The sequence below is a fragment of the Homarus americanus genome, unplaced genomic scaffold, assembly GCF_018991925.1.
Source record: "Homarus americanus isolate GMGI-L3 unplaced genomic scaffold, GMGI_Hamer_2.0 scaffold11022, whole genome shotgun sequence".
NCBI classification, from domain to species: Eukaryota; Metazoa; Arthropoda; class Malacostraca; order Decapoda; family Nephropidae; genus Homarus; species Homarus americanus.
The window spans coordinates 10,824,745-10,896,833 of record NW_024737068.1 but is presented as its reverse complement, the minus strand read 5'-3'; the positions used below and the strand labels follow the sequence as shown (position 1 = coordinate 10,896,833).

Sequence of the window (72,089 nt, the reverse complement as noted above, 5' to 3'; positions counted from 1 at the left end):
CGTTGTATGAAGAGAAAGAAGAACACGTTGAAATTGAGTGACAAACTTGAAATAATTAAGAAACTAGAACGTCGTGTGAGCAATACTGTTCTAATGGAAACATACGACATTGGAAAGTCTACAATTTATGATATAAAAAAGGCAAAGAATAAAATTCTAGAATTCACAGCTTCTTCTGGGCTTTACAATCAAATTGCTGAAAGAAAAAGTTTACATTGGCCAAAATTAGAAAATCTTGATAAAGTGTTGCACGAATGGTTTTTGTTAAAACGATCAGAAGGTATGTCAATTTCTGGGCCGATGCTTGTGCCAAAGCAAAGTCTTTTAAGTCGCAAATGAACATTGAATCAGAGTGCTCATTTAGCGATGGATGGCTTAGGAATTTCAAGACTCGTCATGGTATTAGACAGTAAGATATTGCTGTACCTGTTCATCTCTTCTTTATTCCTCCTTAAATTTGAATTTTAAAAGTACTGCCTGAGAATCCGGAAAATCCGAAAATCTGGACCGACCCAATCCCCAAGCAGTCCGGATTTTTGGACTTCTACTGTACCCCCTAACATAAGCATTACACGATTTTGGGAAGCCTTAAACCCAGGAGCTGTCTTCTCCTCAGTTGAAATACTGTACATGTCCTTGCAGGTATGCGCTTATAAAAGAGGCCTGTTTTGTCATCATTGTACTGTACACTTTTTGTGGTGTGTATCCATCAGCCTCAGTGATTGCCTTTAATTCGACTGGGTAATTACTAGCAGCCTCAGTATCAGCATTGGCTGCTTCAACTACCATCATAATGTTGTGTAGGTTTGAGCATTTCTTAAAATGCTCAAACCACACTTTGCTGGCATTAAATGGTTTTTCATCAGAACTAGCACCTTGTTCCTGGCTTAAATCTGTGTACAGACTCTTCGCCTTTTCCTGAATCACCATGATGTTAATGAGCACATATTGCTTTGTTTGGTCCTTTATCCATACACTGAGTTAGCATTCCATTTTTATCCTGACCTCACTATGATGAATATACGGATTGTTCTGATAGTGGAGATAGCAATCCCAAAGTTTTGGCAATGTAACTCAGCTTCTCCCCTGGTCAAACCTCCATAACACATCTAATTTTATTTCCAAGGTAATACCCTTTTGTGGTCTCTTGCCACCACTGCTAGCACCTGCACTTGATAGCCTCTTTCCACTAATCTTGTATAAGAATGCACAGTACAATACTGTAACTGTATTACATTCCAGAAAAGAAAGGCACAGATGAACATTGGCTTGAGATTCAAACACACCAAAACCGTTGTTGTTGTTGTGGGACCGCAGCCGTGTTGTGGCTGCCACCGAGAATCCACACAAAAATAATTTTACAATTTGGGTAAATCTTTTGGTTAAAAATTGAAAAAAAAATTATTATATTTTATTATTTTTAAGTTTTACCCAAATTCCTTAAGGGCGAGTTTTTTTCTGTATCCTAAAATTTTGATAATAATTTCAAAACTCCATAAGGGTGAAATTCTGTAATGTGGGGGATGCCTGTACTGCATTGTTAAAAAAAATATCTGGTTATTTATTTCACAACTGCTACCAGTAGGTCATTATGTTGACAATTGGGTGAATGGGATGGCTGTAAGAAAAACCATAATTCGATTAAACAAATTTTTCTAAGAATAAATAAATATTTTGATGCTTTCACTATTATCCTATATTTCCTATTTTTGTGTTGAAAAGTCCTGTAAAACTCTCATACTGTATTTCCTATATTTTTCCTCATGACTTGGCTGGGACCCCTGAAGTTAAGTTAATTATAGTGGTCCCTCGGTTAACGAGCACAATCCGTTCCAGCAGGTTGCTCGTTAACCGAAATCATTGTTTCAATGGGTTTTTGGGTAATTGGTTCCAGCTCACCGAAAATTGCCTAAATTCAACAAAAAAGGTAGAAAAGTAAACTTACTTTGACGTGTGTATGTAGAAGGCTCCTGGATGATGATGATGATGGGAATTAGAATGGGGGTGGAGGAGAAGGGTGAAGAGAAGGCATTGGGGTGGAAGAGAAGTCACTCCATGGCGTCATTTCACCCATAAAATTTTAGTTCTCTTGGTGTAATTCAAGATTATTTTCTTTAAATCAACACTGCACTGCATTGTATATTTTCAATATGTAAAATAAATTTCAAAATGACCAATAATTTGCTTGCAAACACAGAAAAAAAGCATTTAGTTGAAGAGAGTCTCAAGCAAGATGTTACCTCCTCTGAAAAGAGAGAGAGACTGGCTCCTGTTTGTGTGTTAACAGGCTGGATGGCACGCATGAAACTAGTTACTTTACCTTCAATTATGTTCAATAATTGTTAAAATGACTAAAAAATTTAATATTAAACTTTTAAAATTATTGAATAGTATAAACTTCTTGATATTTACTAAAATAGTAAGGAATTTAAGCCCTAAAACCGATTACTGTATTGGCGGACTAATACTACAGCTGGTGGACTGCCAAATGCAAGCGAAAACATGTTGAGGTCGGCTCGTAAAAAACTCGTTAATCGAGGGATTGCTCGTTAACCGAAGTTAAGAATCTTATGGAAGGTAAATCGTTAACTGAAATCTCATTAACCGAGGCGCTCGTTAGCCGAGGGATCACTGTAATTATGGGAATGGTCATTGCTGAACTCAGAGTAACAATTTTGTGCCATCTATCCTGCAAGTTGAATTGTTGGTTGGTCCATCATTTCTGCATGCCATGTTGATATTAAACAGAATGTGATGTCATTGTTACATGAACATGAAAGGCTCTACAGAAATACAATATGTTTATAGTGAAATGTAAAACACTAGGTGGGAAACTGAAGTAAGGGTAAGGATACTTGGTGTAATCAGGTCTCTCCACCTGCCCCAACCTTTTTCAGAATTCATTTGGAATGCTACAGCATCGTAGACAAATGCGTGCCCGTGAGGTAGAGGAGAGAGATGCATTGCTGTCTCGAAAATTTACCACCAACGACCAACAGGACACTTCCATTTTCTTGGACCATGAACTTCAGCATCATGATAAATTAGGGGTAAGAAAATGTCACATTTTTTTAATTAGGCATAAATAAAAAGGTAAAAATGCAGTATTGATCTTGAATTATTGAGCAACAAGAAGTGACCTGTCGAGTGGATACAGCACTCACTTCCTGTTCCAGGGGTCGATGGTTTGATCCCCGGACACTTCCAGTCCCAGTTCACCCAGCTGTAAATGAGCTCCGAAGTTTACAATTTGGGGAAGTGATTGTGGTCGAGTTCAGTACTGGCCATACTGCCTCCTTGTGTACTGAAGATTCAGTATAGTACAGTGTGCTGTATGCACACTGTCCCTAATAGGCACTTTCACTAAGGAACAAATAAATAATTTTAGTCCATTGGAAATTGATGTACTTCAGGCTTTCACACCAGGGGCGTCATTTGGAGGGCTGGGGGCACTTCACCCCCCTCCCCTCTCCCCAAGATCTGGCTTGCCGTCCTCAAGACCTGGCTTGCCCCTCCCAAGGGCTGTCCTGCTCTCCGAGGAAAATTTTAATTCTATCCCTTTTTCATATAGACGAATTTGGATTTGGTGAGAACATCTCGATGGTATTTTTACTATGGATAATTAAACAAAATGATAAGTATTCATCTATTTTCATCGTTCCCATTGCCTATCATTTATAAACTGAATAGCACCAAGAAAGTAAGTCATATTGCTAGCAGCCACACAGTCCACACCGGGCTGGTGCAAATTGGAAATATAATACGTGCTGGAATGTGTTCCGTCTGTTACAGCACCACCCAGCGGCACCACGGTGGAGCAGGATTTTGACCCCTACTCTTTGCGTGTAGTGGTGTTGCCTCCCCTATGCAAAATCTGAAATGATGCCCCTGTTTTGCACACACACTTTTCAGCATAAAAATTAAATGAAAGTCATAAGAAATGGTACATACTGGTATCCTTCATTTAACGATCATTTACTTAGCAATATTTCGGTTTAGCAAATTAAAAATGTTAACACCCTTTCTTGTTTAATAATACAGTCGACCCTCGTTAATTCGGACTAATGGGGGGGGGTGTCCGTTTTAGCCGATTGTCCGAATTAACCGATTTAGGGGTTAATATCGCATTATATTTCAAAGTCATTGTTTTCGTCACGATTTTATCCCACTTTCCACTGTAATACGTAAGTAATTTCAGCAAAAATATTACATTTCCGTGAATGTATTATATCAAGCACAGTATGAATAGAATATCATTGTAATATAACAGTATTTTAACCGAAAACTAGTAAAAGAACGAATAACATCTCAAGAACATCGAAAGCTTAGGTAAAGTCTTTTGTTTTCGTCATGTATTTTATCCTATTTTACATTGAAATACATCACGTTTCAGCAGAACTACTATTTATTTCCGAGAATATATTCATTCAGGTGCAGTTTAGGTAAAATATACGTGTGATGTAACAGGAGAGGACTGGGAGAAGCTGTTTGGTGCTGCAGACGATGACAAGGAAAATGATTTGGATGGATTTTAATGAAAATATTCAGAAATATGGTATCGTAGTATTTATTCAAGTCAATTAGGATAGATTATTATTGTAATACAACGGTTTTTTAACTGAAAACCAATCGAAAAGCGATTACGGTAACATCTTTTGAACGAACGAAATGATATTAAAGTGTCCAGTTTTTTATAGTCAGTTAGTGTTCGTACTATATTGCCAAATCAATTTATACTTATACTGTATGTATATAGACTCTTTTTTTTTCAGGATACTAATCGGAATGTAGATGAACTTTTAGGAGCAGGCACCAACATCCTCCAGGGCCTGCGAGACCAAGGGTCAACTTTAAAGGGTGCCCACAAACGTGTTCTAGACCTAGCAAATACACTTGGCTTATCCAATACTGTCATGAGAATGATAGAAAGGCGGTCCACGCAGGACAAGTATATCTTATTTGCTGGTATGGTTATTGTACTTCTATGTTTGTACTTTGCATTGAAGTATTTATGAAAATAGATAACATGACTTCTGATTTTACAATTTAAATTTCACATCTTGGTGTAGTATTTCCTTATGCATTGTATGTATTTGGGCACAAAAAACTGTTAAAGGCAGTTTAAGATACACTAAGCATTTAAGATACACCACTTAATCCCCTGATGACACACAAGATATAAATATTATTTGAAGCTCCATCCCCAAAGCCACTAAGTAATGATATATTTTATGTTCTTAAAATAATAGAAAAGGAAATTTAATACTGTACACGTGAGTGGCAATTTGTGGTAAGTAGATTCACTTTTGTTGTTTCAGTTAACTGGTTAAAAAAGTTTTCTGGCTTGATACCCTTCACCAGGTGGCTCTCATTACTGCACAAGCCAACAATTAAGGTTTAGCCATCACACCAAACTCTCCTTTAAAAGCTGGAAGCTGATCTTATGATTATGGTACTTATCCCTCCCCTTCACAACCACCACCCTCAAAAGAGGGATTTTAAAAACAAAGGTTGCCCTCTAAAAGCAGGATATCTTTTACGGGACAGGAAGTACTTCTAGGCTTTGTGTAATTAGATGTAGGAATCCCTAATGTCGGTTCAGGGCTCCATCTTCATATTTACTTTTGAAAGGTTATTTAGATAGATGCTTAATACAAGGGACAAAATTTGCACTCCTTTGATAATGGAGCATGGGATTCATTACCCTTCTGGGTTGAGTTTGCATATCAACATGAATAGAACTGAAAGTTCTGCACTGGTTTCTCCATCAAATGAGAAATAAGCTTTTGGGAAGGATTTTCTGGTTTGTGAGTACAGTCTCTCTTTGACTTACGACAACCCGGACATATGATGGCCATGGTCGTGTAAAATATTTTTCACATTACGTATTTTCGAGTCCCGACGTTAGTGATCGCGCTGTGTACTGAAATTTTTTTTTTTTTGTAATTCCCTTTAAAATGGCTGGTAAGCATAAAAGTGAGAGTGTTCGTGGTGCTGAGAAGAAAAAGAGACACCCATTTTAGAATTTCTATGTATTATTTTCGCCTTTTCGACTTACGACCAAATCGACTTATGACCTGGTCGTTGGGAAACCCCGTTGTAAGTCGAGGAGAGACTGTAATAGGTTAGCTGCTGTAGGTATCAAAGAGTTCATCCTGATACCTTCTCATATGTGGTTTTAATGAATATGTTCATCTCAAAGGATAAGCTTTCCTGTTTAATAGCTACCATGCATTTTGGTGGGAGGGTTAGTGCCAAGGCATATACCATGTCTAGGAATGGAGTACATACCTATAATGCCCCCTGAAAGGGGGTTAGAGCCTCTCTCTATTGGATTTATCCCCCAAGAGGTTGGGATAATCAATTTATTTGCAATGGTGTATTTATGATATGTTTTATTTCTTTCATCTCTAATTTCTTCAAATGATGTACAATTTGAGGCAGTGATGAGGTGTTCGTTCTCTAGTGGGTCTTTTTTTTTGGGTGGGGCAATGAGGTTCAGTTTCACCAGCTGGGTTGCTTTGCTCATAATATTTTATGACTAACTGACCTTGAGTCAGAGAGTGGAAGAGGAGGTCTTTTAGCTGTGTTCAAATTTCTTTGTGTTACTGTGTCTTGTAAGGTTCTCCCACTTGGAAAATAGAATGGTAGTGCTTCAGAACTCCTTTTATTGGCCAGTGTTCAATCACAGAAGAGTACATTGAGCAGCCTTAATCACCAACAGGGTAAATCTCACTACATATAGGTGAGTGAGTTTGGGATTAGTGTTGTTGGAACCTCCACATTTAATTTACTGGGACATTTAACTTGGTCAGCCTGGTTGTATTTGGTGGGTATGAGACCTTTCAAACAGCTTATCCTTGTTGAAAGTTTTGTGTTGCAGTTTTAATGAGTTTATTCTTCATGAAGGACCAGAGTACTGTAGCTGCTACTTTTGGTGACAGTTTTGGGAGTGACACCTTTGGGACTGTATGGCCAGAAGGAGTGTTGAAATTATTTTATATAATTCTATACAATAATATTATTTGTATATAAAACCTTCTAGCAGATTGCCCCACAGAACCCTAAAGCACACTTGGATATTCAGTACTTGGGTTTCTGGGTGAATTCAGCATAAAATAGACTTGTTGTCAGGTAAATCATGGATTTCTCACAATCAATTGTATAATATATGATTCACATGTATAAAATTCTAAATAGTGGTGTTGGTATATTACTATTATAAATAATTAGTGCGGTGAAAGTAAGTGGCCATCAGATAGTTTTATAGGGTTGAGACGAGTTGACTATTCTCGTCATTTACTTTAAATCAAGTAAATTAGTTTATACACATAAATAAATCAAGAATCAATTACCATTGTATTTTAGAAATTAATAACACTGAGTTGTACAAGTACAGTATACCTTAAACAAATAAGTTAGTTTAGCGTGATGTGTTGAACAGTGGTAAGTTGCCGCTGGTGAGACGTAGCTCTAAGGCTTGGAACATAATCAGAGCTGCTTAGACGACCAGAACAAGTAAACATCCATCACCAAGTATGCGGGTAATTGGTGCCAACGGAGTAGCTTTAACTTGGGTACTATAAACTACTGGGAAAAAACAATTGGTTCCGTGGCCCCTCCAGATACACTCCATGAACCCAAAACTGGTCTTTCAAAGCACTTTTTCTGCACATAACCTCTATGAAAGTTACCCTTAGTTAAATATGTGTACCTTAGTTATATAAAGTGAATAATAAAACAAAAATAAGCCCTTGAAAAAGAAGAATAAACAGTTTTTTGCCCTTGCCCAGCCAGTCTAATATCTCCTTGCATGCCAGGGTCATTGACTTCACTCTTCTGCCTGGCTGGGCAGGTGCTGGAGCCCCAACAGCAGTAGCTGGGGTAGCCATGGTAGCTGTAGCACCCAAAAACTCCTTTAAAATACAGGAAAAAGCAAGCTGCTGTAGTGTCTTGAGGAGAGGAGGATTGGCGTCTGCATCATTGGTAATGTCACAACCAGGAATTGATGTCCTCGTCTCTTATTGGTTGATAGTGGCCACTTGGCCAATCAACAGCCAGCTCCTTTGTTCACTTGAGGCGCCTAGAATGGGAGTGGCATAAGCGCCAAAATCGCGATTTGGAGATATGGCCACAGGCGTGTTCACTGGCTTTTGTTCTACATGATCAAGCTTGATTGAGTGTCACTTATGCCGCAGCAAGGTCGAGAATTCCATTGGAAGAGTACGTAACTAATATACCCAGTTTCGTGAAAATTTGGTGATATATATTTATTTATTTATTTATTTATTTATTTTTTTATTTATTTTTTTTTTGGGGGGGGTGGGGAAGTGGCATATGGGGCTCAATTTTCCACAGGCAACATCACTTATACAGTCCAACTTTTGTGGAAAGTTTCATTGAAATCCATGCAGTTTTTTCCATGGTACATAAATTTGAAATGCGATTTATTCAAAACAGTCGTTTTGGAGATACGTCATTCTCATTCTGGGCACCTCTTTCTCTCCCTTTTCCCTCCTTTACTCGGCCGTGCTGCACGGAAATTTATGCCCGCTTACTTGGGAGCCCCGTGTACCTTGAAATTTGGGTTGCATGGCATTGATACGTGAAGTTGGGTTCCGCGGTGTTAAAATCCATGTACAGCTCCTCCCCGACGTACGACTGGGTTAGGGACCCAAAACCAGGTCATAAGTCGAAAATGTTTAAATAATACATAGAAAATCTAAAATGGGTGTCTCTTTTTCTTCTCAGCACCACAAAACTCTCACTTTTAAGCTTGCCAGCCATTTTAAAGTGAATTACAAACGAAAATTTTCTCTGTACTGACGTTGGGAGTCGAAAATACGTAATTTGACAAAATTTTGGTACGACTGAGGCAGGTCGTAAGTTGGGGAAGAGCTGTACTTGAGGGGAGCACTGTACGTTCTGGTTATTTCCTCAACATAACATTCAACTGGCTGAAGTCTTCTTAGAACTTCATTAGAGATTCATAACCTGTCCTACGATAAGCTAAGTACAGTATTTCAAAGTTCTGTAGGAGAAAGGTGATTTCTTTGGAGAGTGTGGAGGATGAGGTAAGCTTCAATTATTCCAGTAAACAAATTAATTAAAAAGTGTGTGCATAAAAAGTTTACCACAGGGAGCTTAACCTTTTAATTGATCACTGACGTAAATTACTTCACCCCTTGTCTTACACTAATTGGTCACTGACGTAGTTTACATCACGTTAAGCCTAAGGGCTTTTATGGGTTCAGACCTGTAGATTAACTCATTTTAAATGACTTGGCAACTTATGGCTATAAATAGATGAGTGTGTGGAGGCCGCAAACACGGAGACAAAGCGAAATGTCTGTGTAGTGAAGGGAGCAGCGTTCCATTCCCACCTTCCACACTACGGTGCTGCCTTATCTCCCGGTGAAAATTTTCAGGATACTTTCTGACACACAACTATGTGCCTCCAGTGTACATAGTGTATATAATTTATATAAAACTAATTTTATAGTTATATTGATAAGTAAATAACATAGGAAGTGAAAGTGGTAGCAGACGTGCTGGCACCTCTGAATGACACTGCATGCATGGCATGCAGTGTCATTTGATGCGAGAATCTTGTGGCAGCTGTGGTTGTAGTTGAGTTGCCCTTTCATTAATATAATTTTCTTAATTATTTAAACAAATATACGAACATTTGGAAACTTCTCATGACCTTAAACAACAATGGATAGTTTATTGTTATAAAAATTCTACCTTTGGTTTGTTTAATAATTATCCTGACAGTGATACAACCAAAAACAGATCCACCAATCACAATCACCTTTACATACAGCCTTCCTTTACCAAGTATTGCCAGGTAAAATTGCGAGCACGAGACCCAGGGTGGGGTCGGTGCATCTTTGGCTGACTGTACATAGTATAATGAAAATATGTTATGCTGCATGCTCAAAACATAGATAATAAATAAATGTACGTTTTTCGGTTAAAATCATAACCCATTTTCAAATATCTGTACAATAATAGTATCCCCATTAGCCGGAATAATTGGTGTAGAGCTCTTCCAGAAATGAGAGATTTCTGGGTATTGAGACAAATTTTCTCTTCCTCCCAAAAAAATCACACATTCCAGGAATTTTCTGGGTACCTGTACTGGGGAAACTTTTCCAAAAGTCTGAGCTACACATCTCGCATGGACAAACACTATCGTACATCCCTGGAATGTTTATGGGTGCTGGTCCTGAACTCCCATTTTCTACAGATCCCATAGCTAAGTAGTTCAGATACTTTCTTTCTTCTCTTGGGTTTTTTATTAGTAAGCTGGAAACTAAGGTAAATTGGTGGATTGGCCTTGAAATTAAATAATGCAGACTGTAGCAGTGGCTTGAGATGCTGACAAGGTAGCTTAGATCTAATTAGGCCTTTCCCTGGAAAGTAGTGATTGTATCCAATCTTCTTTTGAGAACGATGGTTGAGTGGTAGAGGGGTCAGCCCTTGGCTTTCAAATGGGAGCCTGACATGATGGCCAAGCCCTCAGAGTTGGCTAATTTCATAATGAGGGCTGCCTGTGTATATGGTCTGCTAAAAAATAGTATATCTGGTTTAATCCCCCAATTATGTTCACATGATTAATTTTTTTTATAGAGGATTTACAAATTTTGTGAAGATGAAGTTATCGATATATTTGTTACGGTAACTTGGTTATGAGGAGGTAAAATTATGAGGAGACCTTACAAGGTACAGTATGACAGATTAGAGATTCTCTTAAAGGTTCAGAATGTGGATACATGCTTTATATCTGCCTTATTGATAAGTATTACAGTATACAGTATTGCCTCTATACCAAAAAATAATTGTTGAGCATCCAGTTCGGCATAGCGACTTTTTCGGTATTAAACGAATCCAAACAATTTGTCCCATACTGAAATTTGTTCGAGTACATAGGGGGTCCTCGTTATATGTAGTACCTTGTACAAATATACTGTACTACATCATTTCACATATACATTGCTAACAAATATTGGAAGAAATTTTCATTATACTTGTACAGTGTACATCAATTGTTTCACATATATATCGTCTACATCATCCACCCGAATATGGTGCATAAATAGTGTTAAATGCACATAATATAATATAAAAATAACAATAATAAGTAGTAAAAGTGCCCTACAAGTGTTAAGTGTTACCATGCCAAAATTCGCCAGTTACCTGTCACCCGACTGAGTGCTAATGCTATTATGTGTTACGTAACCACAGAATTTGCAGAAGAATCATTTCAATGCGCTAGTGTGCCTTATGAATAAAGAAAATACTGTATACTGTACAGTAATATTAAGAAATATGATAAAAAAAAAAAGAGTGTGGGAGGATATCAAGTCTACAAATCACCATAACACACGTGCACTTGTTAGCTGTGGGGAGGCTGCACATGTGTCATTAATACATAAGAAACCATAAAAGTTATAGAAATACTGTATCATTTAAATCCCCTTTTGTGACTTGGATATAAAGAAAATAAACTATAGAATAAGAAAGTTAGGAGTGTTAAGTCAATAGTGTGGGAGCTAGGGTGAGTGGGTGGCTGGACAACTCCACCCTTGACCTTGTTAACATAACATTAAAGGTATTCCTCATTTAATGTTGGGGTTATGTTCCTGAAAAACCTAATGTTAAGTGATTATCGCTAAATGTGGGATAACACGGAGAATCGGTCTTTGGGGAATTTTTTCACCTAATTACAGTATGCGTAATGTATACTGTATTTAACAATAATTTGCTATAATAATAGTAAACTACAGTATGCAGTACTACAGTAAAGTAACACTCACGTTAACTGTGCAAACCCAACTACTTTTGCAATGTAGCTTGATTCTTCACCATTCTTGTGATGCCATAGAATGTCAAGCTTCACCTCCAACCTTAAGAACGTGTGGGAGAGCTTGGCCTTTCCTGACGAGGGAGGCGAAACAACAATGCGCTTACCCGATGACGTTGACGTAGATACTGCAGCTGTATCACATGGATGGATGACAATTCATTGTGTAAACATATTTCTAATTATTGAATTATGATGTAAATAAGATAAATACCGGTAGTTAATAAAAAAATATAGAAATAATGAAAAGTTTATGAATGAAACTTTGGAACATGAGAACCTTCAAGAAGGGTTTACTATATTACTGTGACAGCACTGGGTGTGAGCTCATTGAAGATGAGATTTGACCAACACTGGCGCATGTACAGATACATTCTGGAGCCAGTACTGTACTCGCGTGACAACAGTTCATAACAGAGATATGAAGGATTGCCTAAGAGGCCAACAGGTGATTTGGTGAAGAGGATAAAGTAAAGTACAGTTTATTATTATTATTGTATTCTTGCAGTATTATATTAGAGATTCTGGGAAATACGTAGTGAATTTGTTCAGTATAGAGAGAGAATACTGTACAAATATTTCAGTTTTTCGTGTACAATACTGTTCTATACAGTATTTTTATTAACATGGGTGTCTATTAAATATGATAATGATAAACCTTTAATGTGATACATTCATATTTTCATGTTAATATGGTTTTGTAAATATTTATAGTGTAATAGATATTTATATTTTGTAAATAATAGTCAAAGATCCAGATGGTATTCCAGCTGTTAATTATATTGTTTCTTTGGTTTTGTTTTTAATAATCTTGTTACTCAATCGAGAGGTCTATGTTTGGTGCTGTTTCAAAAGTGTATAATTATTTTCCTTACATTTGAACAAAAACTTTATGGTTGCTCTGAAATTTTATGCAGTATACAGGGTACTTTCTTTTCTGTAATGTATCTGATCTGTACTAAGTGTGTTAAATGTGTTGTTTCCAAGTGATAAAATGTGCTCTGTGTTATGAATATTGTAATATTTTAATGTTAATATCTTAATGGAAAATTTTTTTTTTGAATAAAGATACTTTGAGTTTTTCAATAGTGTTATCCCTAACCAGTCTAAGTGTTTTATTCGCACCAAAAGCTCACTCACTTCTTAAATTTAGGCTTTAAAGGATTGGAAAGTCTATTTTTGGTGGTTGGGTGAAGTTAGTGTACATTGCTATAGGGTCTTCCTCTGTTACACTGAGATTTCTTGTAAAATAGTAGAAACCAGGAACAAAATATTCCATTCATCCATTCCTGTTTTCTATGAAGGTGTATATCTCCTTGGAAGGTACAGTAGTTCATAGACCTCACATTATAACTGTCGGAGTGGATGGATTTGCGTCAGAGTGAGGAGGGACAGGAAGGAATTTCAAGGTGAGGTGTTGGTGGTAACATGAGTAACTCGCCAATACCGTATGTCGGGTTGAGCCTCGGCCTGAACACATGTGAGAAGGGTGTTATCTAGGTTTCCCGGTCCCCGGTTTCCTTCTGAGCTAACACTGGATAGACCACCCAAATGGCTAGTAAGCTGATAAGTGGCCCCAAATTAAAAATCATTAATTTCCGACAAAATGTATTGTGAAGAGAATAGCTTGTGTATACTTAAACAAGCTTTAGTTCTAATGTGAAACGTATCATAATTGTTAACTACATTTTTTACTTAAAAAAAATTAACTTCCAATAATTATACATTCATTTATAATCAAGAGTAACGTGCAGAGAACAACCTGTGGGTACTTTCACAATCTTTTATTTTACTGTGGAACTTACCAATAAATGTGTACTTTTACTTTTAATTTTACATTTCATACTGCTCTCTACTTATGGAGTGATCAAGGTTCAAGAGGGGTTGCATATAAAACTATCAACAGACCCCCTAAACCAAAATACAGTAGACTCATTTAAATTCAAGAGTACAGTACTGTGAAATAGACATGTGGCTACTTTCAAAAATTTTTGTTTTACTGACGAGTAGTAATTACGAAATATAATAAAAGACGCTAGAAATATGCAATGAGCAAGGGTTTTAATGTTATGCAACTTCAACTTTAAAAATATAAACATTTATTAATAAACAATTATGTGAACTGGAAAACTAAGTACATATAATTTAAAAATATAATGGTCTGTGAAACTTAATAATTATTATTCAATAAATGATCAAATTTCTCAATAATAATGTGCTGATCCAGTTTTCTAATACAAAAAAATGAGTGCAGTTTAGGCGTTCACAAACCCCCTGAAACTAAACAATAATGTTCAGTATAAATAAATAACCCATAAATAGAACAACTTTTGGATACTGACTGAGACACACACACACATATATACAGTGGGGTATGCTATAACGAACGTAATTGGTTCCAGAACCTCGTTCGTTATAGCATTCGTTCGTTATAGGATTAATCCGTTCCAGGCCCCCAAATACAACCACTTAACACTGAAAAAATTCTGTGGAAAATGTAAAAAATACGGTACTTTATCTTACCTTAGTGTTGTTCAGCATGCAGGACAGGAGGCAGAGGGGGAGGGGGGAGGAGAGAATTATTGAGAAGAGGTGGAAGGAGAGGAGTCATCCTTCCTAGCCCTCTTTGGTGACTGTCTCACAGGCACTTTGTCTGTATGTTCTTTTGTTATCTTTGTAAAGAAGGTATCCAGGGTTGGCTGCTTCAACCTTGATTTCTGGACCTTCCAAAAGTAGTTCATAACATTGTCATTGAACACACTGATGGCCTTTTGCACAGAACCAACATCAGGATGATAATCCTCAGCAAGCTTGGACAGTTTGTTCCACCAAAAGAACACATCCTTGAGATCTTTGGCTGGAATGATGCGGCTTTCCTCCTTGTCCTCCTCCTCCCCTGACTCCTCAGAAGTTAAGCTCCGCTTCAGTGTCTCGTTTTCCTCTTTGTGAAGCTCAAGCAGCTCCTCAGTGGACAATTCCTTACTGTGCTCTTCCACCAACTCCTCAACATCATCATCATCCACTTCCAGGCCCATGGAATTGCCCAGAGCCACAATTTCATGAACAACAGCCTCTTCTTCTGACTCTTCAAAGCCTTCAAAGTCTCTTTGAAGGACACATTCAGGCCACAATGGCCTCCAAGCAGCACAAAGACACCTCACAGTAACCTCTTTCCAGGCTGAGGTAATTAAAAATACAGCATCTGCTATATTGAAGTGACTCTTCCAAAATTCCTTCAAGCTAACATCACTGGAAGAAGTGGACGCAAAACATTTTCTAAACAGTGCCTTTGTGTACAGCTTCTTAAAGTTAGAAATTACCTGTTGATCCATGGGCTGGATGAGAGGTGTTGTGTTGGGTGGCAAGAAGTGCACAGTGATGAAGTTGAACTCCTCTGGCAATTCAACCATCAAATTAGGAGGGTGGGCTGGTGCATTGTCCATCACCAACAAAGCTTTTAGTGGAAGATTATTCTCCCTGAGGTATTCCCGAACACTGGGTCCAAACACCTCAATCACCCACTCAGAGAATAAATTCCTGGTCACCCAAGCCTTTGGGTTTGACCGCCACATAACACCAAGGCGGGTCTTCCTAGTGTTTTTTAAAGCTCTGGGGTTTTCTGCATGGTACACAAGGAGTGGCTTTATTTTGCAGTCACCAGAAGCATTAGCACAAAGAAGGAGGGTAAGCCTGTCTTTCATTGGCTTATGGCCAGGGACAGAAGTTTCCTCCTTGGTAATGTATGTACGGCGAGGCATTTTTTTCCAAAATAGTCCAGTTTCATCACAGTTGAATACTTGCTGAGAAACAAAGCCTCCCTCTTTAATAATATTCAAAAAAATGTCATGGTGTTCCTTAGCTGCTTCCTTATCGGCACTAGCAGCATCACCATGTCTCACAACACTATGTATTTTATTTCTCCTTCTGAAACCAGTAAACCACCCCTTGGTACCCATAAACACTGGCACATCACTATCACTTCCACTGGGAGTCTTGGCTTTAAGGTCCTCAAACAATTGTCTGGCCTTCTCACAAATTATAGCTTCACTAATGCTATCACCTGCCATTTCTTTCTCCTTTATCCACACTAAGAGTAAATTTTCCATCTCCTCAATAACATTACACCTTGCTTTGCTAAGTCTAGAGATTCCCTTAGCCACTTGCACTGTTTTCAACTCCTCTTTATTCTTTAAAATTGTACATATAGTCGATTTAGCCATCCCATACTCATCACTAAGTTTCGCAATGCTTGTTCCATCCTCACGTTTCTTTATGATTTCTTTCTTAGTTTCAAGAGTTATGAGCTTTCTCACTCGCTTTGGACGATTCATTGTCACAATTGTACACTTGTATAACATATATATATGGTTTATCAGCAATATTCACCTAGATCAAAGCATCTCTACAGGAGCATATATATATATATATATATATATATATATATATATATATATATATATATATATATATATATATATATATATATATATATATATATATATATATATATATATATATATATATATATATATATATATATATATATATATATTGTATGTACAGTGCAGTGCTAGGGAGTTGCTGTGTGGTGAGGAGCTTGCTGAGAGGTCTTGTTGGTTCAGGAGCGTGGAGTAGAGTGATGTTCACGGCTAGGCTGAGGTGTATATATACGATTCTGCAGGATCAGGCCAAGACGTGAAAAGTGAGCGGTGCTGCTGATTGGCTGGGGTGAAGGTGGTAACGGGCCAATCACTGCGCAGTCCGAGAGTGAGGCCCGGTCTTGTGGGACTCGCTGCTGATTGGCTGGTAAGCGAATGGCAAGTGATCAGTCAGCAGTTGTAGGGGAGAGTATCCACTACAATACTCCCCCTCTCCTCCGAGCACTGCAGGAAACTTGTCAGCAGGGTTGTGTTCCATATGTGAGACATAACGGGCGGGGGTGTGGATCAGTCGGCCGCTACGGGAGACGACTCCGTCTAGTGACGCAGAATCTGTGGGAGAAGGTTTGAGAGAAGGAAGGTTGTAGAGGAGAGAAGGTTGAACAGGCGAGGAATGTGGTGCCTCTCTCACGGCAGGTGCAAAGTCCTCAGGGGCGCCGGGTGGGGTGTCTAGGTCCATAGGGCCGGCTGCAGGATCCTCATCAGGAGCAGGGTCCACTTCAGGAGCAGGGTCCATTTCAGGAGCAGTAGGTACCTGAGGATGAAAAGAGGGTACCCAGAAATGTTGTGGGCGAGGTGGTGCTGTAAGCGGCAATGGTGGGCAGACTGGCAAAGGAGGTGTGGGATGAATGTGTTCAGGGTGATGGGAAGGCTGGGTGGGGCAGTAGCCTTGAATTCAGAAACTGCCTGTTGTAGTGTTTGTAGTAGGTCGTGACGGGCAGCAGGAGTGAAGTGGTCAAGGTCAGAAGTAAGGCGTGTGATGTGCTGCTTGATAGTGTCGGAGGTTATGGCGTCTGCCAATCCCCGTCGACGTCGCTTCTCGTGTAGTTGCAGGGAGCCTCACAGCATCTAGCGTTAGCACCAAAACGTTGATGGTACCAACAGAAGGTAGGTACACTGTGCTGGGGGCTGGCGGCGGGGTATGAGGCAGGACGGGGGTGTTGGGGTCGGTAGGACACAGTGCGTGGTGCAGGAGCAGCTGCAGGCTTGGAGGAGCAGAGCTGCTCGAGGGTGTCCATTCTGCGGTATAGAGATTGTAGCAGGTACTTCAAGTCTTGTTTGTCTGGTGGAATGCTACTTCTCTGAGGAGCGTTGATCTGGTTGACGAGACTTGAGGAAAGTGTGGCCACTGAGTTGTTTGCGGCAGCATGGCGCACAGCAGTATATTCATGGAATACTCTGTCTGCCGTGGCTGCATAGGTCGCCGAGGTAGTAGAGTAGTCCAATGCTGAGAGGACGAGACGAACTTCTGAGTGTGAAGCTGGCACAGGATAGTGTCAGGAAGCCTGTCTGTGTGGCGGGAGTTCAGTCTACACATCTCGTCCCAAAGACGTGCAGGCGTTGAGTTGCTGAGGGAGATGCCGGATAGGTCTTGCAGGAGACTGGTGTCAGGCCGCTGGTATTGCCTCTTGAGAGCATCTCGTAGAGCTGCGAATTTGTTGTCTGCTGGAGGGTTGGTGATGGTTTCTGAGACTTGTGTGGCGACTTCTGTGGGCAGGGAACAGACCAGGGCGACGTACTTCTGTTTGTCTGTAGCTGTTGAGCCGATGAGAGCTGCCTCCGTGTGGATTAGCCAGTCTTCAATGTTGTGATTGAAGACTGGGAGAATGATCTGTTTCTCATCCATTCTTGTGAGAGTGCGTCACACTTATTGGGTAAGTATGAGGATCGCTACCCTCTTTCCAGGTGGACCCACACGATCACAGTTTTCCTGGGAAGACTCGGCAGAGGGATGGATGCTTCCTCTGACCCCCTTTCTTGTTCACAATCTCCTGGGAGGGAGGTGAACAGTTACAGGGGGGACCGCAGGACGAATACACTTTTGAGGGTGCAGGTCCCTAGGCCAGAGCGAAAAAAAGGAAAAAATAGTACTAGAAGGCAAAGAGCTCAAACCACGTCTGGAATATCACGCTATAGCTGCTCTCTAGCTGGAGTGTGGGTCACTCACACCACCAGTGGGGAGGGTAAACTAATGCTCAATAAACCGAAAATGCTCGTGAGATGTTGTCGACGATGTCAGTGGCGGGTGGTCCGCCCTGTAAAAAAGGCTTATATAGCAGTTATTACAGTTTAAAGCTTTGCCTGATGTATAAGTGAAATAGTAATGTGTTAGGGTGTGTGAAAACCGCCCATCAGGCATTATTTCTCAGTATCCTCCGTTCTACCGTCACCTCAGGTCCCATGCGGTTGGAGTGCCATGCTGGGCGGCGGCCATTATCCCTGTGAGCGTCCCACCAGGTGGTGACTACTCCTAGCTATGCCAATCCACTGTGAACCTGTGGATTCCCAGCACACCACCCCTAATGAGTAGGAACAAATAAGGAAACGCTTGAGAAACTCCGCGGTCGTCACTTGGAGCGACCTATAATACCAGGCGTAGAAATAGTACTGGTATGTCTCTTGGTGTAGCCCTCGTCTCTACCCACCGAGGGCGGTGTGCGAACGAGGTGCCTGATATGTGTACCTAGAAATTACAAGGAGTCCCATACTTGCAGGTGTGGAGTGTAACAGGTGTGTTGAGATGGTGCTACAGGGAGGTGAGATGGTGCTACTGTGTATGATAACCTACGGTGCTATATTCCATACAGGTGGAGCAGTCTGACGTGTTAAGAAGGAATGACCGAGGTAAGGAGGTCACGGATTGTTATGCAATAAGTATGTGGATGACACGCCATTAATGTGTCTGGTGCTGAGCAGGGTAACCAACATCTTCGTTGTTCTTCTGATGAAGGCTAACTCACTTGTATGTTTTTTTTACCAGTATGTTTTATAAGGAATAAATTAATTAAGACATGTTATGGTTTCACCCTTCTTTCCCTTTATCGATCTGGTCAATGAAAAACCTAACTCAATGCCTAGTCCACTCTGCCCGCTACCTAACGAGCTGCATACTTCCCAGAGGGGGTCTGGTGGCAGCAACCCTTAAAATTAAGACTATAGTTAAGTTTTCCCCTTAGAATTAGTGACCCCAGATCTGGCAGTATATCCCATCCCAGCAAAACGGTGCTTGGTAGCTTCGTGGGGAAGCTAACCAGTGCTACTCCACTGGTCAGCTTCCGTACAATTGTGAGCTGGTCTCCAATCAGCTCAGCCAGTTCTTCTTCTTCAAGGTGTTCTATCTCGGTGTGGGAGATGACTCCCAACACCAAGTTGTCCTCTGGGTGAGCTCGCACATGTATCTGAATCCCGTTGATTTCTGTTATGTTGGCTAATTGCTGGGCCTGTCCCCATTCCGCAAAGGTGACCATAAGGCTACCACTCACTGGTCTGCGGACGACCCTTGTCACCCCCCTGATTTCTAAGGAGTCAAAAAACTTCCTTAGGACAAGGAGGTTTAGTTGCTTGCGCGAAGGGTTTAGTTGATTGCGCGAAGGGCCTGTGACTGGGTACAGTCTTACAACCTTCGCTTGGTCATGCCTGGTCACAGGTCAACATCGTCAAGTTCACACAGTACCTCGGGAGCAGAAAAGATCTTGCCTCGCCGAGGTGCAGTTCTCTGTCGATGTTCACGGCTAGACTGAGGCGTATATATACGATTCTGCAAGATCATGCCGAGACGTGAGAAGTAAGCGGTGCTGCTGATTGGCTGAGGTGAAGGCGGTAACGGGCCAATCACCGCGCAGTCTGAGAGTGAGGCCCGGTCTTGTGGAACTCGCTGCTGATTGGCTGGTAAGCGAACAGCAAGTGATCAGTCAGCAGTTGTAGGGGAGAGTATCCACTACAACATCACGGAATATGGTAATCGCTTCACTGGGGTAGTTTCGTATACTGTATTAGGTTGTGTACGAACGAATTATACCAGAGTCCTTGCATATAATCAAACGTCTGTATATAGATAATATTAAGGGGAAATTCAAGGTGCCTAGATGTTGTTGGGAAGGCCCATTTGTTACTAATAGTATAATATTGAGAATAATTGTAACAGTGTCTGAAGGTTATTTTGTTTACTACTGTATAAGATGAATATATACAAGTATAACAATCCGAGAAAATCATGAGTGTATTTGATATATGTGAAGTGTTAGGGCTAACCCATAAACCATCTTAAAGTGAAATTATTTTAGTTATGTCTGTGTGAGGTTAATATATATCGTGATCTCATTTGTCAAATTAACCACGAACAGTGCCATGATTTGAGAATCTTGCTTGTGAAGTGATGAGGATAACCCATAAATTGTGTAAAGTTAATTGAAATATACCAAGCCCACAAACCCGTTAGGTTCTCAGGTTCGAGGTACTGAGATGTATTGTGGGGTTTCGAGATATTTGGTTCACACTCAGGATGGGATGGAGAAAGGAAACTCACAATGTGCTCTCTGTATACATGTTATATTGGATGTACAATGCAGCTTGGTGGCTGGTGCTGGGAGGAGGCAGCGTGGTTACAAGCGTGAGTTGGGAAAGCTGGTTGGTGAGGGTGCTCAGAGGAGGTGTTGCTTGCTGCGGCTGTAGCTAGAAGAAGGGCAGGTCACTGCCAGGTGAGGTCTTATATAGCGGGGGTAGGTGTGGCTTGATTGTAGACCTCTGCTTTGTTTGGGGGCGCTGGTTACCTGACCTTGCCCACGAGGTGCAGGCTGGTGAATTCGCGGAGGGTCGGCTAGTCAGCGATACACGGCGTTTGTAGGGGAGGAATCCACTACAATACTCCCCCTTCCCTCCAGGCGGTGCAGGAGACTTGTTGTCGGCAAGGTTGTATCCCACATGTGAGACATAGCGGGCGGGGGTGTGGATGAGCCGGCCGCTACAGGAGACGACTCTGTCTAGAGTCACGAGATCTGTGGGAGAAGTAGAGGGAGGAGTAGGTTTGTGGATAAGAGAAGGTTTTACAGGCGAGGAATGTGGTGCTTCTCTCGCAGCGGGTACGCAGTCCTCAGTGGCGCCGGGTTGGGTGTCTGGGTCCGCGTCAGGAGCAGGGGCCGCGTCGGGAGGAGGGTCCATGACAGCAGGAGGGTGCAAGACAGGCGCAGTGGGTACCTGAGGAAGAAAAGAGGGTGCCCAGAAATGTGGGCGAGGTGGTGCTGCAAGGGGTAATTGTGGGCAGACTGGCGGAGGAGGTGCGGGATGAATGTGTTCAGGGCGGTGGGAAGGCTGGCGTGGGGCAGTAGCCTTGAATGCAGAAACTGCCTGACGTAGTGTTTGTAGTAGGTCGTGACGGGCAGCAGGAGTGAAGTGGTCAAGGTCAGAAGTAAGGCGTGTGATGTGCTGCTTGATAGTGGCGGAGGTTATGGCGCCTACCCGTCTCCGTCGATGTCACTTCGCCGTGTAGTTGCAGGGGGCCTCACACAATCTAGCGTTAGCACCAAAACGTTGATGGTACCAACAGGGGGTAGATACACTGTGCTGGGGGCTGGGGGCGACGTCTGAGGCAGGACTGGTGTGTTGGGGTCGGTAGGACGTGGTGCGTGAGTTAGGAACAGGTCCAGCAGCAGGCATGGAGGAGCAGAACTGTTCAGTGGTGTCCATCCTGCGGTTCAAAGTTTGCAACAGGTCCCTGATGTCTTGTGAGGTATTGCTCGGCTGAGGGGTGTTGACCTGGTTTACAACTTCGGAGGTAAGTACTGGTGTGGTCATTGGGTTGTCCGTGGCAGCCAGGCACGCAGCCGCGCACTCGTTGAATATTTTGTCTGCCGCGGTTGCGTAGAGTTCAGGTTTCGTCGATTAATCTACTGCGGACAGGATGATACGTACTTGTGTGGGGAGCTTTTGTGCGTGAAGCTGGCGCAGGATAGGGTCGGGAAGTCTGTCTGTGTGCCGCGAGTTCAGCCTACACATCTCCTCCCAGAGAAGTCCCGGAGTTGAGTTTCCAAGGGAGATAGAAGACAGGTTCTGCAGGAGACTGGGGCGGTTCCGTTGGTAATGCATTTTTAAGGCGTGCAGCAGGGTGGCGAATTTGTTGTTCTCTGGAGGGTTGGAAATAGTCCGTGATACTTGCGTGGCGACTTCCATGGGCAAGGAACAGAGCAGGGCGCCGTACTTTTGCTTGTCAGTAGCTTGTGAGCCGATAAGGATTGCTTCCACATGATCTAACCAGTCCTCAACGTTGTGGTTGAAAGTCGGTAGAGAGATCCGTCCATCCATTCTTGCGGAAGTGTGTCACACAGTCGTGAGATGGTGTCGTCGTGGAGTATTGGGGTAGCACGTGGTGCAGGTAAGGCGGTTGGCCTAGGATGGCAACAGGCAGGAAGACCTTCTCAGCTCCAGGAGTAAGGCAGCAGAAAGGAGTGTGGTGTTCACGGCTCCATGGGTCACCAATTGTAGGTTTACACGAGATGTTTCTCCTCCATCCTGTGTGAGTGCAAATCTCCGGGGGTCACCATTTGTGGGGTTTCGAGATATTTGGTTCACACTCAGGATGGGATGGAGAAAGGAAACTCACAATGTGCTCTCTGTATACATGTTATATTGGATGTACAATGCAGCTTGGTGGCTGGTGCTGGGAGGAGGCAGCGTGGTTACAAGCGTGAGTAGGGAGAGCTGGTTGGTGAGGGTGCTCAGAGGAGGTGTTGCTTGCTGCGGCTGTAGCTAGAAGAAGGGCAGGTCACTGCCAGGTGAGGTCTTATATAGCGAGGGTAGGTGTAGCTTGATTGTAGACCTCTGCTTTGTTCGGGGGCGCTGGTTACCTGACCTTGCCCACGAGGTGCAGGCTGGTGAATTCGCGTGGAGGTCGGCTAGTCAGCGACACACGGCGTTTGTAGGGTAGGAATCCACTACAGTATAACGGAATTTACCAGAACCCTGTCAACTGTAGGGCCAGAATAATGACTCGGTAATATGTAAGCAATGGTACTGCTACCACCTGTCGCCGTAAGGCTGGTCGGTCACGCTCATTTAATTCGTTAGGGCTTCATTTTGACAGTCATGGACACCTGCCAAAATGGCAGGTGGTGGAAACACTACATCGCAACGATAAAACAAACAAAGAAACATGAAATCTCTGGAAAGGATCTGTAAGCCTGACCAAGGTCATGGGGTCACTGATAGTCAGTGCCGCGAAGAGCGCGGAGTCGGCAATAATTCGGGGGCAATCTGGAGAACGTATTCCCGGCAAACGACGAGATGACCTGCGATGGTGTATACAGTATAGGGGGCTGGCTGTAATTTTTCTACTTCTGAGTTGGCATTTGGTATTAACACTAAGTATAGAAGAGGCTATGGTGAACATTACCATATCTTTGAGAATATTCCCCACTCTTTGTAATTTTGACAAGGTATAGAGGCTAATGAGCCAATCTGTGACGAAGAGGATAAAAACAATTTTGAGCGGTAGACAATTGGTAAGTTTTGGTAGCACCTGCTTTTTTTTTGTAAATGCCTGGGTGAACAAATGGTCCCCAGTGAATGGAAAGTGGCTTATGTGAGTCCTATCTTCAAGAAGGGCGATAGTCACTCCACGAACAACTATAGACCGGTGAGCCTGACCAGCATAATATGTAAGGTACTTGAGAGTATTATCAGAGATGCAGCGATGGAACATCTACTACGAAACAACCTTGTAAAAGATTGCCAACACGGTTTTATGCCGGGGCGCTCTTGCTTGACACAATTGCTCAAGGTATTGGATATTTGGACCCATATTCTAGAACGGGGTGGTAATATCGACAATATTTACCTAGATTTTGCCAAGGCTTTCGACAGTGTACCCCACGAAAGGCTGAAAATCAAACTGGAAGGGTACGGAATTCGGGGAAATGTCCTAGCGTGGATAGAAGACTTTCTACATGACCGCAAGCAATGTGTGGTGATTAATGGCACGAAATCGTCATCTGTACCTGTAACAAGTGGGGTACCGCAGGGTAGTGTATTGGGCCCGCTGTTGTTTGTTTGTTTCATAAATGATATGCCTGACGTTGTACACTCCTCCATACAAATGTTTGCCGATGATGGCAAGTTATTTCGGGAAATTAAGAACCAAGCGGACTGTGAAGAGCTGCAGAAGGACCTCTGTGGGCTCCAGGAATGGTCGAAGGAATGGCTGCTGAGATTCAATGTCACGAAGTGTAAGAGGATGCACCTGGGGCGTACCAACGGTAAGGAGGCGTACCATATGTCCCAACGGGATGAAGAAAATGTACTAGTTGAGACTGTGTGTGAGAAGGACCTAGGTGTGTATGTTGACAATGAGCTGAAGTTCTCGGGCCATTGTGAGAAGAAGGTAAATCAGGCAAATAAATTATTGGGTCTTATAAGAAGGTCGTTCAGATATCTAGACGGTCCGTCCCTCGTGACGATCTTCAGGAGTGAAGTGCTTCCCCATCTGGAGTACTGTCACCCCATCTGGTCCCCGAGATATGCTAGGGACTGTCAGTTGGTTGAAAATGTTCAAAGGAGGGCCACCAAACTGGTGCCTGCACTTCGGCACCTCAGCTACCCTGAGAGATTGGAGCGCCTGAACTTGCCTAGCTTATACTACAGACGGGCAAGGGGGGACCTAGTTGAGGTTTATAAGCATCTCAGGGGGCACTACTCAGTTGAGTGTCCTTACTTGGAGCTGGCGGACGCTCGCCCCACAAGGGGTCACAGCTCAAGATTGAAGAAGCCGCAAGTCCAGAAAACCGTGAGGGCAAACTTTTTCGGAGTGAGGGTTGTAAACTCTTGGAACAATCTACCAGAGAGTGTTGTGACGGCACCGAGTGTGAGCTCTTTCAAGAGAAGACTTGACCAACACTGGAGCGGGTTCAGGTACATTCAGGAGCCGGTGCATGCCCAGTATTTGCCAACAGTGCGTGACAGAGACGTGACCGATCGCCCGGGCGGCTAGCGAGCCGACCATTTGGTGAAGAATATAAAGGAAAAGAGACGTGACCGATCGCCCAAGCGGCTAACAAGCCGATCAGTGGCGAAGAGGATAAAAGTAAAAAACAATGCTATCAAGCTATATGTAATCACCAAGAAAAAGGTCACCAATCAAGAAATTGTGTTAATTAGATGACTTCCAATTACCAAAGTGAAGCAGCCAATCGAATCCCCATGGTAAAAAATCTTATATTAGACACCAAGATCATGTGTCTAGCACTACAACTTGAGGAGATATATGCACATTTGAATATTTTCATAGACATGCATACTAATTTAGGGGTAACGGAAAATCTTTGCAAAGGTCTTGGCATGTAAAATAATAAAATCTTGTTCATGCTGTTGCATAAACAAGGACCCGAACTCCCCCACCGCAAGTAGTTCTAGACATCATTGTGTTCAAAGCGTGCCATGACAGGAGGGTGTTCTCGAACCCGACTTGGCTACTTTCCTAGGTAACCACAGCATTGTTTGAGTACATGACTAGGCACAGGGAGCGCTGCCCATCTAGGTACTTTTAGTACAATGGTATGCCAAATATTTGAACCTCCCGCCAAATACCATAGCGTCGTCCATAATATTTCGATAATTAATTATAATTATTTTTTGTGTAAATTGCCCTAAATAATAAAAAGAGAGATCGAGAAAGTTTTTAAATCGAGATATTTAAAAGGGGTAAGTTAAGTCATAAATGAGCAGGGGGGAGAGATATATAACAGGAGGAAATATATCTCAGATGGGGACTGCAGCACCGTCAGCTGAAAACATTGCAGTGTTTACACTGATGGTTGCCACAGCCCTAGACCCGCAACACTGTCACACATATGGCTAGTTTACCCGGCTTGTGTTTACCACTATGTCTCGCCACTATGTCTGAAGACAGGTAGGGAGGTGGTCTTTCTTCCATTCCAGCGATAATGACGTGTGTGAAGGGAGAAGACGTTACAGTAAGTAGTTACCCCTAAGATTGACAAATTAACCTAAGGTAGGCGTCTGTCCTTCCAGTGTAATGTAGTATGGGTGTGTGTATGACTCGGAGTTAACAATATGATTATTGAGGATTTGGCTTGAAAGTGATGATCATTTTAAAGCTTCAAGGTATCTCTTGGTCTAGTAACAATACAGTATGTATATATATTATCCAGACTTTATTTCTTGACTTCAACTGTAGGAAAAATATGTTTGAAAGTTTTCATTTATCTGTTACTTATAAACACGGTAAATCATAAGAACAAGCTTTACCACAGGAACCTCTGGTTTTGTTGTTATGAATCAATAATTTAATTTTTGGCTGATTTGACTTATTTTCACAAAAGAGGTAAAATTTCACAATGCCACTTCAAGAAAAGTATTTTTATTGGGACTTGATATCAAAGTATGTTGTTTCTGTGAACCTGCATGAAAATTTTACTGAATAAATATCCATGCCTGTTTTAATCTACAGTATACTGTATAAAGAAAACTATATTTAGAAAAGCCTCGTTCGTACCTTATTTAGGGATTTTGCTAAGCTAATAAATTTGTCATTTTGGATATCGAGGATACCCCATAAATGCAAAAATCATGACATTAGGGTTAATTTTCTTTAAAGTACTGTTGAAGGAGATGGCTAACACCAGAAACAGTTGTTTGATTTCGTTCATTTTCTCCACAGATGTTGTTTGGATTATGATAAGTAATAAAAGCGATATGACAACTCACAGAACCTAATAGAAGCTGACCTAACCCAACTACATCCACTTAATTTTACCTAACTTCCTAGTCGGGGGGCTCTGCCCCTGGACCCCCTGGCATATTAAGCAGAAAGAACTTGCTTTGATATCAGGTGCTAATGAAAGCACTTTTCTTGAAGTGGCATTGTGTAATTTTGTGTTGTGAACGTAAGAGTACGATTGGTTGTTGCACTGAAACACATTTTTTGCTCACTCACTTCTCTGTCACATTTTGAACACTTGCACATCCTCCCAACTAGTCCATGTTGACAGATGAACTCTTGCAAACGGTCTTCATCCTCCACATGTACAAATAACTTGTGATACAATACTGAACATGGCATAATAACAATGCCATTGAAAAGCAAAATGCCTAGCTTCTCCTTAAGGAAGAACATTAAGTATAGGAACATACAGTTCACTTAGAATCCAATGATACTCCAAAGCAAATGTAAATGTTTCCAAACCCATAATATGGGATTTGGATCCAATTAGCTATATGAATCTCAACCTTTTTATGTAGAAGAGGTTAAAAAATCAAATAGCTATTGTATATGAAAATTAAAAAAGGGGATTTGTGCAGGCCATACACAAGAAAATAAGGAAAGTGGCTTATTTATTTAAAACAAAAGATAACCTTGTCAATATTTATGGTAATAAAAATCCAGATGAGAGACTCCATTGATAGTTGAATAGGCAGTCCCCAGGTTACGTATGAGTTCAGTTCGTAAGGATGTTCTTAAGTTGAAAATGTACTTATGTCAAACCACTTACCCTATGTGCATACTGTACTTACAAAACAGTGTTTAAAATCCCAGTTTATCAAACCTAAGTCCTTTATACATCTAAAATCACTTAATTAAAAAAAAAGAAATAGTTTGACAAAATACAGTAAATAGTGTAAATTTAAATTTTAACTTTATGGGGCTTCGCTTGTATTGGTGGATGTTCATAAGTCGGTCGTACATAACCTGGGGACTTTATATGTTTACAAAGACCGGAATCACAAATTTATAGGAAGAGCAGTACGTAGTAGGCAGCTACCAAACAGAGAGGTACTACCGCCTGGGAAGATATTGGAAGCATAATGTGTTGTCTAATGGTAGACCCTGCTGCCATATGGCATTGCAAAAATTGTGACTAAGTCCCAGGTTGCTGATCTGACTTTCTGCCTCATTTACACAATTGTGGGGTCTCAATTGTTTCTCTTGCTATTGACAACACAACATACATATATCGTTTCTCACTAATGATCTTTTTTTTTAATTTCTTTATGGTTCCTTATTATTATTATTATTATTATTATTATTATTATTATTATTATTATTATTATTATTATTATTATTATTATTATAATTATTATTATTGCAGTGTTTTCATTATTATTATTGTTATCATTATTATTTTATTTTTATTTTTGTATTTATTATTATAAATTTTACTTATCTGAATTATTATTATTATTATTATTATTATTATTATTATTATTATTATTATTATTATTATTATTATTATTATTATTATTATTATTATTATTATTATTATTGTTGTTGTTGTTGTTGTTGTTATTATTACTGTTATTACGTTTTCGCCCCCCGGGCCCTGATGTGGGTCGGTGACCTGTGTCCGGGTGGGCTAATACCCGTAAAAAAAAACAAAAAAAAACAAGAGTCGTCAAGGGAGAATTCTTGGTGGAATATTTATGGTAAAAACTTATTTCTTCATATACAAAGCACATATAGACATGAAATTACTGCCATGTGATCAGTTTTTCATCATGTTTAACCCCATAATTTCCCTCTTCTTTCATGCTCTGCCCACTACAGGTGATTTATGATCAAAGGGTAGAAGAAAATGAAAAAATTATGTACTTATAATTAAAGGAAAAGTTATTGTATTGTTTTTATTAATTACTATTATCTAAACAACATTTGTTGAAAAAATGAATGTAATATAAAAACTCCTGGTGATAGCCTGTGCCTACCCAGACACAGGTCATTGACTCACAACAGGGCCTGGGAGATGAAAAATAAGAATAAAAAAAAAATAATAAAAATTACAGGAGAAAAGGAGTACAGTAAGTCCTCGTATAACATCGTCCCGCTTAACATTGTTTCGGTACAAGTTCGCTACTCTTTAGATACCAATAATTTGTTTAACGTCACGACGACTCAATATAACGTTGTTTTTGCTTTGTCATGGACTACTTTTTACGGCGTGTCACCCTCTCTGGTCTTGCCGTGCTACTCTCTCTCGGCATGGAACGTCACAGCGTTCCCAAGCGAAGCCAGTCTTTGTTAGGCTTCCACAGCGTTCGTGCATGTTTAAGTGTTTATGCTCTTAATTCTGTACTGTAACTATTTGAAATGGCTTCCAAGCGCCCATCAAGTGCTACTGATGCGAGTGTTGCGAAGAAGCAACTTAAGACCATTAGCCTTGCTACGAAAATTGAGGTTTTAAACCGTTTTGAGAGGGAGAAGGAGCCACCCGCCAGGTCTCAGTGACCCGCTACCCTCCGCTTCCGACATACTTTCCCCTCCCACCATCCGCCTCCACCGCTTCAGTACCCACCACACACTCGCTCTACCACCTCCGCTCATCGGTGAGTACCAGTATAAACTTAGTAATTGTACAGTACAGTGGGGTATGCTATAATGAACGGATTCTACTACGAATATTCCTATAACGAACGGTTTTACCTATAAAATTGAGAATGCTATAACGAACGAAACTCCTACAACGAACATTATTTAATTTTTTTTTTTTTTTCTAATTTATTGTTTTTTTATTACAAATATTAATGATATTCTTAATTTCAGGGGGTTTAGATGCATCGTTATGCACTTTTTTACAATTTTTACAATTTTATATTATATTTTTCAGTGTTAAGTGGTTGTATTTGGGGGCCTGGAACGGATTAATCCTATAACGAACGAATGCTATAACGAACAAGGTTCTAGAACCAATTAGATTCGTTATAGCATACCCCACTGTATATGCATGCACTATTTTCTATAGAAATGGTAATGATTTTCTGTACAGAATATGTAATGTATTTCATGGGGCAAAGGTAGGCTCAGGAATGTAACTCCCATATTTTATCTATTTGTTATGGGGAAAATTGGTCCGCTTAACGTTGTTTCGTGTTGCATTTTCAGGAACATAACCCCGATGTTAAGGGAGGACTTACTGTATATTAATCTACACCACGAAGATGTCGGAAAACCAGATTTTTGAGGCGAGACATTGTAAGAGGAAGGCAAAGCATTCCACAGTTTGTACTATAATGAGTTATTCTAGTGTGCCTGACATCCACACAGAAACGGTGGGTACCATGAGCGAGATGAGTGTTACGAGCCCACTGCCTTGCCGACGGTACACATGATGCCAAATCCATCAAACATTCTCCATTAAAGAAAGTACTACTGTACCTGTAAAAGAGAGGGAGTGAAGCAACATTGCAGCAAAGAGAAAGGGATGAGAGATTACAGTATTGATATACAGTAGTTGGTTGATGTATATTTAAATGGTTGATCTTTGCGATGTGAAAGGAGGTACCGAGACCCTTTTTACCCGTCTTAACATAGTTAAGTAATGATTGATTGTTTAGATTCTATATATTTCCTCAATGTGAAATTTTTAAGGTGGAGAATGAAGTTTTAGGCTGAACATTTTTTTTATTACGTACCTGGTAATATTTAGTTGTAAACCTTGTTTGATATATACATGTACAGTAATATTTTTGTTTAGTTTGTGGAAAATTGGTAAGAAGTGCAAATACAGCTCCTCCCCTACTTACGACTGGGTTAGGGACCCAAATCCAGGTCATAAGTAAAAAATGCTTAAATAATACATAGAAAATCTAAAATGGGTGTCTCTTTTTCTTCTCAGCACCACAAAACTCTCACTTTTAAGCTTGCCAGCCATTTTAAAGTGAATTACAAACGAAAATTGTCAGTACACAGCGCAATCACTGACGTTGGGACTCGAAAATACGTAATTTGAAAAAAAATTGATATTGTATGACTGAGGTGGTCGTATATCCGGGTGGTCGTAAGTCGGGGAGGAGCTGTACATAAACTCCTTGAGCTGCTTTTTTCTTGACAGACATCTTTAAGTCAGTGAACTTTCTCTGAAATTCAACATCTCTTGGTTCTCAAGCTACAAATTTCACCGAACCGAGTCACAATCATTATTTTTTCTTTGATGGTGTTTTGTTGTCCAATTTTCCAAGAAAACATCCTACATATTTTTCGCCTCTTCTAGTGTGCTAAAACCTCTTCATCTAAAAAGTGCCGGCATCGTCAGCTTCTTAAACCTGTTTTGTTTTTAAATCTTACTCCCCAAGAGCTAGCTGATCTCTGTAGTTTGTGATTGGTTGGTATGTTTTGAAACCGTAACTGTGATTGGCCGACTGGCTGCATGAAAACTTGCTTTACAGTGTTTACATTCGAGTTACAGTACCCTTACAGTATCGCAAAATAGTTGTGTGTATGGAGTATATTCAATATTGTTAGCAGTTTGTAAGTTTGAATACCATTTGTCGGTTACAAGATAGCCGAATGTGTTATTTATGGTGTGTTTTGAGTACCTGCCCCCAGAACTGCTTGATCCCCTCCTGAAGGCCAGGTACAGTGTATTGTTGATGTGTTCCAGCTGTTCCATGTTGACAGCTTGTGTTTCATTTGATTCCTTGCATTCTCTATTAGGTTTAGGTCAAGTGAGTTCCCTGGCCATTCTAGCACTCAAATGTTATTGCATACGTTTTTTAATCTCTACCCCCCCTTCCCTCACAGGATGATGAGTTGGCATGTTCGGCTCCTCTTGTATTTGATGTTGATCATATGTTCTGACACATCTTGAAGGAGGTTGTGGTGGGCTTTCTTCATTTCTGCTGCAGACATTTTTAAATTCTTCCTTACTTCTCATCACATTACCATGTCATTGGCCATGCAGGTCTTTTTTTGTCTCCCTGGAGAAAATTTTTGGGGTGGAACAAAATAGTCAGTCCTCGACTTACGATGGGGTTAGGGACCGACGACCAGGTTGTCAGTTGAAAATGCGAAAATAATACATAGAAAATCTAAAATGGGTGTCTCTTTTTCTTTTCAGCACCACGAGAACTCTCACTTTTACGCTTGCCAGCCATTTTAAAGGGAATTACAAACAAAAATTTTGTCAGTACACAGCGCTATCACTAACGTCGGGACTCGAAAATACGTAATTTTAAAAATATTTTATACGACTGCGGCGGTCATATGTCCGGGTGGTCGTAAGTCGAGTAGGTCGTAAGCCGAGGAGTACCTGTAGATGGGAAGATTGCATGCTGCACATTAGTCTTAATTGTCACTGTGCCTCATTCTGGATTTCCCTCAGAGGAACTTTTTTCATCCAACAGGTCAAGGATGTGAGCCTTTTCCTCACCAGACATGTTCTTGGGACCCATGGTGACTATTCTGAGAAAACAAATCAGGCTATTATGGTACAGTATTATGTTTGTTTGTTTTTTGTAATGAGAATTCACCAGAAACTAATGCAAGTATTGCTCCAGGACACAGCCAAATATACATATTATGTGGGAATCTTATGGAGAGATGCCTGAGGCATCACAGAGTTTGCAGATGACAAATTTAATTTCTAATTCGGTTAAACAGACATTAACAGGGCTCTAATTTTAGCATAAATATTCCTCTAGTTACATAACCGAGATTTATTTTTTTAAGATTCTGTAGATTAAGCACATTAGATGAGGCTAGTTTATGTTAAGTAAGGCTAGGTTAGCTTAGGTTATGTTAAGTAGGGTTATGCAATGTTAGCTAAGGTTAAGTAGGGTTATGTTATGTGAGGTTAAGTAGGGTTATGTTATGTGAGGTTAGGTTAGATTTGGTAAAGTTAGGTTTTGAGGGTATTTAATGACTAGGTGAAATATGATGGGGTGCCTAATCTTCACGTGATCCATTAATTTACATGTCATGTTAATACTGTACTGTACTTTATTTATAAAAGATTGGGTGAAAGAATGATAGTTTTCTTGTGTTTTTACATAATTATTTAGGTTTAATTGAATATTAAAAAAATGTTTCCTTATGATGGATAATTTTTACAAATATGATGTTCCCTTTGTTTATTTACTCAAGACTTTCTTTCTCCTGCCTCAGTAACAAGATGTTCCCAGCTTTTACTGTAATGTGTGTATGAGAAATCACTGTAGCTTGTTTCATTATTTATCAGAGTTTAATAAGGTAGAGAGGAGTGATAAAAGCTTGGCCAACTACTGATTATGTTTGTTTTATCAATGTGGTTGTACACCCCTGTATATGTCAGGTAATCAGCTCACAGATAGTGGAGATAATTTTAGATTAGATGTCAATTGAATGGTAACTAGTGGTGTAAGCCTCCCTGAGATGCAGTAGTGGCACAGGTATTTAAAATGGTATGTACACCCACTAAAAAATTATTCGGCACCCATGTCATATTGTATCATGCCGTACGGGTGCCGAATAATTTTTAGTGGGTGTACATGTATGTATACGTGTGTGTGTGTGTGTGTTTAAGTATAATGTACACCCACTAAAAAATTATTCGGCACCCTTACGGCGCGATACAATATGACACGGGTGCCAAATAATTTTTCAGTGGGTGTACACTCTCAAAAAAACTTCTCAAACACCTGGTCACAATGGATGTGAGAATGAGCAGAATGGGGCTTGCCATTTCGGAATGGTTTCAGAGTCTTCGTTCATTTTTTCAGATTTCATAGTGCTTATAGCGTTCAAGATTTTTTGGTGAGAGTGTACATATGTTTTTAATTAGTAATTGAAAAAGTAATTGGAGAGTAGGACACATGTTAGAGTGTGTAGGGAGAGTAGGACACATGTTAGAGTGTGTAGGGAGAGTAGGACACATGTTAGAGTCTGTAGGGAGAGTAGGACACATGTTAGAGTGTGTAGGGAGAGTAGGACACATGTTAGAGTCTGTAAGGAAGAAGGAATTTGGTCTTTTCTAAAAATAGGACCTTATCTTGGATGTCAAATATCTTCTCGTGGATTGGGTGTTAAAAGGTGAAAAGAAAAGTGAGAGAGATACAACGTTGGTGAGTTATGAAATGTAAATGGAGGAAGAGGCAGCTAGGGAATGAGCTTGAAAGTAAGTTTGTGTGTGTGTATGTGCGCACGTGCATGCAGGCATGCATGTGTGTCCACACACTGGAAGAAAGTTTATATTAAATGTTAAGAAAGGTATGTTAATAAAATGCAAGTAGAGAAGGGTGAAAGGAAGATACAGTATATGATTAGCTTAATTGGAGGTAGATTGATGGAAGAGGTGTTCCTGGTGTCTGAGAGTGGATGATGATATGAACCATAGGGTAAGCAGAGGGAACAATCCCTTTTGTAACATACTGTACAGTACTAACTTCACCACATTGACTGACTGTTAAAGGCCAACATAGCAAGTAGAACTACTATTACTGTATAGTCTTGCCCATATCGTCTGCTTACATGTGCATCACCAGTCTCATTATCATTGATTATTGTAATTTTACTGTAAGTGCTTACATGGGTAAAACATAATTACCTAATGACAACTCTGAGGGTACATGAGTTCTAACAATTTCTCTAACCAGTGATGCAAACAAAGTTTATATTTGTGCACTATATATGTTCAGTCACTGTATATAAAGAAAAAAGTGAGAGTGATGGAAAAGGGAAGTAGAGGACAATATTGATATTGATGAGTGGGTAAGAAGAGTGTAACATCAAGCCTCATGAATAATTGTACTTTGTACTGTGGTGTGATGTCTTGAGAAATTTTACACCATTTGACAGCTGGGTAACTGTACTGTGCATCACAGTGTAGAGAGTAAGTGGACAGATGATGGACCTTGATCGTGGTCTAACATCACCTCATACTTGACCCTCTCCTTATCAGAATGTATTACAGTAGTTAGTACTGTATACATTCATAATGCTGAAATTTATAACAAAGTTCTTTGTTGTTTTTAACTGTATTATTGTCTTTAAATACTGAATATATATATATATATATATATATATATATATATATATATATATATATATATATATATATATATATATATATATATATATATATATATATATATATATATATATATATATATATATACATACTGTATTCAGTATGGAGAGCAGCTATTAGGTAATTGTGGGTAACCCACACTGGTATATTTATTTATTTATTAAATGGTTACTTTATACATGCATGTTGATGTGATATACAGTACAGTATAGTTATAATCTTAATAATTTTCTCAAAGTTAACAGGTGGAAAGAAAGTTGTGGCCCAAAAATTTTTGCAGGAACGCACACACTGCTATGGTTGCCCACTACTCTTGGTGGGTTTACATAGTGTGTAGAACTGTACCAAACCAAACATTCTGTCCCTCTTTGCCAGCTTTTTTTTTTAAACTGTTACTATAATATATATGTGTAATTTTTTGTAATAAGGTGCAGTGAAATTGAAGAAGGTATTAGAAGTTACTGTATCTGGTGATTTTATTATTTTCTCCTCCATAAAATAAGTGAACTGTACATATAGCTGTTGTCAGTACTCTTGATGACTAATTATTATTAGTGCTAAGTTTATTAAATACAGTATATGTTAATTTTAATACTCTGAGTATGATTTGATGCTTAAGAGTGTGGTTTTAATGTGAGTTTATAAGTAAAAAAAATACAGTAATTAGATAATAGTGGGGATCAAAAGTTATGACTAAGTCTCTCACACTCATGTTTATCATTCTCATTATCTTTGTCAGATAATAAGGATGAAGGTGGAAGATCTGATCACCCGAGACTCCTAACCTGTTTACCTTGGCTGTCGAGTGCTGCTGCTGCCTTGTGCTGAATGTCCTCCACTAGTTTATTGACCCCACCATGGATAGCAATGCAGGACACCGTAGACTTGATCGAGAGAGGTAAAAATCTTTACCATAGGCACTTGTTATTTGTGGCCAAGATTTTACAGATTTTTTTAATATCTATTTTTAGCTCATAACATCCTTTTAGTTATTTAGCAGTAGAATATTGATTATTCATGTCCCCTAAAGAGCTTAACACATGCAAAATGATCCTGGACAAGAGTACAGTACAGTACTGTACTGTATGTGTGAAGAGAAATATGACTGACAGCAATTACTCTCATTAGGAAAAATACAGGTGAGAAATATGAAGGATGAAGAATGAGAAATTATTATTTGAAAATGTCTTCCAGATGTTATAACTAAGCACTGTACAGTAATGGGACAATGACGACAGACATTTCTGGTAGTACTGTACTGTATAGTCCTTCACTGCTGAACACAACTAAAGTGCATATGAGACTAATTAAAACTACCTTGAAAAAATTATATTGATTTAGTTCCAAATGTTTAATAATAATCAAGATGTTTATGTGTCAGTTCAGTGTGGATCTTCATTCAGCTTAAATTTTGCACAGCTCTTCCAAGTTTGTCTGTTAATGTGATTTTCAAATGTAACTCCATTAATTTCTGCTTTTATGGAAATTTTTATAAATTTTGAGGAAATTTTATGGGAGACATTATTTTTCTAATAAATGAATATTGCAGAATTTGTATTTAACTTGAAGCCAGTCTATCGTATAAATATCTTGAAACAATTTATTTGATACAGTTTAACAATAAATTTATAATTCACTGTGTCTCCTGAATGCAATTTAATTATGATAGTTTACTCATGTCTTGTATTAGATAGAAAATATTTATTAAGCAAAAGTCGTCATACAAGTTTACATTAATTCAACATGTTTATAAACATTGCAGGTACAGTATACAGAATAATTCTCTGTCCACTGTAACACATTACAGTATTATAATTCTCTTTAACCATTCACTATACAGGTACAGTACAAAATTCACAATTCTCTGTATCCCAGTAACCGATTACATGGGATATCTATTCTGTAATACTGTAGACAATTCTGGTTCACTTTAACTATATTTTTATTTACAGGCCCCCCAAAAAAGTATCGTTAGCCATGGGGTCGATGTGTATTGAGGCTTTCAGAGCAATGTTGCTCGACCTGTTTCTGAACGATTGTTGTTTTACATCCGTGACCTTTGAGCGTGAAGGAGTATGTACAGGGTATATGTTTTCAAACAATACATACAATAATATAGTATAGTTTAATGGATATCTTGTTTTATTGAAATACAGTATCTAGTATGCCATACACGGATGACTCTCTCTCCCAATCCTACCCCCATCTGTAGCTGTTGTTGATGTGGTGAGCAGGCATACCAACTTATGATGATGCGCTGGGGATCATATCAAAGCTTTTCGTCTACTGTTTCAAAGTGTAGTGACGGAAAATTTGACAATACTTTTTTGGGGGAGACTGTACAGTACTCTATTTCATAAGGGACCACACGAACATTAACACCCCAGCTTATTTCACCTTGAGAATTACTACACTACACTAACCTAACACCCTCAGGTAGCATTAGTATGTTTAATCATCAGTGAAATAAGTTAGGGTGGCTAATTTTTGGGTGATCCTTCCCAGGTTGCAAGTGTTAAGTTTGGTGGTGGGTAGTTTTTATTTGCACATGTTGCCACAGATTTAATAATGAAATATGGTGTACAGTATTAACTTTGTCAAGAATCATTTATATTACTGTATATGGATAAATGTGATAATATGGCTATTTAGAGTTACTTTACTTTTTTATTGGTGTCTCTCTAGTTCATCTCTTTCTGGGAAATTATGCAAAATGTAAGTAAATTGGACACATGGAGGAAGGTGTAGTCTGCGTCAGTGCTTTCACATATTGCAATTATGTCGCTGGTAATTTGCAAAAAAGCTCGTAGATTGCAACTGGCTTGTGATTCTGTTTTAAAATAATTTTTGAATTAGTAAAAAAAAAATTTTAATTTTTCTCACCCACAATAAAACTGATAGCTTTCGGCGTTATACCTTTTATACATATTTGTGATATTTATTTTCCTTATCCCAGTTATCCATAGAAATCCTATTTGATTTTCAGCTGTATTTAGATACCATTCACCACCGTTCATTCATTGTTCTGAAATTTTTATACTTGAGTAAAGCACCAGCAAATACTTAGCAGAATTAGTACACACTATTTAATTAGTTATTGTATATGCCATTGTGTAGTTGCAATCTATTACAGCTTTTGATTTTGTAATGAGAAGCTGGAGATATATTTTGAGGTTTGATTCGCACCATTGTATGGTACTTTTGTGAATTTGTTTTGTTGTATTATATTGGCACTGTCTTTTGAACTGAATATAATTTGGGTGTGACATAAGGTATGTAGTACTTATTTATTGGAAATACTGTAGTGGGATAATTGAAAATCTAAAAAGTTATGTACTACCCTATAGGTACATAAGTTAGTTCTGTAAAAACCAAACTGTTCAGTGAACCTAGATTGAGTAAGGAGATATTTTTGCCATGTGTTCACCTCATGTGGTCTTGTTAACTCGGATAAAAGAGTGTTGAGTCAATTGCTGGCGTGATTGATTAGTGAACACTGATTAATGGGTATTAACAAGATAAAAGAACAATGAGGAAATGTGTACAGTGATTTCCCCCATTTGCCGGAACAATTGGTGCAGAGCTAGAAAGATTTCTGAGTAATGAGACGACTCTTTCAAACCTGGAAAAATTCCACAGCCCCAGAATTTTTCTGGGTATTCTGTATTGGGGAAAGTTTCTGAGAGTCTAAACTATGCATCTTGCACAGACAGAGACTAACCCACATCCCTAGAATGTTTGTGGGTACTGAGGAAAGTTTTCTGAGAGTCTAAGAGAGTCTTAACTACACATTTCTTCTTGACTTTATACTACGCATGTCATCATCTCATTTCACATGGACAAGCACTCTCCCATTACATTTAGACTGCAAGCATGAGCGAAAATATTTACGGTTAGCTTAGAAATACAGTGGTCCCTCGGTTAACAAACGGTTCGATTAACGAAATTTCGGTTAACGAATTACCTCCCATAAGGATCTTCAATTCAGTTAACGAACAAAACTTCAATTAACGAAATCCTTTTCTAACAACACGTTTTGTTTTGAGCATCAGCTGATCAGTTGATGGGCTAGTCTGCCAATTCAGTAATCTGTTTTGTGTTTACATTCATTTCCAGTGGAGTAAATATCAAGAAAATTGTGCTCGTTAATATTTTTGCATTTTTTATATTAAAATTATTAGTCATTTTAAAATTTAGTTGACATATTGATAATATATGCAGTGCAGAGAACTAGTTTTTTGTGCGCCCATCAGCCGCTTGACTCAGCCACCATGCGTCAGTTTGGCTTTGTTGACAGTGGAGTGAACATCGGTTTTGTTGGTGTCTTGAATATTTTTGCATTTTTATATTGAAATTATTGACCATTCTGAAATTTAGTTAACATATTGATAATATATAGCGCAGTGCAGTGTTGATTTAAATAAAATAATCTTGAATTACTCCTAGTGAACTTAAAATTTTATTGGTGAAATGACTGCATCAAGCATGGGTCCCCTGAAAGGTGATTTCTCCTCCATCCCCACTTCCTTCTCTTCTCCCTTCTCCTCCACCCCCACTTCTAATTTTTTTTTTACTTTGTATGTACTTTTCTGTGAGCTGGAACCAATTACCCAATATCCCATTGAAACAATGGATTCGGTTAATGAAATTTTCGGTTAACGAACGACTCTGTGGAACGAATTGTGTTCATTAACCGAGGGACCACTGTACCATTTTCTTATCAAAAGAATTCTGAATAGTTTATCTAAAAGTTTGATTAAATAAATATATTATAAAAAAAAATCTTTGATGATATGGGCGTACAAGATTTGAATGGATCTGTTTCACAGCAAAGACTGGAATTTTCCAATCTTCACGGGAAAATTTTCCTGAGTCTTAACAACGTTTCTCACACGGAGCTGTATTTATTTACTCAAACACCACTGTACACAGACAATATATTGTAAATACTGTACTGTAGACAAAATGTATACTGTACTACTATTATACTGCATACAGGTTGTACCTCTCTAGTCCGGCATTCTGTGGTCCGGAAACTCCCGTGGTCCGGAACGATTTTGGTTTGTCCAATAGGTAGATAGGCAGCATTTTTTTTTTACTTATCTGAAATATTATTATTATTACAGGAGTATTAAATTTTTGCCCCTCAGACCCCAATGTGGGTCAGTGACCTATGCCCGGCTGGGCTAATCCCCTTAAAAAAAAAAAAAAAAGCCGCGGGAAATTAAGGTTTGTTTACATCCGGCAGTTCGGCTGCACTCTCTCTCTCTCTCTGCTTGTCTTTACAGAGTACAACATTTAACCCTTCAATATATATATGAGCAGTAAATAAGTGTTGCTTTCATATTCTTATGTAGAGTAATGACGATATATTTTCACATGTGCGCACTTACATACGAGCAGTCTCACTTTTTTTTTACCATTAATGGTTAGCTACTTATATTGTTCCATTTATTAACATTAAATAACATTACAGGTACTTCAAGCAACCATATTCCTTTTTTACATTAATTTTACTACAGCTAAACTCAGGGTCTTATTTTCTTCAGTTTTATATGTAGAACCAATCAGTCACTGGTTTCGTAAGCTTTAACATAAACAATGCCGGCAGCCGTCTCGTCTCCTCTAATATTCCACGTATTATTAATAAATTGTATTGTTAATTTTGCACACACGTACATTAATTCAATAAAAACAAATTCAGAAACATTAATTAAAATATATATGAACAGTAAATAAGTGTTGCTTTCATATTCTTATGTAAAGTAATGACGATATGTTTTCACGTGTGCGCATGCGCACTTACATATGCGATCTCTCTTTTTTCTTTACCATTATCGTTAGCTACTTCTATTGTTCCATTTATTAACATTAAATAACATTACTTAAAACAACCATATTAATTTTACTACAGCTACAACCAAGGTCTTATTTTCTTCAGTTTTATATGTAGAACCAGTCAGTCACTGGTTTTGTAATCAACGAAAACAATGCTTTGTCATTTCCTCGTGTGTTTTAATATTCTACGTATTATTAATGAATTGTATTGCTCATTTTGCACACATAAACATTAATTCAATAAAAAAGACATTCAGTAGTAAACAATAATGAATCTTTTGTACATAAGAGAAATGACGCTGTTTACACTATTATGCACGTCGTCTGCACATTGGCGGGCCGTTCAAACCCGTCGAAATTCAAGTTTCCGCTGTCAAAATTTTTATTTATTTATTTTTTTGTGTGTTCCAATAAAATACGTTAAGAATTAAAAACTCGCGAAATTTAAGAAGCTACTATACGACATTTAACCCTTCAATATGTCTTCAAAGAGACCATGACGCAGAGAAAGTGGTGCTAGTGCTTCCAGGCATAAGCACAAGTCACTATCTATCCAGGAAAAGGGTGAATTTCCATGGTCCGGCAATTTCCATGGTCCGGCACCGGTCAGGTCCTGAGGTTGCCGGACTAGAGAGGTACAACCTGTATAATGTACTGTACTGTATTGTTTGTTCATCACAGAGCTTCAGTATAGAGTCTAGGCGTCATCCTGGAGAAGACAAATCAATTCACTTCTCTCTTACATACATAAATCAATTCTCCAGCAGTTGCTGTCATCTTGAGCCTAGAATAGGCAGACACTGTCCACTGCTGAATGTAACCACTTTTTACGTCTTTAACACTTGCGATGGAGGTGGGTAGGGGATTAGTGGGTCTCATGTTCCTGACTACACCTGATGCAATGTCAGGTCCACCCATTGTTGGAGTGAGGATTAGTGGGTCTCATGACTTGAAGATGTCTTGAATAAAAGTGAAAGCTAAGGTTCTCCAGTGTTTCTCACTTACTGAATGTAGAGTACAGTATACATAACTGTAATCACTGTAAACACTGTATTCTTGGCTGATTGTTTTCTGGTACAGTAATGTACAGTACAAGTACTGCACAACACAAATTGTATGCAAAAACAGCAGCTATCAAAGGAACAACTTTTCACACTGGCAGCAGAATATGAACTAAGAGATCCAAGTAGCTAGGCCACCCACACACCTGACATGTGGGGGCGTATTGAAGCATGATGCAATCTCTCGAAACTCCAGGAAAATTTATTTCCAGGCCCAGAATGAAGAGGTTTGGAGAGATTTTCTAGGAATTTTGGGGGGAAAATGAGGCCGATTTTCATCCCCGGAAACTTGTTCACAGACCCAGAATGGAGAGAGTTTTCCCGGAAATTTTCTAGCATGATTTCCATTCTGGTTATTGGAGAGTACTGGGGTTTGAGGATTCTGGCTAATGGGGTGATCACTGTATACAGGTGCTCCTCTACTTAAGAACGTTAAACTTACAAACTTTCAGAGATACAAACATCATCACTGAGGGGGGTTACCTGCCAAAATAAGTGTTTAATGTGAATGAGACTGGATTATTTTGAAGAAAATTCCAGATAGAACAAACATTACCTAAGAGGAGAAGAGTGAGCCAGGTTTTAAGGCTGTATTAAAGGTTATAGCTGTACTAAATATCCATAATCTTTTCATTTTTTTACAATATGTTTGGTATTTACAAGAGTAAAGTTGGACTTACAAACAAGCCTCAGGAACGTAACGCGTTCGTAAGTAGAAAAACGCCTGTATTAATAGATTAGTAAAAATATGTTTGGTTTATAAATGCCATGGATCAATTGCTGACTAACTGAGTATGAACACTTAAGTGGTCTTCTATATCCTATTGGCCAGTGATGGTGACCTGAGTTTTTTTTTTTTTTTTTTACGAGGATTAGCCCACCCGGGCACAGGTCACTGACCCACATCGGTGTCTGGGGGAGGATGTAATAATAATAAAGAACCATTTAGAAATACAAAAATGAAAAAAAATCAAGAATGAGTAACAATATATGTATGTTGTGTTGTCAATGGTAAAAGAAACAATTGAGACCCTACAATTGTGTGTAAATGAGGCAGAAAGTCAAATCAGCAACCTGGGACTTGGTCACAATTTTCGTGATGCCATATAGCAGCAGGGTGTACCATTAGACAATACATTAGATGCCACCAACTATAACACCCTCAGCTGAGCCTACCATGGTCATTGGGTTCTGACTTGTCTATCAGTAGGTTACGTTGCAGTGGGAAGATTCACTTGCATCTTGAAACCCAAGACAGCCATAACTAGAGTTTATGTGCTTCAACCCTCACATGTTACCTGTGGCCACCAGACTGCTTAGACCATCTTTGAGAGCTTGTTTTCATATTTGTTTATTTTAAATTCTCAACAGCTTCAGTGTTTGCTGCACCATCTTTCCTCTACTTTCTTGTTTGAAGTGAGTGATGAATAGTGCCTATACACACCTCGTATTGGCCTTTCAAAAACTGGTGATTGAAAGACAGAATGACAGTATTAGTCAGTGCACAATGATCCTAACTTACATCAACATAATAAGAGGGAGAGTTAAGTCAGTGCTCGTATAGTATTGGCCAATGAATTTTTTGTTCTTTTCTTTGGCATACATTATGTGCTACCTCTGTATCAGTGAGTTGAACTTATAAATCTTTTAAAGAACTTCACTGATGTCACTAGGGATCATCAAATTAGTCTCTCCAGTAGCTAGAAAACTGCCTGTGGGGGTGTGGCCCAACCATGTTTAAGCTGACCACCACCTACAATGGTCTTGCCTTGCTTCTGTGTTTTGCTGCAGCTGGAAGCATATTCAAACCTTTTAAGATGTGATAAGTTTGTTGTTATGCAGTTACAACTAGCCCCAGTGCTTATGCTCACTTGTATGATGATTGGCTTTTTTCTCACTTATGATTTATTGGTATAGCAGAACTTACTCTCTCTCCTGTATTGAAAACCCCAAGATTCTATTTCTGACAGATGGACAGACTTAGTGCATGATATTCTCTTTCATGCACCTTTGATGGAGATAGTTTTCAACAGGTGTTGATATTTTTTGCCTTGATGAGGAGATTATTTCCTCAGATTTTAATACTCAAGGCCTAAATTAGTGAACTTTGTTCTATATAAGAATGATTTTATTCTATGTTGTATTGGGAAGCATCTCATTCATAGCTCCATTTGAGGTTCCATGAAGTTACTGCAATATGAAGTTACTTTAAAACAATTCAAAACTTTTTCAGACAAAATGAGTCTTATTTTTCACACTGATACAATGATAATGAATATTCTTATTTTGGTTTTCAAAGTGAAAAAAATAAAGGTAAATTTTTGTATCCTTTATATAAATATGTCTCACAAAACATTAAAGAAACTGGGTCATATGGATTGAGTTCATGCAGGTTTTGTTTACCAGGTAGGTTCATCGCATAACATAGCAAATTGGTGAAAATGTACTGTTTTCTCACTTTTAGTTTTATCACAGCCAGATTTTTCCTTGTTGAGCTTGTACAGTGGTAAGATTGGTTGGAGCAATATGTATACTTGAAAAATTATGAATAAGGAAATTGAGATAGTTTGGCAACATAAGTAGAGATAAAGGAATAATGGTATGTATAAATCAAGGGAGGAAGGCTGGGGAAGGCAGGACTAGGATGTATGAATGAAAAAACTGTGGTCCCAGAGAGAGATACAGAATCTGTGAGGATAAAAAAAATTAAATTGTTCGAACATGGTTCCCATCATCAGGTTTAGGTGCGACACTTTAATTGGTTGACTTTCTAGCTAGGATGATAATGATTAGTTCAAATGACACAAGACGATCTCCCCCAAATGCCACTTATTAATGACCCATAGACAGTAAATGGAGGATTGACAAAATTCCATTAAATGATTTTTGGTGAAAGGGGTTACTTGATTTTACTCCTATGGTAAGGTTCCTCATCATTTAGAAATCTTTTGGGTCAGAGCATTGTCCTTATTTATGGCTCTTAATGGTTCTGAGGTGTTAAAAGAACCTTCATAGTTAGGCATACAGTATTCTAATGAGCCTGAAGCCTCATAGGCTGGGAAATTTAAATGTTGATTCAGTCTTGGATTAATGGGCAAGGAGATGTTCTGCAGAAATTTACACTGATCCAGAAGACAGAAGGACTTACTGCTAGAATAATTAAGAGCCCCCTTACACTGCGTAGACTCTGCCAGGAGGAGTTGTAGTTAGTGGAAACTGACAAGTAACTTGTCTCATACTGTCACCAATAAATTGGGATTTCCTGTTTAATCTTCCATTTTTCTTGATTACTGTATTTTTCGAAAATTAAAGATTTATCCTGAAATTCCAATTTATGGCTGAACCTGAAACTAAGTGGCTGATGAATCATAACCATGACTTCTGGGTTTAATGATTAATGGATCTTTAAAGACAACAATTGACCATTTAAAGTAGTAAAAGTAATGAGTAATGAATAACACGTCAGCCGAGATACCAGGGGCGGATCCAGGAATATCAAAAGGGGGCTTCCATGAAGTTGTGGGCCCACCCAGCGGGGGGGTTTTGGGGGGGGGGCACTGTAAGCCATATCAATTTATCCGGTTGAGCCATAACGGAGTTATTAGACATTAAACAGTTCAAGTCCTGTTGACTTCGATAATAACCAAAGGGAGGGGGATCATGAGTCACTGAGTTCCAAGTTCAACTTCAAGATAGGACTCCCAAATTGTGAAGCCACTTAGATGCTCTGGATGTTAACATGGCTGCTTCCCATGAATTGATTTGACATACATTTATCCCTTTTTTTATTTTTTTTATTAAAGCTTTTGTTATGTAATTTTTCAGTGATGTATAAATTAGGGACAAATGACTCCTTGACTTGGTTTGGGTATTGTTGTTTCCCCTACACCAACACACTGGGTGGGTATCAGTTAAGTAGTTATCAGATTTAACAAAAGCAAAACCCTCAACACAAACCCAGAATAATGACAAGTGCATAAGACAGCACTTTATCCATTTTCCAATTAGAGTACTGTTAGGGAAAACCAGCTACCAGGGAGCCAATTTGACACCATCAAAATTAGACAGGGACTGAATAATTTGATGCCTGGCAGTCTGACTATGGCTGAGCTGGTTGAAGTTTGACTTGCTTGGCTGCTGACTTGTTGCTCACAACTCACTGCTTCCTACTGTAACTGGTGAACTATTGCTAAGTCATTTATACCAAAATTGTAAATTGAAGCTCATTTTGGTTTAGTGCAAAGACCTTCATAATATAATCCATGTCTTTAGAATAAGATATTGGTTTTCATCACACACTCTTTTTGATTACTTCTATGCTTGGATTCATCTTGTGGTGGACATTATCAGACATTCAGTTGAACTTACAACATCCCCTCTTTTTACAGATTATATATGGGACTGAGGGCGGCACTGCGGATTATAGTGTGTACATTAAACAACTTCTACTGTATCCCAGTCCACTTCTGTTGGATATTCGTTCTTCAGCCCCTCAAATGGTTTGCCACATCAACATACTGGGTTGTGGAAGGCATCATGTTCCGCTGGCTACTCTCCATGGTAGCTCTTTGGTCTTATAGCACTGGCTACCATGTTGTGGAGTTAGGTGATGATGTAAGTAACTGAGGCAGCTTTCTATTATATTATTCTGTGACATAATGTTTGTTTTACAATTTTCTTAAAGTCCTGTTTGATGATACTGTTTTTATATTATTATATTACAGCTGACTCTTTTCTTTAACGCCATGCAAGATGTATGAAAAATACATAAAATTGTAAGAAAATATGGCAAGTGTACCTGTATTACCCTGTATATGAATCCTTGTTTATCCTGTGAGGGCTCAATCTCTCCTAAAGCACCACTTGGTGACACATGAGGTCATGAGCCTACTTACTGGTATTGTACAAGGGGATTCCATTGAGTGGAAAATTTTGTTTTGTTGGAACTATACTTTGTCTTTATATAAGTATGCTCTCCTCTGTGATAATTTTACCCTTGATTTTAACTGTAAGCCATTAAAAATCCAGAATAATAGTAATAAGAATAATTATTGTTACAATAACTTTGTATTATTGTATGAGAGGAAATGAGTTTCCTGTATTGGTTTTCTCAATGTGCTTGATTTAATGCCACACACTGGCACCCACACATTTGTCCAGAAGTACAAAGTTTACAAGTCAAGTGAGAACAAGATTCAGTGTAATGTCAAAGCTTCTACATTTGTGACTGCTTAGGTGTTACATGTACCTAAGAGAGATCTTAATCTTGAAAATTGGAAAAGCTTTTTGAGAGTGTGGATCAGTGACCAAGTGAACAAGAGAGGGATGGTTGCAAATAGTTTTCCCGAAAGGCATTGTTTACATGCATGCATTACAGGTAGTCAGGGATCAAGTAGTGGAAGTGACTTTGAGGCAAGCAAATGTTGGGTCAATAACTTTACAAGAAAATATGGCTTGCACATAATCAATCTATGGGATGCTGAAGAGGAATAACCTGTGAAGCCGATTTTCATAACAGTGACTCCAACTCCCTTTGTATGGTATGTGAGCTGGTAGACCTCAAGGGTGGACAACTGAACATTGACCCCATATTGAAAAGGAGTATCATGTTAAGCCCAATAACTGTGGTATTTGGGAAATTGAGGGTACCACATATACCACAAAAAACATGCATATGAAAGTTAAATTTTGTTTTTTACGAAATTAAAGATAAAATTTAGAAGCCACAAAAAACATGTAAAAACTTTGTACTCATCCAGGGTGGCAAGTTGTGAGTCTATGAAGTGATATGAAGAGTAACTGGCAACTGTTGAGCCCTGGTTGTTGTTATGATGCAAAAGGTGGGTTTTCTGGTGCAGAGTGGTGGTGGTGGTGAGCCAGACTGTGGCATGTAAGTGTGGGTGAGGGGCCACTGAGGACAGAAAGAGGGGAGGAGGATGATGAGGCATAAATAATTCCAAATCATTCCAAGATAATGATAGCAAGTTTATTTGAGGCTCTACCAGCCTTGTGTCTCACTAGAGTGTCAACCAATCATCGACTTTGCATTCGTATTATGATTTTCGGTGCACAGCTTTAAATTCACTGCGCCAAATGTCAATCATCTTAATACGATGATAGCAGTTAAGGGGAGAAGAGGGGTCTTGAAAGCAACTTAGTGCCTTACAGGGGGCTCTTGAAAGAATTGCAGAGGAAGTCATTTGCAGAAATCAATCTCTACCTATTTCAAGCCACAAGAACCCACTCATGACTCACCAGGATCTTCAGTTACACTTTATTTAGGTTAGTTTTCCCATAAGAAGTTAAGTTTTCCTAATGTGGATTTCTCCAACATCCCATTTTCAAGGAACCTAATCCTCATGTTGGACGAGAGACTTCTGCATATATAAGTCGTATGGCACAGACATGTATATTAGTACTGACGGTAACAATATAATATTAAAATTAATAGTGATTATACTGTAATATGTACCCCTCATGTCATGTATCCCTCACCTCATGTACCCCTTACTTCATGTACCCCTCACTTAATGTACCCCTCACTTCATGTATCCCTCACTTCATGTACCCCTCACTTCATGTACCCCTCACTTCATGTACCCCTCACTTCATGTACCCCTCACGTCATGTACCCCTCACTTTATGTACCCCTCACCTCATGTACCCCTCACTTCATGTACCCCCTCATGTAATGTTATCATGTTATGTACCCCTCATGTCATGTACCCTCACCTCATGTCATGTACCCCTCACGCCATGTACCCCTCACTTCATGTACCATCATATTTCATGTTATGTACCCTCATGTTATACTCATGTCATGTATCCCTCACCTCATGTACCCCTCACCTCATGTACCCCTCACTTAATGTACCCCTCACTTCATGTACCCCTCACTTCATGTACTCCTCGCTTCATATACTCCTCACTTCATGTACCCTTACTTCATGTACCCCTTATCTCATGTACCCCTCACCTCTTGTACCTCTCACCTCATGCACCCCTCACTTCATGTACCCCTCACCTCTTGTACCCCTCACCTCTTGTACCCCTCACCTCTTGTACCCCTCACCTCTTGTACCTCGCACCTCATGTACCCCTCACTTCATGTACCCCTCACTTCATGTACCCCTCACTTCATGTACCCTTCACTTCATGTACAGTCCCCTTCACTAGTGCATTTACAGGGGTCATCCGGTTTTGTGCGGTGTGGCAGTCCAGTGTTTGTTTACATTTGACAGAAGGAACCTCGCAATAGTAAACATACTATGGAATCAAATTAAGACAATACTAAAACAAATACAGTTTATCAAAGATAATGATTTGTGGAATGCTTATATAATGACCCCCTGTAAACACATTAGTGAAGGGGACTGCCTTTCAACTCCTTGGTCTAGTTTGGGACAAAAATTTGGATTTTGGGGGGTTGATATAGTAATCATAAAAAATAATAATTACGATGTTATTTTTTATTTATTTATATTTATTTATTTTTTTATTTTAGCTGACGGTACAGTCCCACCTCCTTGTAGCTTATTGGCTCAAACAAAATGTTAGATTTTTTTATTTATGTTGATATATCTCAAATAAATCCATATAAGGATAACCAGTTCTGGCTCACTTTAATGCCCAATTTAATGTCAGTAAAGATATAGCTACTTGAAGATGTTAACTTTCAAGATATGAGTCTTAAACGACACCTTTACGTGAATATGTGGTGTTTCCACTTGATTCTACTCTACTGTATATAAAATGGTAATTATTTTCCATTGTTTTATATGTTTGGTGTCATTTGTCTTGGTATACTGTACATAATAATTAGTGAAAAGAAAAGAAGTACTGGTGAATGTGTTCTCCGAAAGCGTAATTTTGTTAGTGACTTGGACAGTTAATATTTTTTATTTTAAATTTTTTTCTCCTCATATCTTGAAAGTAATTTTTTCAAGCAGTTATATCCTTATAGACATTAAATTCGGCATTAAAGCGAGCCGGAACTGGGTATCCTTAACAGTTATATATGGATTAATTTACAATGTACTATATCAGTATTAATTGAACATTATCTATGAGCCTAGTATTATCAGCTACAAAAAACCCCTGACTCTAGTACAGTACTGTATTGGAAGCAAACATATTTGGTAATAATAATAATAATAATAATAATAATAATAATAATAATCTCCTACAGGTTTGGGATCTTATCTTTGAACGAACACTGGTGCTATTTAATCATCAATCTACGTCGGATGTGCCACTCATAATGGCTGCCTTCAATTCCCGAAAAGGATTGTCCAACAACATTATGTGGATTATGGATCATGTTTTCAAGTTTACCAATTTTGGGATTGTGTCCTGGGTGCATGGAGACTTCTTCATCCATGGTGTAAGTATAAACAGAAATAGAGGTGTCTCCTCCTCCTTCACTTATAACCCAGTGTTATACATATGTACATCTTAACCACATCCCTCTATCTTAATCACAACCCACCATCTTAATCACAACCCACCATCTTAACCACAACACACCATCTTATCCACAACCCACCATCTTAACCACAACCCACCATCTTATCCACATCCCACCATCTTATCTACAACCAAGGATGTTCAATAGGGGTGGAGGCGGCCTGTCTGGTTCTGAGTGAAGTCAGTGGTGGCCATCTTGGTGGTGCACCTCCAACTTGGCCCATCTTAAAAAAAAACTTGGCCCATCGCCAACTTGGCCCGCATCCAACTCAGCCTATCAAATACCAACCCGGACCATCTCGGATAACCAACCTTTAACTAAAACATTCTACCATATATTTATATCAACATCATAACATAAAACATTTACTACCTTTTCTTTAAATAAAACATTGTTCCATATGTTAGTGAAAACTCGTACATAAATGAATTACAAAATTAAAAATGTCACATTAGACTGAGTTTATTTAGCCAGAAGAACACAGATACAGAGTCGATTCTTAGATGATTTGAGATGATACAACAGCGTGGTCGTTAAGAGAAGGGGTATCGCGTTTGATGATGGATTACATGACTTCACGTGAGGTGACCTAACACAATGTACCCACAGAGAGTGACCTCACTTTACTTGGAGACCTGACAACGACACCCAATGCTTGTCAGGTCACAAAGCCGCTGAATAACCTGACTGTGACATGACTATCAAAGGATTTGACGTCTGATGATCAAAGAGATGCCGCTTTGCAAGGTGGAAGTTTTGCAGTCGACTTTATATATACCTGTATACACACACACAGGGCCGGATTATCAAGGGGGCACAGTGCCCAGGGCCTACGGATTTTGAGATATAATGTATGTATTTTCCCTGTGGTATGGCCTATTAACTTTCATGTTCCAACAGGGTAAATGAAAATAATCGATAAATTTGACGAGAGAAATAGATTGCAGTCATAAGACCAAGTGATTATAAACGTATAAAGGTATTTATTTTTGCATATATACTGTACGTATGTAACAGGTATATGCGTACGTGCTGTATTTACATTTTTTGCATTCATTAAACAACATTAATTCAAACATTGTGTTTTCCCTTTGCCTTTTATTGGACATGTTCATATTGCTCAAAATATCTAAGACAGTCGGATGAGCGGCAGCCCTGGTCCGGGCTGGTTATCCAAGATGGGCCGAGTTGGTATGTGATGGTCCGAGTTGGTTATCCAAGATGGGCCGAGTTGGTATGTAATAGTCCGAGTTGGCGATGGGCTGAGTTGGAGTGCAATCCATATTGGTATAGGAGACAGGTCGGCCGGGTGGGCAGGTCAAGCAAGCTGATGCAGGTAGTTGTACTCCTGCAGTCTCTGTGATGTGTGTAGCTGGTCTATTCTTTCTCTACATTGTGTGCTACACATGGATGTAAAAAGAAGCTTAGCAAGACACCTAATCCTTCTGTTACATTTCACAGGTGAGTTATATTTATATAGGCTAGCCTACATTCTCCATATGTTTGGTCTTCTAACATCCATCATTCAACATGAAATTATAAGTGCATGTTTCACGAAAGTAAAGTAAAAGGGCTGCTCATATCAAATCTGTTACTGATGAAATGTCTGAGACGTTATATTGGCAGTTTAATGTTTAAATTATATTATTTAGAGATTGGTACAGGAGCCCCCCAAGTTTGCGGACTTTTATTTCGCGGTCCTCTATTATTTGCGGATGACACCCTTTGATGTACCCGAGAATGTCTGTGGGTAGTTTTAAAGTTGCCGGCATTTTCGCGGCTGGGACAAGGAGCCATTCGTTCTAAAGACAGTAATTTCCTTTACCTGTATTGTAAATATGTGTGTGTGTGTGTAGACACACACAGACAAAACACATACAAATAAATAATAATAGGAAAATCCTCTCACAAATAATCAGAAACAAATTTATTAAAAATGTAAGTCTACCCTCAAGTCCATGCTTTATTACTTTATTAATAAAGCACAGACTTGAGGGTAGACTGTCATATTTTTAATAAAATTGTTTCTGATTATTTGTGAGAGGATTTTCCCATTATTAATTATTTGTGTGTTTTAATAATTAATGGTTTATTGAAAAAGTTCTGCAGCCCGAAGGCTGAAAATATACATTGGACATAAATGACTTATTACGTACATTAGTGGTTTAACAAAAGCCTTCATTAGAGAAAGGTAAAGGAACATACAGTGAACATACAGATTAATGTAGGTGTTGAACAACAAACACGTAGTGTAGTAACTCCCTCCCAGATGGTGTTAGGAGGGACCTCATGTGGTGTAGTAGTTCCCTCACAGATGGTGTTATGAGGGACCTGATGTGGTATAGTAATTCCCTCACAGATGGTGTTATGAGGGACCACGTGGTGTAGTAATTCCCTCACAGATGGTGTTATGAGGGACCTCACGTGGTGTAGTAATTACCTCACAGATGGTGTTATGAGGGGCCTCACGTGGTGTAGTAACTCCCTCACAGATGGTATTATGAGGGCCCTGACGTGGTGTAGTAATTCCCTCACAGATGGTGTTATATGAGTGAGCTGTGGTCCCAGACCTTCCTATCGTAGACGGATTAACACATCGCTGGTTGTTGTTGGGTCTCACGGGCCGTTATCACTGGGTACCTGGGACCTCACTGTGTGAAGGTAACTTGGATACGACTGTTACTGTTGAGTTGTTCTCACCGACTTAAGCACTGTTCACCACTGTTCACCTCTGTTTAACACTGGTTCCATTCCTTTCCTAAATGAAAGTGTAACTTCTGGCGAGAACTTGTTGATATTCCGGGGAGGGAGTTGGTATGGGCCAGCTTAACAGTTGACCTGGCTGCTCCGAGAGGAGCGCCAGGTGCGTGTGTGTGTGTGTGTGTCCACACACATATTTACAATACAGGTAAAAGAAATAGTTGTCCTAAGAGCAAACACAAAGGGAATATACATTTCTTTGTACACAAGTAAAAATGTCCCCCACCGGTCAGCAAATTATATTTGTGAATTTGGTGATTTGCTGCAATTTTGAGAACCTAACCCCCGTGAATTTGGGGGGCTCCCTGTACTTTTATGTTGTATTTTAAAATATACTTAGTTAATAGAATAAGTATTAAGTCAGTGTGTGTATTATTCACACATTAACTGGGGGGAGGGGGGGGTGTGGATTGAAAAAAAATGTACGAGTCTCTCCTTGACTTATGACAACCTGGACTTACGCGGTCATTGACGTTATACAGGTATTGTATTAAAATATTTTACATTATTTTCAAGTCCAGACATTCGGTCGTAATGTCTAACTACGCCGTACGACAACTTCGGCTGGCATGCTGCCGCGTGTGTACAGCATCCACGTCGTATCCTGCTCAGTTTGTGTGTATTAACCCTTAGGCCCCGGGTGACGTTCCAGAACGTCCGACTATTCCCCCCCCCCCTTTTTTATGTTGATTTTTTTCTCGATTTAACCCCGCGTGGGGGGTACTACCAGCAGCACTCTAACCCGAGGCTTAAGTGTTAAAAAGGAAAAAGTTTTAGGGTCGGGATGTATAGCGAGATAGGGTCCAAGGATGTTCGCTATATACTAAATCGCGATATATAATTACATGTAATCAATGGGGAAAATAGGGTTAGGTTCTGGAGGCCAATAAAAGTGACTAAACTTGACTTAATGAGTTTATTTTCTTACTAACTAAAGCACCAATGAACACTAGATTCTGGAACAACAGACTGTATGACTGATAAATACACACTAATGCGGCTGTCAACACAGATCATCCTCAGAGCCAGGGTGAAGGTGGTTTTAGGCTTAAAAAATTTTATCTTAAAAAATGTCACAGACTTAAGTTAGCAGAATTTAAAATGCATTGCTGGATTCCTTGCAAGATAGCGATTAATTTGAATATAGACATCATATATTTTGCACAAGAGAAAATTTTCAGTCCTTTGTAGTCAAATGTACTTAATAATTACTAAAAAAAAATCTGTCTAATGCAAACTATAGCATGTTTATATTCAAATTAATCACTATCTTACAAGAATTCTAGCAATGTTAATTATACTATATTCTGTTTTAAGAGAAAAACTTAAAATCCCCCAATATGGCAGGTAAATAAATATCACTAGGTAACCGTTGTCTGCTCTCTGGCCCAGCTGTCATAATAAATCAACTCCCCTCCGACTTTCAGTAAGGGTGACTGTGGCTTTTAGGCTTAAAGTTTTTATCTTATAAAATGTCACAGACTAAAGTTTGCAAAATATAAATTGCATTGCTGGAATCCTTGCAAGACAGTGAATAAGACCAGCCCAGTCCTAACCATTGTAAATATTATCAATAACTTGTAATCAGCCAGTGTATTCACTCCCAGTCAATCTTACTTTTTGCTCTGTCACTATGTTGAAATGCCCTGTAATTTGAGCTTCTCCCCACCTAGGTATTATATATCATATTTGTATCACTTATGTTACTTGTATATTATTTGTAAATCAAGAGACCCATTCCCCAATTATGTAACTGTATATTTTCAGCCTTCTGGCTGCCATGCTCTTTCAATAAACCATTAATTATTATTATTATTATTATTATTATTATTATTATTATTATTATTATTATTATTATTATTATTATTATAATAATTTGAATTTAGACATCATATATTTTGCACAAGAGATAAAATTTATAGTCTTTTAGAGTACATTTAAGTACTTTAAAGTTTTTCAACTCGTATTTTATGGGTAATTTAGGGGATTTTTAGGCATGTTTCTGACTTTATACGGTTTTTGGCTTTATGTGAGGTCCCAGGAACGTAATCCCGCTAAGTTGTGAGTCTTCTGTAAATAAATTTATCGCTATATGTTGGAAAATGTCGATAATTTTGGTAGTCGCGATAAATTTGAAATATTTCCTGCCCAATTTCCCTCATGAAATTATCGCTATACAGTATATAAGAAAATGTCGATAATTTTGGTAGCCGCGATATAAAAAAATTCTTATATAAAGTCTCTGTATGTCCCGACCCTACTGTACTACATATTATTTTCATTGGTTCAATTTACAACTCAATCGACTTACGACCTGGTCGTCGTAACGTAACCCCATCGTAAGTGGAGGAGAGACTGTAATTCCTCAAATACATCTGAAAAGGTCTAAAATGGAAACTCAGTCATGCTCAACGGAGGTATGTATTCATATGAAAGTAAGCAGAACACATTAGAGTTGAGAGCAAAGAATAGATGAAGAGTCATCAAACATATACAAAACTCATACATTTCAGCGGCTAGTAGATTCATATAAAGTTGCAAATATGTTGTTCATTAATGATAAGTGTCATATTTAACTGTAATATACAAAGACTTTATGTATTTATGAATTTATTTGGTACATTTGTGTACGTCTATAAATTTAGCATAATTACTTGAGTGTTTCAATAAATTCTCAAGGTAATGTGTATAGTGGCGACCAGTGAGCAGTGCAAGCCCCGCCTTTCTTCTTGCAGTAAGATAGCTGTGGCGCGCGAGACCGATTTCACGCTATCCTGTTATATCTGCTACCCAAACTGCCTCCACCCTAATTAAACCTCCTTGGCCACAACCCACCATCTTAATCACAACCTACCATCTCAACCACAATCATCTTAATCACAACCCACCATCTCAACTCCACTAATACAGTGCATTATTACAAATCAGTATTATTGCAATACAGTACATTGTTTTTTGGGGGAAAATGGGAGATACATTCTGAAAAATACACAAAACATTTTACATACTGTAGTCTATTAAATATAGAAATATGGGTACTTGCAGCCACATAGAAATCCACCTGCATTCATGTAGCACAGTGGTGATGTGGTGTGATGCAGTGTGGGATGCGTCGGTAGTGAAATGGTGTGACACGGTCTCCTACTCTGTTGACAGATGGGCAAAATCATGTGAAGGAGACCTCGCACTGCCCACTGTGTTCCCTCACCCTGCTTCATATCTTGAATGGAGCTCACATTGACCCTATGCTGACCCAGTGATAATGCTTCCACTTACCCCATGTTCAGTTCTTTAATAATTCTATCTTTTCCTCTAAAGCAAACCTTTGGCATAACTTCTTGGCAGGAGTTTCAGGGGATAGTGATGAAGCAGGTCACTTTGGAGGCATCTTGGGATTCACCAAGGGTTAAGGTACACCTAAGAACGTGTGAAGTGGGCCTTACATCAGAATATGAGAGCTGCACTTAGCCCGCCCAGTTTGAAATGTTATTGTAGGGTATCATAATATTTTATTTACAAATAAGCGGGTTATGCCTTGAGAATATTGAATAGGGGTGTTGAAATGTCATTTGCAGATAAGTGGGTTGTGAATAGCGAGGTATTCCTATATTGTCTTCCTCTCTCTCTCTCTGTTATATGTAAGATACTGAGAGAAGAGGGAAGTTGTATTGATGTTTATTGTTCCTGTTTTACAGCTACACAGTACCAGGGAGTCATTTTGTGGCTGGTAATGCTCTGAGTTAACCAATCAAAGCATCATGTAGAGATTTCTTGGTGTCTTTTCCATGAAAACTCTGGTTTACAACTTGGTTTATTAGATTAACCCTAGTTGTTGTACGAGAACACCCTGGCTTTAGGCTTAGCCAGAGAAAGATATTTCAGGATCAGTCTTCCATTTTGGTTCTCATTCTTTCAAGCGTTTGACCTCTGTAATGAAAATGGCTGGTGTCTTGGGCAAACACACTCATATCCTCCATTTGTTATCATTCACCCTTACCTCTGTAACAGATAAAGTAAAGAAGTACAGTAATAGATTTTAGTTTTACTGATTGAAGTGTGGAAAAGTACATTAAAAGAATATAAAATTTCCCACTCTACAAAATGTGAAAAGAAATATTTCAGATACAATAAGAGAATATAAAACAGTACTTTAAATAAATAAAATTTCTTGCTCCTCATGATTAATCTCCTACAGGGAAAAGATCACAGAGACGCATCGCTAATTCAACTTGGAAACCATCTTCATGAATTTTATATGCCACGTGATCGCAAGTGGCTGGTCCTCTTCCCAGAAGGTGGATTCCTTAAGAACCGGAAAGCTGGGAGCCAGAGGTACGCCAAGAAAAACAACCTGCCACTGCTAGAAAATGTAGCCCTGCCTCGAGTTGGAGCATTAAAAGTTATTATGGACAATGCTGCAGCAGATAGTCATGATGGTAAGGCTGTGTCTTATAAGTTATGTTTATTGTACTGGCAAAGAATATAATGTTTTTAAGTATTTTGAGGCCTATTACTATATTTAAACTTGATTTAGAAAAATGATACAGTTAACCCTCACTTTACGCGGTCAATTGAACCCACGGCGGCCCGCGTAAAGTGAACAACATAACATATGGGATTAATTGAAATAGAGACCGGGCCGACCCCCAAACTCCACTTTTTCAGACACAATACCTACATTGTAGTAAAAATAACTTCTTAATTTTATGATGGTATGCACACACAATTAATAATTAAGAGAAATATCAATAATATTAGGTTTTTTAACACTTACATTAGTAGAAAAGATGGCTGGGCACACGGGGATGGGGGGTTGGTTCCGAGGCAGAGGGCAGATTATTGGCCCTCACCTGTATCACTTGTATCAATTGTATCACTATCCACCACAGAGGCTTGCAGGGCCTCTTAGTCAAACCCCTCAAAGTCCATATAAGTCCATATCCTCACTATCATTATCACTATCACTGACATAGGCCGGCTGTGGTGGGTGGCGGGTGAAGAACTCGGTAATGTTTTGATGACTGGGCGACCTTGTGCGCACCCTGCTCGCACCGCTCTCCGCGTAAAAGGGTACACACACCGCGGAAAGTGAGCATTCCGTGTTCGGTGTATGGCAGGGTACCGCGTAAACGTGGAAACGCGTAAAGTGGGACCACTTAAAGCGAGGGTTGACTGTATTGTATATTCTGTAATTTATTATCCTATACAGGAATTGTTAATTAGATGAATCCTTTATGATCTTAATCATAAATTATGACAAGACCTGATAATAATAGCATGAAGATTACTTGATTAATGACATGAAGATTACTTGATTAATGGCATGAAGATTACTTGATTAATGACATGAAGATTACTTGGTTAATGACATGAAGATTACTTGGTTAATGACATGAAGATTACTTGGTTAATGACATGAAGATTACTTGGTTAATGACATGAAGATTACTTGGTTAATGACATGAAGATTACTTGGTTAATGACATGAAGATTACTTGGTTAATGACATGAAGATTACTTGATTACTTCCTTCCCTTCTCTTTATGCAGACGGTACTGACCGAATCAAGTATCTTCTTGATGTGACGGTAGCATACCCAGGTGGTCGGCCTCTTGACCTACAGACTATATTTGGAGGTTGGAGACCCGGCTGTGACACCATATTCCACTACCGGAGGTTTAACATTGAAGAGGTACTGTACCAAGGACAGACAGTCACAGCTTCACCACTGGTTCTGGTCATGTCTGTTAGTTTGTGATGGCTGACTTGATAGATTAGAAATACTACCTTTTTTTGATAACCTGAAGATTAGACACATTAGCTTATTTCACCTGGGCCGGTATACACAAAACTTTTAAGTGCTAGCAAACAGTTGTTAAGGTTGACATTTTCCTGTTAAGCTCTAATAATACATACACAAAACTTTTAAGGGTTTTAATAGTTCTGTTGAGTTAAAAGACCCCTGGAGCACTTTTAAATCCCGTAATAGTCGTCTTTTAGTTGATACCACGGCGAACCAACAACAACAGCGGCGGCAACACATTTATCGGGAAAGGAGAGATATATTTAATGAATATAGGGATTCTAGACTCATCTTGTGATAACGACTGGACCATGCAGGTATCATGGCAGTGACTGATTTAGTGAGGGAAACACTACAAAGTAAAACGGGGAGGAATCAGGCTCTAACCCCAGTGATGAAAGTGGCCTTAACCATGCGTTATTTAGTGACTGGAAGAATGCAGCTGTGTAGCAGTGATGATTTTAGAACCACTCAGCCTACTATCAGCCGTACTATAACTCAGACACTGAAAGCACTAACTGAACCAAACATTTTTTGTCAGTTTGTGAAGTTCCCACTCACCCAGAGAGAAATTAAAAAAAAGCAGCATTGACTCTCATGGTGATCTCCAGCTATGTCCTCTTTTTGTCTTTATTATTCAGGAAAGGTTTGAAGTGGCCATTCAATATTAACCTTTTCTCTTAAATGGCCTCCACTAATAATAAAGTCTGGTCTGCTGTCCAGTTGGGCTTCCTTTTCTTTCGTGGGGGTCAGGCCTCTATTTCCATCACAGTTCATCTTGTCCGCTCCTCAATAACACGTTTATTTACAAACGGCAAGGCCAAGCCACCAATCACAATCCTTGGTTAATATATTCTCCTTCAAACTGCATAGATTTTATTTATTTATTTTTTTAATGATCAAAATGTAAATAAATGTAAATATTGAAATTAATCTTCATAATTTTATTGAGGTTATTCATCCATAAGACAATTTTATATGATGAACTCCTGCTATCCTTAGCGCTGTTTAGCGGTACTTGACAAACAACTGTTTGTGCGGTAAAAGTTTGCTAGTTAAGCCTTGTGTATAACTTAAATTTTACTGCTAGCTAACAGAACTACGTATTATGTCATTAGCAGAAAAGTTTTGTGTATACCGGCCCTGATGATTACACACCCAAATGTTAACCTAGTTAATCCTGTCCTGACCCAACCCGACCAGACTACATTTATTGCAAGATAAGAGATGTTGGGTTTTAATTTGAGTGAGAAGACCCTAATGGGGGAGTGACAATGTAACTGGAATATATAGAATAGGGGGAAGGGTCAATGAATATATGAATGGTGGATTTGTTAGATATGAAGACAGGGTGATGAGGAAGGTGTACATGAAAGAGGTAGAAGATAGTGGTGAAGAAATTATACATAATAGAAGTATGAACATTTGGCTAAAAGTTATGAAGACAGGATGCTGGAGGCTTCTCATGGGAGACTTTTAACATATTGTCTTACTCGTAGTTGTGAAGCATAATTATTAGAGATAAATATTTAAGTGTTGAAGGGTTGTATAACCATATAACAAATAATATTGATGAAAATAAACAAATTTATTTAAAGAAGTTAAAAGAGGAACAAGATGAATCACTTGATTGACCTGATCCAGCAAATATTTCCACTACACCTGGCCAGAAATCTTACCCATGGTTGGGGAGGGATTGCTGTATGGGGAACTTGGTAGTGATCAGGTCAAAGGTGAAGGTTCAGAACAGTGCAGTAGCAGGTACAGGAGATAAACCATCCCGATGAGAGTTCTAGTTCACAAAATATTTTTATGCCTTTGTTTCTCTTTGCTTCCACAGCTGTGTAAACTAGTATACAGCATACTGTTTAACAATGAATTTAATGACTTTATTGTTTTTAGCATTTACAAGTAAACTATAGTATTTCCGCGCTAACCTTGCCCGTAAGCCACACCTCTTGTCTATAGCTACAAATAGCTGATGGGCTCATAGAAAATATTCATGTAGCTATCCATTTATTCAAACCATATACAGTGGGGTATGCTATAACGAATCTAATTGGTTCTAGAGCCTTGTTCGTTATAGCATTCGTTCGTTATAGGATTAATCCGTTCCAGGCCCCCAAATACAACCACTTAACACTGAAAAATATAATATAAAATTGTAAAAATTGTAAAAAAGTGCATAAATATGCATCTAAACCCCTGAAATAAAGAATATCATTAATACTGTAATAAAAAAACAACAAATTAGTATAAAAAAATAAATAAATAAATAATGTTCGTTGTAGGAGTTTCGTTCATTATAGCATTCTCAATTTTATAGGTAAAACCGTTCGTTATAGGAATATTCATAGTAGGATCCGTTCGTTATAGCATACCCCACTGTACAGTATGTTCACAATTGGTAAGCAGACCTGATATTATCTAAAATATTGTTAAATAACTGGACTATCAAAATGCAAATGATTTCAAGGCATTAGCACCTCAGAGAGGATGTTAGGAAATTTTAAATATTTATCATAAAAGATCGAAGTCAAAGATTGCACGTGTTCTGGGTATCAAATTCTATCTACAGGAGCGAACACAAACACCTGTAGAGTTTTCGTAGGTTCTATTTCCTGGATAAACAGAGATACACAAGGGAGGTGGCGCTCCTTACTCTGTCTGGGGGTCAACTAGCCTTTTAGATGACATATGGCAAGTGATACATTAGCAGCTTCCATTTGTTGCCAGGCACATTAATTAAGCATGTGGGACATGGTAAATACATTGCCACACGCTGCTAGCTAGGCTGAATAAATAATGTATATAAATGGAGCACATACATAATATACATACAGCATACATAATATACATACACCTCCCTCCCCCCCTATACGCCCACTTTGTCCAAACGTAGGGAGGTCGGGTCCTGAACACGGACTTGGGTGCCGACACTCAACCTGGGGAGAGAACGGGCGTGGTCGTTGTAGTGGGCGACGACATCATGAACACGTTCGGCGGTTCGGCGATCACAATCCTCTGTCATGGCCTGCCACTCCTTGGAGAAGGATTGAGGGTGAGCAGGGACACAAGAACGAAGGGGGCGTCCATACAAGACCTGGGCAGGGGAGCGTCCGGTGTAGTTAGGTGTGTTGCGGAGTTCAAGGAGACCCCGGTCGAAGGCCTCGCAGTCAATATTCCCAGAAGGGGCCACCTTAAGGATGAGGTGCTTCAAGGATTTGACAGCAGCCTCAGCGTGGCCGTTGGACTGCGGGTAATGGGGCGATGACAACACATGCCGGACTCCCCATCGGTCAAGGAACACAGCAAAGTCCCGGCTTGTGAACTGGGGCCCTCCGTCAGTTCGCAGGCGTACAGGAACGCCCACGTCACGGAAGTAGTGGCGGAACTTGCTGATGGTGGCGGCAGACGTCGTGTCATTACCGCACTTGATGACAACCGGCCAACCAGAGAGACGGTCGACGATAACAAGGAAGGACTTTCCTGGCACACAGAAAAAGTCGGCCGACACAGACTCAAAGGGGCGGGTGGGGTTGTCGTCACTCATGAAGGGTTCCTGCTGCTGGCTGGGTTGTAATACTTGGCAGGGCTCACACACACGGACAACATTGGAGATGTCGGAGTCGATGCCGGGCCAGAACACAGTCTGTCGTGCACGTCGTTTGGTGGCCTCAGCTCCACGGTGACTGTCGTGAAGGCGAGCCAAGACGCAGGGACGTGATGCAGCAGGGACAACTACACGTGCCCCGTACAGAACAAGGTCCCCATCGCAGTAGAGTTCATCGCGGAGTTTCCAATACGGGAGCAGGGTGTTGCGAAGGTCGTAGCGGTTGCTAGGGAAACCATTCCTCACACACTCGACGAGTCGGGCGTAGGAAGGGTCATCTCGGGCCGCTGTTCGAAGGTCCTCCATTGCCTTGTCGTCATCTGGTGACAGGTCCGAACGAAGGGATTGGACGGCGTGTAGAGTGACCACAGTCCTGACAGAAAGAGCGAGGTCGGCGTCGAGCACATGGTCTTCTGGAGTAGGGCGGCTGACAGGAGAGCGGGATAAGGCATCAGGGATGCAGAGCTCCTTACCGGCACGCCACACTGCTGTGAAGATGTACGCCGAGAGCTTCTCCTTCAGACGCTGGAGGCGAGGGTTCTCAACGGCGTCCAACGTGTAGTGATTGAGGATCGGGACAAGTGGGTGATGGTCGGTCACTAGATTAAAGTGTTGCAGGCCTATGAGGTAAAACCTGCACTTGGACATCGCCCAAACCACAGCCAACAGCTCCAACTCAATAGTGACATAGCGCGTCTCGGTGTCAGAGAGGAAACGCGAGCCACACTGGACGAGCTGGAACTGCCCTCCACCATGATCCTGCAATAGGGCGTATCCCACGCCGTACAAGCGTGAGGCATCTGTCTGCAGAACCGTCGGCAAGGCTGGGTCAAACGTGGCGAGGACAGGTGGACTAGACGGCCTGTTTCACTTGCTGGAAGGCCTTGTTGTGGTCGGGGGTCCACAGGAATGTCCTCTTGGGGCTCATCAGGGGGCGAAGTGGTTGGGCAGCTGCGGAGATGTCCGGCGAAAACTCTGCTAACTGGTTGACGAGACCGATGAAGGACCTCAAGTCGGTGAGGTTAGCAGGGGTGGGAAAATCCGTGATGGCGCCGACCTTCTCCGGGTCAGCTGCAATACCATTCCCTGAGAGGGTGTACCCACAAAAGTCCACTGAAGAGCTGGCCAGAACAAACTTGTCGGCATTTAGGGTGATGCCGTGCTTCCGGCACCTGTTGAGTACCTCGTAGATACGGCAGAGGTGATCCATGTAATCCTCATCGTACACGAGTATGTCGTCGACCACTTTCACGCAGTTTGCCAGACCTTGTAGAGCCATATCACCTCGAAGGCAGAAAGCGTCTCCTGTAGCGGCGAATCCCATGGGGCCACGGCAATAACTGTAACGTCCATGCGGGGTAATGAAAGTTGTAAGTGGTCGGTCTTCTTCGGCAAGCTCTATCTGCCAGTATCCACACAGGGCGTCCATCGTCGTGAAGAAGCACGCCTTCGGATTCACACTGCGTATAGCTGCAAAGGGCGTGGGAGAAGGGTGCGCAGGACGAGACACCTGGCTGTTGAGCTTGGAGAGGTCAGTGGTGATCCGAACACCACCTTTGGGTTTTGCGACGACTACCATAGGGTGACACCATGGAGACGGGTCATCGCCGGCTGGTGCAATAATTTCTTGGGCGACCATGGAGTCCAGGTCGTTTTTGACCGACTCGCGGAAGGCCAGGGGGACCAGTCGAGGGCTGTAGATAGCGAAGGGCTTCGCGTCGTCCCTCAGGTGGATCCTCATCGGGGGCCTACCATCTTCTTGAGAGGCTTGGATTCCAGAGCGGACTTGGTCACCAGAACGTCGCTGAATTCCTTCAGGAAGTACTTCCGAGCATCCGAAGGAGAGGTGTCACTGGCAAGAGGTAGGGGTAGGGCGACAGCAGGGTAGTTGCTGCTCCCTTCGTGCACCCTGTTGGCGTGTTTTACCTCAAGAATAGGTTTGGGGAAGCCCTGGGAGATGATGGCCAACTCTTGACAATGTCTGTAGGACAGCAAAGGAGTCGGGACACCGTTATGCACATCAATCCAGGCTCGACACGACCTGTTGCCAAAGGTGACCTGTGCTTGGAGTGAACCTAGGGCTGGAACCATCTGCCGTGAAGCGGAGATCCTTGGGTGGCGGTCCTAGGTCACTTGGAGAGAGCCCCAAGCATTGCAAATGCTGGGGACCGATGACTGTAGCATCAGCGCCAGTGTCGGGCAACATCTGAAGACGGGATGACACACTACCGTAGGTCACGATGACGCTGATGTGCTGGGGAACTTTGGTCCTAGGACGCGAAGGGGAGCACACCTTCCTAATATGGCTCGAGTGTTGTCCAGGGTCGTCATGCTTCTGATTGGAAGACTGTAGGCGGCTCTCACTGGTGGAAGGGCGCTGAAGCTTCCGCCGACGCTGTCCCTTGGGTTTGTTGGTAGGGCAACACTTGTCGTAGTGGCTCAGACGACCGCACACATTGCACTGGACGCGTTTGGCTGGGCACCGTACTGTGAGTGACCAGTGGCCCTTACGGTCACAACTGTTGCAGGTAGACTCAGCAGCTGCACACATCTGTGTTCTGTGCTGCTTATCACAGTTGTTACAAAAGGAACCGGGCGTGGGCGTGGTGGGCGAAGGCGTTGGAGTAGACTTCTTGTCCTTCTTGTACCGGGACACAGCGCGTACAGCTGTAGGGGGAGCTCGGATGGCAGAGGTGGCACACCTGGCAGCCTCATAGGAGTGACATATCGTCAACACACCCTTAAGAGAAGAGGAAGAGTCGAGGGAGGTGAGGCGTTGGACAAGCTCCTCGTCCTTAACCACCATCAGGATCACCTGCTTCAACTGGGTCTCCTCGCACTGCTGGTGGTTACCTGGGCACATATCTACCTCTTCCGAGGCCTCTTGAGTCGTACATAAAAGGCATCAAAAGTCTCGCCCTCCATCTGTCTGCAGCTAAACAATTCCCTCCTGTGTAGAGCTTCGTTCCGCTGCCCTTTGATGTGCCGTTGTAGAATATCCAGTACCTCCTCTACAGATAACGAAGAGGTCGGAGGTACCTGCAACGTATGTTCCCAAGACACGCTGAGTTTCCAAGGACAGGCACATACGCAGCTGAATAAGTTTTTTAGGCTGTGACAAACTCTGGAGATCCACCATTGTAACATAATCAGTCCACCGTCGCCGCCATTCACGAAAAGTCTGGAAATTCACATCAGGCTTCAAGATGGGCGGTGTTTGAGCGGCCGCTTTAGGTGGGGCTGGGGGCGTGAAGAAAGCGTTGATGAGGTATCCGAACCAGTCGATACCGAGGCAGTGCTAGAGCCAGGGGCTTGGTTCACAGTGAGGCGAGATATCAAAGCTTCAAACCGTGCCCTGTCTTCCAATCTCTGTTGGTGGTCTCTCTCTTCCTCTGCTTGCCTTCTTTCTTCGTCCTCCACACGTCTTTTAGCAAAGTCGTGACGCCTTTCATCCCTCATAAACTTCATTAAAGCAAATATCTCTGGAGACAACGCTGAATATCGAGGTGAAGGGCTGCGCGATGTGGTGGGAGCTGGAGCGTCCTGTTCAGCCTGGTCATCCATCTCTGCCGAGCTGTCATCCGACTGACTCATCCAGGCATTGGCTCCACGACTGCGTCAGGCACGAGACATAATAACTTAATATGTGTACTGTGTCTTAAACCAGTGTTGACCGGTCAGCCCGTCGTATCAACAAGATCTGAGACAAAAAAATTAATTAAATGCACAGATAAGTAGATTATATATATAAAATATATATAAAGGGATGGCCGCAGTCAGTGTGTTCGTACGTGTGTGTGTGTGTGTGTGTGTGTGTGTGAGCGCGCCTTGGGCAGCGTCTCGCTGGGAGGGAGAGGCGGCGACTCACAGTCAGTCGCCAGTTACCTTCTGGACGCGGTCAGAGGAGGGTGTACCGAACTCTTCTCCTCACAACTGCTCAGAACATGCCTTTTACCTTGGGAATCCTTTAGAACAAGGTCACACAGTTATGGCACTAAACACACAATGCACTATACACTTCACAGGAAATCACTGTCACTGACACTGCTCAAAGTTGCTATAAATTCTTGGAGGAGACGGCCATTAGCGGTGGTTGACACAGAGCAGGGGTCCATTAGCCGGTCTTGCCACAAACTTTACACTTCACTTGTATAATGATCCAGCAAAATGACACACTGCGCCATGCATGTGTTCTGGGTATCAAGTTCTATCTACAGGAGCGAACACAAACACCTGTAGAGTTTTCGTAGGTTCTATTTCCTGGATAATTAGAGATACACAAAGATGACATTTGTGTGAGTTTTAGTTGCATTCACCCAACCAATTCACAGTGCAATGTAGTGCAATGCAATGCAGTACAGTACACTGCAATGCAGTACAGTAGGCTCTCATATTTGGACACCTATTTAGACTGTAAAAACCTCGCGAAATTCAAATCGTCCAAATTTAAATTCAACTTCCTATGGAGAAAATTAATTTGACTCTGGTACTTTCGATGTTTGGCAAAATTTTGCCTTATTTACCCTAATTTTTTGGAGAATTACTACCTGTAATAAAGCAACATCCTAATAAACCAACGAAAATAACACATAAAGTTAAATAAAAACTGAAAACAGCACAGAAAAAGTTTATTAAAAAAAAAACACAAACCGAAGACACAGCAATGATGGGCTTGGGTGGATGGTGGTTGATTCTGAGGCTAGAGGTGGGCTAGTTGGATGTGGGCTGATCCTGGGCCACATCCAGAAATCCTTCAAAGTCTAAGTCGTTCTCGAGTGGTTCAACATGTGCCGTTGCAGTATCCTCGGCCCCATCTGCTACGCGAATGTTCTGTATTGCGTCGGCTACATCCTGGCGGCATCGGAAGAATCTTGTTATCACACTCTGTTGTTTTCCCGGATTTTGCAGTTGCAAATTGCCATGAGAATATCATTGAGACTGTCAAGGTGGGGCAATGTATTTTGTAGCTCAAGGGCATCTTGAGTGAATTTCTGAATGATTTTTTCATGTCACTGCACCCTGTGAGAATCTTTGCCAGCTTGGCAGTGGTCAATTTTTCAATCACTTCTGGTTGTCCTTCTTCGTATGAGCTAGAATCAGAATCATTTTCAAGCATCTCAGTTATGTTTTCTTCAGAATTAAAAGTCACAAGGTTCATAACAGTGTCCTCAGTGACCTCATCAAATTCACCGCCTACATGCCTTACTGACTCTACTGTCTCTGCTAACAGTGAACCGTTGTCTAGCTGCTGCGCACCTCAGGCACCTCCACACTTGACCTTGAGATGAGGGAAGAGTGGTGTCCAAGCGTGTGTGATTGTTGGAACATTGATCTCATGCCATGCATAAACCATTGTGTCAACAGCATTGCGAATATTAAATTTTTTCCAAAATTGTTTAACAGTTAGGATATGGGCACGGGTGGAAGACGGTCCTTGGGTGGCAGAAAATGGTTCAGGTGTGACAGACGGTTCAAGGGTGGCAGACTCATTCTTATCTTCACTCAATATCACTAACTGTAGCAATTTGTAACAGTTCAACTTGGCTTTCAGTTTCATGGCTCATTTGGTTGTGAACGGTGCGGTAGTACATGAGCTTAACATTGGCTATCAGTTCTTGATCCAGCGGCTGTTTCTTTGAAGTTGTGTTCGCTGGAAGGAAGCACACTTGTACGTTGGGGTGGAAGTCTTCCAAATACCAAGCATGACCAGGCGCATTGTCCATGAATAACAACACCTTGAGATCTAGGTTCTTATTCCTGCAATGTACCCTTGCATCAGGGATAAAATACTTCTCAGACCACTTCTTTGACATATTTTTGTCCATGTAACCTTTGGCAGTCTTCTCCCAATACACATTAAGCTTATTCATATCTTGATTCCTGTACGCATGTGGTTTCTGATACTTGTGAATAACGAGGTTTCATTTTATGCGAACTAGACGCATTGCAAGTGAATAACACACTGAATCTATCCCTTGCGAGTTTGGTGCCTTTTGCTTGTTTCTCTGTTTTGTGCATGTATATGGTAGTAGGGGACTTTTTCCAGTAAAAACCAGTTTCGTCACAGTTGTACATTTGTTCGTAGGAATAACCACCATCTTCAACAATTTGCTTTGCACTCGCTGGAAATGAGTCAGCTCCACTAATGTCTGCAAAGGCAATTTCACCATGATACTTCGCCAACTTCACTTGACACCGCTTCTTAAAATTAGCAAGCCAGCCAACAGACGCCTTGAAACTGGGGGGAGATGAAATGTTTTTCTTTTTGCACACTGCACTGTAAATCACTCTAGCCTGCTCACGCAACTCTGGCCAGGACACGCTGGCATCCTCCTTCACTCTCCTTGCCAACCACTTGCTAAGGTATGCCTCGGTTATTGCAATGATTTTGCGATATTCACTTGTGTCTGCACTCATTCGTTCATGGGTGCCGAAATACTTTTTTCCAGTGTCCATTTGTTGTTTAATAGTCTCTTTCTTTTGCTTCAGTGTTCTTATTGTACTTTCAGGTGTACCTGTTAGTCGCCGAACTTCACTGGTCTTCATGCCTTTCTCGAAATATTCCACAACTTTCGCCATGTCAGCCAAACTATATTTTGCATGTTTCTTGCCAACTCTGTACTCTCTTTTTGCCTTTGGCAGTTCTGGGTGCTTAGGAGGGTTCCCATTCACACCAGGTTGACCCCCACCACCTACTGGTTCAACACTTGCCATATCAAGGGCGCGAAATGAGCGTCTGAACACGAGATCACCAAGAGATAAAGTTCTGGCTGTCTCAGTGCTTGGGCGGGAAAGAACTAATGGCACTGCTAGTGTCACAAACAACTAAGCACTAACTGGCGGGCCACTCAAACCCCTCGAAATTCGATTTTCCGCCATCGAAATTTGAAATTTTGTAGTTTTTTTTTTTGTCCAAATAAAAAACGTTGAATTAAAAACTTGCGAAATTTGAGAACCTACTGTACAGTATAATGGCTGAAAATGACTATTTTTTCATGTTGGTCATTTTGGTTGAACTGTACTGGTGTATATACAGTAGTTTGCAGCTGGAGTACCAGTCTTCTGTAATTTGTAGTATTGTAACTTACATTATAAATAAGCAGAAGTAGTATACCCTGTATTTCAAAATTTTTTACTTAGAAGTACAGTATGTAACTGGTTACATAGAACCTCGAGAAATAGATGTTGTGTATGTCACTAGAATACTGTGCCCTACCTATATGAATGTAGGATACAATTAGGATAGGACTTATACACAAATTTAAAATTCCTTGATAGGATAAATTATTTTATATGTTTTTAATACAAGTTCAGTATTTTCTACTTCCAGATTCCAAAAGAAGAGGAAGAATTAAAAAAATGGTTGTATACCAGGTATGAGGAGAAAGAAGCCATCCTTCAGGAGTACTATGATACTGGTACCTTTCCTGATGTTCACACTTCTCATGCACCTGACTTTCAACCAGAAAATGTTCGCAGACTAAGTGGAGCCAGGGTGGTCCATGATCCCTTGGAGTTCATTCTGCGGCATTGTTTCTTTATTAGCTCAACTTATATTTGGATTTCCATTTTGTACTGGGTGTACCAGACAATATTTCAACTATTATGGTGATCCACCTTGTGTACAGAATACTTAAGCATTTTGCTGAAATTTGTCAGGAAATGCAGGTTGCATTATTAGTCACAGTTCCAGATAAGTGAGTGATAAACCAGTCTGCTTGGTTCTGGTGCAATGAACTTAAACGAGTTTAGTTACTTAGTGAAAGAAACATTGGAGATTAGCGTGTGCATGACTCCCTTTTTTAGGGTAGATGAAACTAGTACATATTCTTCAGATGAAGCTAAGAAGAAAAAGGTAGATGTTAGATAACAGTTAGTAACGGAAGTGGTACATCTGTGTGGGAAAGTTTTTTTTTTTTAAATAGAGTAGTTTTGGATGCTACACAACAACAATGCTGAAAACTGTGCATAATCGATAGCATAATCAGGACTCGAGAAACTGTCAGCAATGCAGTTCTTGTGTTTTGCTGGTGAATGCATCTAAAACGAACAAAAGTTTATGAAAAAATGCAGCTTATAATTGCAGTCACTCAATGAATTATAGAAAATGAGCCTGTGTATTTGGGAATTTAGTGCATTGATTGAATGGACATTAGCTTGTCAGTTGTTCATATAGATGAAGCACTCTTGTTAATATCATGATGGGATACATTCTTTATTTCTGTATGTAGACCATGGTAGCTTTAAATATTTTTACACTTTCTGGAATCATCATGTACAATGCTTTCCCACTGCAGGTGTGACCTTATTGTGACAATACAGCTGTGACAGTGATAATGACAGCTAGAGTGAATACAGTCATGGCCTTTTTGTAAGTAGCTAACTCTTTAGCACTGGTTTAGGCTTATTATTTATCATATCATTATCAACCAGGCTAATGAAGAGCTTGTAGACACCATTCCCAGCCTCCCCTCTTTACACTTCAATATGTGTTTGTAGTTTGCCTTAATTCTTACAAGTTTAGGTATTGCTTGAATAGCAATGACAGAAAACGGCAAGTTTACTAGTACCATTCCTCAGTGGCGGGTGTGAGCGAGAACAATTACCTGCTGGTGAGTGTGTCGTGAGGAAAATGGCGCACATTTTGCCTCATAATCATTGCAAGTAGTTCATCTTCATTCTTGATGTTTTTATTTGAAAAACTATTTTGGTAACTGTGATTATTATCTTGATGCCATATGTTTTCTATTTCTTTCTGCTCATTATATATTAATGTAATTTTATGTTGAACTAATGTTTAGTTTCATGTGTTATGGATTTTGTTTATATTGTGCCGACTTCCTCTTAGTGTAAATATGGATCATAACTCATCTGTAAAATTCATGTAATTGTAGTTTTGAAATTTCTATTTATGAACTTTTGATTTCTGACTATTAAGGGTAAATCACACACACACACACACACACATATATCACTATTTCCTAAGTATAATTCAGGGTGTGGAATTATCCAGTCAAAAGAGCAAAGGTTTCATAAGGTATGAATAACTGTAATAGAAGGCACATGTTAAAACAGGATAGATTTATATCAAATCAATGCCAGTGCTGAAATTTTTTCCAAATACTGTAGTCATAAAAAATGATAATTAGCCATGTAGATTTTTGTTGTTATTATTATTTTTTTTTTACACAAGATCTAAAGAGAACAAGTCATTCCTTCCCAGTGGGAGATGCAATAATTGTCTGCCTCTACCCTGTACAGAGGGTCCCTGAGTTACGAACAGGTTCCGTTCCTGGGGACATTCTTAAGTCAGATTTGTATGTAAGTTAGAACACATGCTATGTGCTTACAGAACAATGTTTAAAATACCACTATATCATAGCCTAATTCCTTATACAGTAGTACCCCGATTTACGCGGTCAATTGAACCCACGGGGTACCGCGGAAAGTGAACAAC

The 72,089-nt window shown here is 40.1% G+C and overlaps 2 protein-coding genes across 4 annotated transcripts in view; both read left to right on the top strand.

Annotated features, from left to right (window-relative positions):
- Positions 1 to 5,945, top strand: part of LOC121872956 (Golgi SNAP receptor complex member 2-like) — a 14,703-nt gene extending 8,758 nt beyond the window's left edge. For both annotated transcript variants that reach the window (XM_042376100.1, XM_042376101.1), the window contains exons 4-5: positions 2,898 to 3,050; positions 4,773 to 5,945. In XM_042376100.1, the coding sequence (XP_042232034.1) occupies positions 2,898 to 3,050; positions 4,773 to 5,015 (396 nt within the window). In that variant the 3' untranslated portion in view covers positions 5,016 to 5,945. The remainder of the gene's footprint in view (positions 1 to 2,897; positions 3,051 to 4,772) is intronic.
- Positions 5,946 to 26,079: 20,134 nt separating this feature from the next.
- Positions 26,080 to 71,610, top strand: LOC121872955 (acyl-CoA:lysophosphatidylglycerol acyltransferase 1-like). Of its 2 annotated transcripts, none has more exons than XM_042376098.1 (8): positions 26,080 to 26,267; positions 32,431 to 32,514; positions 35,830 to 35,988; positions 46,378 to 46,603; positions 50,178 to 50,372; positions 57,412 to 57,652; positions 58,766 to 58,908; positions 69,963 to 71,610. In XM_042376098.1, the coding sequence occupies exons 3-8, from the start codon at positions 35,948 to 35,950 to the stop codon at positions 70,242 to 70,244; spliced, it is 1,128 nt and encodes a 375-aa protein (XP_042232032.1). In that variant the 5' UTR covers positions 26,080 to 26,267; positions 32,431 to 32,514; positions 35,830 to 35,947; the 3' UTR covers positions 70,245 to 71,610. The 2 variants fall into 2 exon arrangements, with proteins under 2 accessions (XP_042232032.1, XP_042232033.1); XM_042376099.1 differs by having other exon boundaries at positions 26,083 to 26,203.
- The last annotated feature ends 479 nt before the right edge of the window (positions 71,611 to 72,089 follow it).

Excerpts from the sequence above, each read along its gene's own strand:
- LOC121872955 (XM_042376098.1), top strand. The coding sequence starts at position 35,948 with ATGGATAGCAATGCAGGACACCGTAGACTTGATCGAGAGAG. Across the intron at positions 35,989-46,377 it reads CGTAGACTTGATCGAGAGAG|ATTATATATGGGACTGAGGG; the intron begins GTAAAAATCTTT and ends CTCTTTTTACAG. Across the intron at positions 46,604-50,177 it reads TTGTGGAGTTAGGTGATGAT|GTTTGGGATCTTATCTTTGA; the intron begins GTAAGTAACTGA and ends AATCTCCTACAG.